This window comes from Lactuca saligna, chromosome 4, assembly GCF_052625555.1.
Source record: "Lactuca saligna cultivar CGN05327 chromosome 4, ASM5262555v1, whole genome shotgun sequence".
Lineage (NCBI taxonomy): Eukaryota > Viridiplantae > Streptophyta > Magnoliopsida > Asterales > Asteraceae > Lactuca > Lactuca saligna.
The window spans coordinates 34091604-34163692 of NC_136420.1; the positions used below are offsets into that span (position 1 = coordinate 34091604).

General features: G+C 38.5%; 1 non-coding gene across 1 annotated transcript; it reads left to right on the forward strand.

Annotated features, from left to right (window-relative positions):
* The first annotated feature begins 16698 nt into the window (after positions 1 to 16698).
* Positions 16699 to 16805, forward strand: LOC145044469 (small nucleolar RNA R71). The gene has a single exon (XR_013681419.1). It is a non-coding gene; the product is annotated as a small nucleolar RNA R71 (small nucleolar RNA).
* The last annotated feature ends 55284 nt before the right edge of the window (positions 16806 to 72089 follow it).

A 72089-nucleotide genomic window follows, 5' to 3' on the forward strand; every position in this document is an offset into this window, starting at 1 on the left:
CTTCAGATCTTCATTTCATTTGCTCCAAAATTCCTATAACTTTTCTAGTATTTTTTTTTCTTTTTTCATGTATTTCTCAATTTTTTTTCACTCGAATCCCTACATGCTTAAGCAGGGGCGCTCAATCTCAACCTTTATTGGCTAATGATAAAAACTTTCCTGGATACATTTCAGGTTTAGGCTGCTAAACATATTGCATCCCTCAGGCTGAGCAAGGTCGTGTTTTTGTCTCATGATTTCACTGAAATAAGGAAGCCACAAATGCACTAGAACGTATATAGGCTCAACTAAACATTTGGGTTCTCATGCAATTATTAACACAATTCTAATATGGAATCCTAATTTTTACCAAAATTTTCTAATTTAAGACCTAAGCATTTTTGGTATGCAACAAATTTTTTTAAAAAATTAGCCTAAATTAAGATTCTAAGTGTTCTAAGATGTGACTAACCCCCTACCCCACACTTATTTTATGCAATGCCCTCATTGCATATTATAACAACTAAAAAAAATGCAAATAGAGAGAAAGTTAGAACAAACTCCCCTGGGGTAGCAGTCGCTAGGTTGACACTCTCTTCTTCAACTCCTTCTTCTAGTGACTTTAACCATGGGAACAGCTCATCCATGGCACGGGTGTCATACGTCTCGTGTGGTTGATAGCTCGAAAACTCCAAGGAAAAAGGGTGGTTGCACAATCCTCAGTAATAATTCATAAAGAATGTATGAATGGCACAGAAAAAAGTAGCCAGAACAAATCAGAAACTCCTCCTGCAGCAGGCTACTCGGCGAGTAGGCGATCAAACTCGGCGAGTAGAACTCGTTGGCAAAGTAGTTCGTGCAGAAGCAGATGTACTCGCCGAGTAGTATTAGTGCACTCGGTGAGTAGAGCGTATAGTTCCAGAATTATTTTGAACCGCTGTCTCTCTTTACTCTAGTGTTGACATGTAAATATAAATGTACTCTCCAGTAAACTTCCTAAGCAGTAACACTTCAATAAACTCTCGATTCGTACGGACTCGATCCTAGGAACAAGACTCCATAAGCACTCATAAAGATTCTCATTCCTCTCTTGACCATTCCTAAATAGCATGCTTCCTAGCTTCAATACCTGAAAAGAAAACTAAAAGTAACACTAATATTCCAACCACATAGACAAATTCAACATGTCCACAATTGTCTTAAAACAAACATCATAATCAAACAAAACAAAAGCAAATAAAATCTTCATTCTTCCTCTTCCATCCCGGCTCCTCCAGCTCCACTACCTCCTTCTCCACCCCTTCTTTGCATCCTTTCATCCCAATACATAATGTAAGGATAGCCGGGTCCCGGTCGCGGGGCAATATGCATTTGTTGGAAAAGATAGTCGAAGGATTGATTGGTGTAATTAACCCCTCGACCTATATCATCCAAGTAGCGTCGATACTCCACTTGGTTCCATCCCTCGTTATCCTCCACCAGAATAACCGGTGGGTCTTCTCGTACCCGCTCGTTTCTCGGCCTAACCCACCTTCCCGGCTCCTCGGGGACCGCCAGCTCATCCTCATTCGGGATAGTAAAAGAATCACCAAATATTTCCACTATCCGAGCCCTCCTATAAAGTGCAGTGTTGAACGGAGGAGGGTGGATAATCGTTAGCATTTGAGCTTGCGGCAATTCCAAGATCCCAAATGATCTCGCAAGCCGAGTAATGAACATGCCCCCATTGATCTTCGAGTTTATTTTCTCCTTAACCGCTCCCTCCGCAAGAAATTTAGCAATGCAATATGGAAGGTTGCAGAAGACATCGGGAGTGATAATACTCCACAAGTAAAAGATATCAAGGGTGGGCACTTTATCCCCATCCTTCCGCATGTTGATCGTGCTTGCAACGAAACGGTGAATGAGTCGATGGAGTGGAGAACGGATATGACCTTCTTGAGCAGTGGAAGGTATGTAGACCCGGTTAGAATTGTACTCCACCATGTCGACGCCACCACCCCCTCGGGAAGTTCTTTGTGGGTATTTTCCAAGAAGGCTTCAAAGTATTCCGTTATCGACATGTCTTGATCGTAGATGCCCAACCGCCAAGAGAACTCAACCATGCTGCATTGTCGCAGCTCTCCTCCCAAAGAAAACGAGATCGTGTTTTGATTGTAATACTCACTACCACCTCGGAATGAAATGGTAGCAAAGAATTCCCAACACAACTCCGCGTAGACTGGCTCTTGGATTTTAAACAATTGCAACCAACCATCACAAGTGATGTTGGCATAACCCAAGTTACAATCTTTCACCAAATATGGAGTAAGTTCCTCTTCCAAGCCGACATTGCCCATCCATCCCCAATCCACTGCAGTGGGCAGGTGGATTTCTTTCTGTCGCAGCGCTTCCAACCTGTTTAGGGCTCGAGTTTTGGAGGATTTGGAGGTAATTTGTTGAAAGGCTAACCATGGCATATCACCATGGCCTCCTCCACGTGATGACTGTCGTCTCCTTGCCATTCTATCTGCATAAACATACCAAAAACACAGCAACAAACAACACCCCATAATTAAAAACAGGAATTTTTTTTATCTTTTTGGGACCTACTCGCCGAGTACACGAACATACTCGCCGAGTAGTATGAACATTCTGACAGATCGAGATCGGATCTGTGTAATCTGTGTAATAGTCCAATTTGTTCATAGGATTTTGTTGTAATTGTGTATCTAACCATAGATCTTGAAGAAATTATTCCAAATAACCTCTAATTCATGAGTAAATCAAAGCCCTAAAAATTGGGAAAAACTCCCCAAATCCGAAATCATACCAAATATGGGGAGATATGTGATAAAGATTGGACCTTTCATAAAATTAAAGGGTAAAAATGTTACCTTGTTGCTTGAATGAAGAGAAAGAAGAAGAAAATTGAAGAAATCTTGAAGAACCCTTGAGATGCGGCTGAGAGGAGATGCTCAGCAAGTGTGGAGATGAAATGATGAATAATAATAATTTTTACAGGTTTTAATTTACTGGGTTTGAACCGGCTACTCGTCGAGTAGAATGGATCTACTCGCCGAGTAGACACGCGTGTTATCGACTTTTGGCTGTAAGTGAACATTTACTCGCCGAGTATAGCCGATATACTCGCCGAGTAGATGTCTCAGGTTGAAAAAAATTTAAATTTTGCCAATTTTACTATATGAATTCCTTTGTTTAGCCTTTCCACCCCACACTTTCAGTAGAGCTTGTCCTCAAGCACTTAGAGAAGTAGAATAAATGAAGAAGAATGAAAAAAACAATATGAAAAATAAAGAAAAGGAAAGAAAATGCAAACGTGAAACTCGGGTTGCCTCCCGAGAAGCACTTCTTTTGATGGAGTCATTAGCTGGACTCCGCCCCGTCTACGTGTTTGCGATTCCGCACAGCAGCAGCTCCTCCAATCCTTCATTTCGGGGGACTCCTTCTTCATATTTCTTCACTCTATGACAATTGACTTTAAATGGTGTGCCATCTCTTGAGATCAATTCTATAGCCCCGTGAGGAAACACCGTCTTGACCAAAAAGGGACCATCCCACCTTGATTTGAGTTTGCCCGAGAAAAGTTTTAATCGGGAATTGAAAAGTAGTACTTTTTGGCCTTCATGGATGTCTTTGCTTTTGATTCTTTTGTCATGCCATCTCTTGGTCTTTTCTTTATAGAGCCACGAACTAGAATAAGCCTCATTTTGGAGTTCTTCAAGGGCATTCATTTGCATTAGACGGCTGGTCTTCAATTCTTCCATGTCAAAGTTGCACCTCTTTAACACCCAATATGCCTTATGCTCGATTTCAACCGGTAAATGGCATTGCTTTCCATAAACTAACCTATATGGTGTAGTACCAATAGGTGTTTTGAAGGCGGTACGAAATGCCCATAGCGCGTCATCCAATTTATCCGACCATTCCTTGCGGTTGCTTCCCACCGACTTCTCTAAAATACGCTTCAAGGCTCGATTGGTCACTTCCGTTTGTCCACTCGTTTGTGGGTGGTATGATGTGGAGAACTTATGGGTTACCCCATATTTCTTGAGCACCTTTTCCAATTGATCATTGGAAAAGTGTGTGCCCCGGTCACTAATTAGGGCCTTCGGAACACCAAACCGGGAGAATAGTTTTTTTAAGAATCGTACCACTACCCGTCCGTCATTTGTATGTAAAGCCTGCGCCTCCGCCCATTTCGAAACATAATCTACCGCCACTAGGATGTACTTGTTTCCTTTGGATGTGGGAAATGGTCCCATAAAGTCAATGGCCCACACGTCGAATACCTCACACACTTGAATGCTATGTTGTGGCATTTCATTACGAGATGAAATGTTTCCCACCCTTTGACAAGCATCGCATTCTTTGACATATTGGGCTGCATCTTTGAAGATTGTAGGCCAATAGAACCCAATGTCAAAGATCTTCTTTGCGGTATAGTGTGCTCCATGATGTCCTCCCGTGGGCCCGCTATGGCAATGTTCTAGTATTCTTCGACTCTCCTTCCCGAACACACATCTTCTTATAATTCCATCCGCACAGCTTCGAAAGAGGTATGGATCGTCCCAAAAGTAATATTTGATCTCCGCGAAGAATTTCTTCTTTTGCTGACTACTATAATCCTTCGGGACGTAATTTGTAGCTAAATAGTTAGCTATGTCTGCGAACCATGGCTCCTCTCCCACGGACACCATTATGTATTCATCCGGAAAGTTGTCTCCATCCTTATCTTCTTGCAATTTCGGGTTCTCGAGCCTAGATAAATGATCGGCCGCTACGTTCTCCATTCCTTTCTTATCTCGTATTAGTCTTGGCTTGGCATCCTGTTTGGAAAACAAATACTTGATAGCCGAGTGGTCAGTAAAAACAGTGGTTTTAGATAAAACCAAGTAAGGGCGAAACTTGTCAAAAGCGTAAACTACGGCTAACAGTTCTTTTTCGGTAGTAGTATAATTCTCTTGGGCAGGATTTAAGGTCTTGCTTGAATAATAGATGGGTTGAAAGTGCTTATCAACCCGTTGTCCAAGGACCGCTCCTAGTGCATAGTCACTAGCATCACACATGATCTCGAAGGGTAAGTTCCAATTTGGTGCTATAATGATCGGGGCATTAGTTAATTTTTCCTTTAGAAAGTCAAATGCCTCCAAACACTCTTTAGTAAAATTAAAGGGTGCATCTTTTAGTAATAATTGTGTTAGAGGTTTCGTGATTTTGGAAAAATCTTTTATAAAACGCCGATAAAAACCTGCGTGTCCCAAAAAACTTCTAATGCCCTTCACATTAGTTGGTGGGGGTAATTTGGCAATGGTGTCTATCTTTGCCCGATCCACCTCAATTCCCTTTTTAGAGACTTTATGTCCCAAAACTATACCCTCCTTGACCATGAAGTGACACTTTTCCCAATTTAGGACCAAGTCGGTTTTCTCACATCTAGCAAGCATTAAGTCAAGATTTGTGAGGCAGTCATTGAAAGAAGATCCGAATACAGAAATGTCATCCATAAAGACCTCCATGAATTTTTCCACCATATCATGGAATATGGCGGTCATGCACCTTTGAAATGTCGCAGGTGCATTGCATAGTCCAAATGGCATGCGTCTATAGGCGAAAGTCCCATTGGGGCATGTAAAGGTGGTCTTTTCTTGGTCCATTGGGTCTATGGGTATTTGGAAATACCCTGAAAACCCATCTAAAAAGCAATAGTAGCTATGGCCCGATAGTCTCTCTAACATTTATCTATGAAAGGAAGGGGAAAATGGTCTTTGTGAGTGTAACATCGAAAATTTAAACCAAAATTTTCAATTTTTATAAAACATAATTCCATCAATATTCATTAAAACAACCATTTTAATTGTCCAACAAAAACAATACAAAATCCCAAGATCATAATGTCAAGCTCCAAACGTGTGTGTGTACGGATCAAGCCGGCGCCTTCCCGCGGTCGTCACTACTACCTGAAACAAATAACATCAACACTGTAAGCATAAGGCTTAGTGAGTTCCCCAAAATACCACATATAACACATATTAGCCACTCTAGGCTATAACTCTGTGGGTCCGTGCACCCAAACTCTGTGAACCCTCAGGTTCTAGCTCTGATAAACATGCACCACATAAATCACATAGAAATCATGCAGTACAATACATAACATACATAGCATACAAATACTCTATCACATAACTCTGATTACCTACTCAAGGTAAAGTATAGTGAGAAGACTCACCTCGCGTGTCTCGGTAAATCGTAAACCTGAAATCGCTAATCACTCGATCTGCCGAGCTGTAGTCCCCCCCCCCCCTATAGCACAATACATCTCTAATTAACACTTTCCCAACTAGGGTTGACCGCACTATAACAAGTCAACCTAGGTCAACGCTGGTCAACGGTCAAAGGTCAACTTTGACCGGACTCGGCGAGTGCGCTATAGCGACTCGGCGAGTCTTAGCGCATGCACCAATTTCCCTGGAACCCTCCCCTGACACGTCGAGCATTCCCTCAACTCGACGAGTTCCACCTGGCACGAGTTGTGGGGCCACCACGACTCAACTCGCCGAGTCTCAAGAACAACTCGGCGAGTCCAGTTTGACTCAGTCCACCTGTCCATTCTAACTCTCCCTTGACTCACTGAGTCCACCCTCCCCAACTCGGCGAGGCCACTCACTGTGTGGTCGGGCAACATTCATGCTACTCGCCGAGTCTGTTCTTCGGACTCGGCGAGTCCGTGCCATGCACTGACTCAATCTTGCTCTAAAGGTTAGATCCAGTCCATTAATCCATAGATCCAGTCCCTCCAAGCTCATTTAGCACGTAAAGTTACAATCTTGATGCACATACAACCTCTATATGACCATATATGATGTTTTTGACTCAAATACTACAACACAAGGTCAAAGACTCCATTGTCACCCATAAAGCTTGATGAGTGAGGCCCTCTGGACCTCTATGGATCCAGATCTATGGCCTCAACTCAAAGAGGGAACCAATGGGCACCAAATCATCCCATAAATGACCACATTAAGCCCTAAATTGCATCAAGCTTCACTAAACAGAAAATGGTCCGAGATAATACCTCTAGAGTGATGATCTAAGCTCCAAATCCACGAAATAGCAACCTCCTTTGCTTCCTCTTGCCTAGCGTCTCCTTCTTCTTGCTAAATAACACACACAAGATCAAGAATGGCTCCCTTCTCTTCACAATCGCTCAAGAACACTAGGGACACTCACTGAGGGTTGGGTGAGCACAAATGACGGCCATAAGGCCCTTTAAATAGGCCTCAAACCCGGAGATTTAGGGTTTCATTACACAGTGTAGACTCGCCGAGTCCAGGCGCGCACCAATGTTCAATCCCGCGTCCCTACTCGGCGAGTCTGAGCTCCAACTCGCCGAGTCCCTCTCACAATATAACAAAATTTAGATTTACAAGATACCTGGTAAAAATCCGGATGTTACAACTCTCCCCCACTAGAACTAGACTTCGCCCTCGAAGTCTCGCTCTAAAACAGCTCCGGATGCTGTTCCCGCATCATACCCTCCGGCTCCCACGTCATTTCTGATCCCTTCCGATGATGCCACTGAACCAATACCAGAGGTACCTCCTTGTTCCTCAAAATCTTGATCTTCCGATCCCTAATAGCCACTGGTCTCTCAGCATAATTCAGGCTTGCATCCACCTGAATATCCTCTAGTGGAACCACTGCCGACTCATCGGCTATACATTTCCTCAACTGCGATACATAAAAAGTGTTGTGAATCTGCCCCAACTCCGCTGGTAACTCCAGCCGATAGGCTACCCGGCCTACCCTGGCAATCACACGAAACGGACCTATAAACCGGGGCCCCAATTTGCCCCTCTTCCTGAACCGGATCACCCCTTTCCAAGGAGAAACCTTCAGGAGAACGAAGTCACCGACCTGAAATTCCAGCTCGGACCGGCGTCTATCCGCATAACTCTTTTGTCGGCTCTGAGCGGTCAATAACCTCTGTCTGACCAGTTGTATCTGCTCTGTCGTCTGATTCACGATCTCTGTACTGCCCATTACCCTTTGCCCAACCTCTCCCCAACATATGGGAGTCCGACACCTCCTACCATACAACAGCTTAAAGGGCGGCATACCGATGCTCGAATGATGGCTGTTATTTTAGGAAAACTCCGCCAAAGGCAAATACGTGTCCCAACTACCCCCAAAGTCCAATACACATGCTCGAAGCATGTCCTCGAGTGTCTGTATCGTCCGCTCACTCTGACCGTCGGTCTGGGGGTGGTATGCGGTACTAAAATGCAGCTTAGTACCCAACTCCTCATGAAATTTGTTCCAGAAACGGGAAGTGAAACGCACATCGCGGTCTGAAACAATCGAGATCGGCACCCCATGCCGAGATACAACCTCCCTCACGTAAATCTCCGCCAACTTCTCCGCCGAAGAACTCTCACTGATGGCAAGAAAGTGAGCGCTCTTTGTCAACCTATCCACAATCACCCAAATTGCATCGACTCCTCTGGCAGTCCTCGGCAATTTGGTGATGAAATCCATAGTGATCTGTTCCCACTTCCACTCGGGAACCTCTAATGGCTGCAACTTGCCATGCGGTCTCTGGTGTTCGGCCTTCACCCTTCGACAGGTCAAACACCTCTCGACAAACCATGCGACATCCCTCTTCATACAAGGCCACCAATACTCCTTCCTTAAGTCCAAATACATCTTTGTAGCCCCGAGATGGATCGAAAATTTCAATCTATGAGCCTCCTCCATCAATGTTGTACGTGTACCGCCCACAAACGGTACCCATATCCTGCCCTGATAAGTCATAAGGCCTCGACTATCCGATATAAACTCAGAAACCAACCCAACGACCCGCTCTCTCTTCTGTATCTCCGGACGCACGGCCTCGGCCTGAGCCCCACGAATGGCGTCCAGAACTGGAGCTATCACGGTCAATCTCAAACATACATCTCGTAGGGAAGTACTTTCCGCCCTGCGACTCAATGCGTCGGCTACCACATCAGCCTTGCCCGGGTGGTACAAGATCTCGCAATCATAATCCTTGACCACGTCTAACCATCTTCTCTGCCGCATATTTAGGTTAGGCTGATCCATCAAGTACTTCAAGCTCTTATGGTCCGTGTAAATCGTACAATGAACCCCATACAAGTAGTGCCGCCAAATCTTGAGGGCGAACACCACTGCCCCCAACTCCAAATCATGTGTGGGATACCTCGTCTCGTGAGGCTTCAACTGCCTCGATGCATATGCTATCACATGACCCTTCTGCATCAAAACCGCTCCCAGTCCTAAAATCGATGCATCACAGAATACCACAAAACCTTCCATCCCTTCCGGAAGAGCTAATACCGGAGCTTCACACAACCTCTGGCGAAGCGTCTCAAAGGAGGTCTGCTGCTCGGGACCCCATGAAAATGTAACACCCTTCCGGGTCAATCTGGTGAGTGGAACTGCAATCTTGGAGAAATCCTTAATAAACCTCCGATAATACCCTGCCAACTCAAGGAAACTCCGGATCTCAGAAGGTGACCTTGGCACCTCCCACCTCATCACTGCGTCAACCTTGGCCGGATCGACCAATATCCCCTTCTGGTTAACGAGATGTCCCAGAAACTGGACCTCCCGCAACCAGAAATCGCACTTGGAAAACTTTGCGTAAAGTTTCTCCGATCTCAAAACTCCAAGAACCTCCCTCAAATGCTCCTCGTGCTGCTCTCTAGATCTCGAATATACCAGAATATCGTCAATGAACACAATCACCGACCGATCCAACATCGGCCGACATACCCTGTTCATGAGGTCCATGAACACAGCCGGGGCATTGGTGAGCCCAAAAGGCATCACCACAAACTCATAATGCCCATAACACGTCCTGAATGCTGTCTTCTGGACGTCCTCGTCCCGCACTCTCACCTGATGATAGCCCGACCTCAAATCAATCTTGGAGAACCAAGATGCTCCCTGTAACTGATCGAATAAATCGTCGATCCTCGGTAACGGGTAACGGTTCCTGACCGTCAGCTTATTCAATTCCCGGTAATCAATACACATGCGATGCGAGCCATCTTTCTTCTTCACAAACAGGATGGGTGCTCCCCACGGCAAGCTACTCGGCCAAATAAACCCCTTCCCCAGCAACTCCTGAAGTTGCGAGGATAACTCTTGCATCTCTGGAGGCGCAAGGCGATACGGCACCTTAGCAATAGGTGCGGCTCCCGGAACCAATTCGATACCAAACTCCACTTGCCTCACGGGAGGCACACCTGGTAATTCTTCGGGAAAGACATCTGGAAACTCACGCACCACCGGAACTTCATCCACTGAACTCGGTCTCTCGGAGATCACTCGCGTATCCATCACATACGCCACAAAACCCTTACAGCCCTGCTGTAAACACTGCCTCGCCCTAGCAGCCGAACAAAAGGCCGATCCAGAACGTGTACCCTCGTCATAAACCGAAAGAATTCCCCCACTAGGATCTCGTATAGTCACCAGCTAACGCTCGCAATCGATAACCGCACCGAATCGGCTCAACCAGTCCATGCCCACTATAACACAGACCTCACCCATCGCAATAGGAATCAGGTCGATCGGGAACTCAACCCCGAAAATCTCCAATACACATCCCCGGAGGACCTCTGTAGCACAAATCACTCTGTCGGCGGCTATGGAAACCCGCAGGGGCCGACTCAATGCCCCACGACTAACACTGATACGCTGACTAAATGACAAAGATACAAAAGATCGACTCGCACCCGAGTCAAATAACACTAAAGCAGGTACAGAATTCACAAGGAAGGTACCTATGCATAGCATAATATAAGCATAATATCTCAACACCATAAATAAATAATGAAAAGGAAACGTACCAGCCACAACGTCGGGTGCAGCGCGGACCTCTTCCGCAGTCAGCTGGAAGGCTCTTCCCCGAGCCCTCGGTGCCTCAGCCTTCACGGGTCGACTCTATGTAGCAGTAGCTCTGATGGCGGCGGGAGCAGACCCCTGAGATGCTCCACGCAGCAGTGGACACTCTGCCTTCCGGTGTCCGGTCTGGTTGCAGTGGAAGCACACTGCAAATCCCTTGGGGCAGTCCTTGGCCATATGCCCCTCCTTGCCACATTTGTAGCAAGACCCTGCTCGACAGACTCCATCGTGACCCTTGCCGCACTTCCCACAAGTGCGGCCCTTCTGGCTCCCGGGTCTGGGATCAGCAGGCTTGGCCCGCTTGGCTGCCGGCTGGGACTGTGCTGGCCGCCGATCCCTCCCCAGAGACTCCGCCTCCTCCCTGGCCTGAGTCTCAAGCTCAATCTCCCTCTTCCGAGCATTTGCCTGAAGCTCGGCAAATTTCCGGTACGAGGAGTTCGCAGCAAACTCCCGAATATCCCGTCTTAGAATGCTCAGGTAACGGCTCATACGTGCCTGCTCGGTGGACACGTGCTCAGGGCAGAACATCGCCCTCTCATGGAACATCCTCGTAATCGCTGTAACTGACTCGGTACCCTGCTTGAGGGTCAGAAACTCTTGTGCCAGACGCTCCCTCTCCACCTGAGGGACGTACTCATCTCGGAACATGGTAGTGAACCTCTCCCAGGTCACTGCCGAAAGCTCAGTCGGTGTGAAGTGCGCAGTCACAAACTTCCACCAGTCCTTCGCTCCCAAGCGAAGCTGGTTCAGCGCGAACCGAACCTTCAAATGCTCAGGGGACGAGCAAGTGAAGAAGCATCCCTCCATATCAGATATCCACCTCATGGCTGCCACCGGATCCTGCGTACCATCAAACTCTGGTGGCTTGGTGTTGCTGAACTCCCTAAACAACGACGCATCACCTCCCTGGGGCCTTGCCGCAGCAATCGCTGCGGTAGCCGCTGCAACCGCAGCCTCAGAAAGAGCGGCATAGCGCTCGTCAAATGTCTCAATCAAAGCGGTCTTAATAGACCCGAACATCTCTGGTATCTCAGCTCTGATGACCGCAGCCACCTCCTCATGAATGATCTGTCGAATCTCCTCATCACTGGCTCCAGCATCCTCTGGCATATGACGTGTCCTCACCATGATCAACCTCTGAAATACAACATGCGATAATTAGAATTCACTCGAACACTCTTACATTCGACAATCCACCCCCCCTTGACTCTTGGCATCCCAAGATTCTTATTTGGACTGTGTACCGCACCGGTAGTAGTACGGGCCCAATACTACTGTCCGCACCGTCTCAGTACACACCCCAAATCCCCAAGTACTCTATTATACTTAAATCACTCTGTAACAGGTCTCACACAAAGCCCTAGCTGCTACCTAATTACTCTTAGCATCTCATAGCAGCTCACCATTCCCTAGGCTAAGGCATCACGAAACAGGCCATTCTAGTCCTATCAGCAATACCTAGCCTACTCAAGCATGCAAACACATCGCATTAATAATAATTATCACGTAATATAAAGGTATTTTGGGAATTCACCGTTCGGGCGCTGGCTGATCGTACACACGTTTCTTCCTGGAAAATCTTTTACTCTTAGAAAATTTCTGGTTTTATTTTGAAAACATCTCTTTAATTCCTCAGTTTGAGTTCAAATACCCCCAAAGGTGTACCCGAATCCCTCAAACCAAGGCTCTGATACCAATTTGTAACACCGAAAATTTAAACCAAAATTTTCAATTTTTATAAAACATAATTCCATCAATATTCATTAAAACAACCATTTTAATTGTCCAACAAAAACAATACAAAATCCCAAGATCATAATGTCAAGCTCTAAACGTGTGTGTGTACGGATCAAGCCGGCGCCTTCCCGCGGTCGTCACTAGTACCTGAAACAAATAACATCAACACTGTAAGCACAAGGCTTAGTGAGTTCCCCAAAATACCACATATAACACATATTAGCCACTCTAGGCTATAACTCTGTGGGTCCGTGCACCCAAACTCTGTGAACCCTCAGGTTCTAGCTCTGATAAACATGCACCACATAAATCACATAGAAATCATGCAGTACAATACATAACATACATAGCATACAAATACTCTATCACATAACTCTGATTACCTACTCAAGGTAAAGTATAGTGAGAAGACTCACCTCGCGTGTCTCGGTAAATCGTAAACCTGAAATCGCTAATCACTCGATCTGCCGAGCTGTAGTCCCCCCCCCCCCTATAGCACAATACATCTCTAATTAACACTTTCCCAACTAGGGTTGACCGCACTATAACAAGTCAACCTAGGTCAACGCTGGTCAACGGTCAATGGTCAACTTTGACCGGACTCGGCGAGTGCGCTATAGCGACTCGGCGAGTCTTAGCGCATGCACCAATTTCCCTGGAACCCTCCCCTGACACGTCGAGCATTCCCTCAACTCGACGAGTTCCACCTGGCACGAGTTGTGGGGCCACCACGACTCAACTCGCCGAGTCTCAAGAACAACTCGGCGAGTCCAGTTTGACTCAGTCCACCTGTCCATTCTAACTCTCCCTTGACTCACTGAGTCCACCCTCCCCAACTCGGCGAGGCCACTCACTGTGTGGTCGGGCAACATTCATGCTACTCGCCGAGTCTGTTCTTCGGACTCGGCGAGTCCGTGCCATGCACTGACTCAATCTTGCTCTAAAGGTTAGATCCAGTCCATTAATCCATAGATCCAGTCCCTCCAAGCTCATTTAGCACGTAAAGTTACAATCTTGATGCACATACAACCTCTATATGACCATATATGATGTTTTTGACTCAAATACTACAACACAAGGTCAAAGACTCCATTGTCACCCATAAAGCTTGATGAGTGAGGCCCTCTGGACCTCTATGGATCCAGATCTATGGCCTCAACTCAAAGAGGGAACCAATGGGCACCAAATCATCCCATAAATGACCACATTAAGCCCTAAATTGCATCAAGCTTCACTAAACAGAAAATGGTCCGAGATAATACCTCTAGAGTGATGATCTAAGCTCCAAATCCACGAAATAGCAACCTCCTTTGCTTCCTCTTGCCTAGGGTCTCCTTCTTCTTGCTAAATAACACACACAAGATCAAGAATGGCTCCCTTCTCTTCACAATCGCTCAAGAACACTAGGGACACTCACCGAGGGTTGGGTGAGCACAAATGACGGCCATAAGGCCCTTTAAATAGGCCTCAAAACCGGAGATTTAGGGTTTCATTACACAGTGCAGACTCGCCGAGTCCATATCCTAGACTCGCCGAGTCCAGGCGCGCACCAATGTTCAATCCCGCGTCCCTACTCGGCGAGTCTGAGCTCCAACTCGCCGAGTCCCTCTCACAATATAACAAAATTTAGATTTACAAGATACCTGGTAAAAATCCGGATGTTACAGCGAGTGGCATCGTTTAGCTTTCGATAATCGATGCACACTCGCCAACCGGTTACCGTTCGCGTTGGAATTAACTCGTTCTTTTCGTTGGTAATGACCGTCATTCCTCCCTTCTTGGGCACCACTTGGACCGGACTCACCCATGGACTATCGGAGATGGAGTAGATGATTCCTGCATCCAAAAGCTTGACCACCTCCTTATTGACAACTTCTTGCATGTTCGGGTTTAATCGTCTTTGATGTTGCACCACCGGCCTTGCTCCTTCTTCTAAATTGATTTTATGAGAGCAGTAGGATGGCTTATTCCCTTGATGTCGGAGATGCTCCATGCGATGGCTCTTTTCCTTTTCTTCAACACGCGTACAAGATCCTCCTTTTCCGTCTTGGATAGATCCGAGGCTATAATCACCGGCTTATGATTTCCTTCTTCCAGAAAGGCATATTCCAGATGGTCAGGTAGTGTTTTGAGCTCCAATTTGTTGTGCATAGTGACGGACTCGCCGAGTGCAGGTTTGGTACTCGGCGAGTTGGTGGCGGCATTCACGACTTCTGGCTTTTCTTCAGATGTACTCGGCGAGTAGATCGGGTCTACTCGGCGAGTAGGGCTTTCAGCTTGGTTCTTTATTTCTTCATACTCCGCTTCTTCCAAAAGTCTTTCAATCTCTAATAAGTCCTTTTCTGGATTAAATACTTCGTCCAAAGCTGCAAACTTGCTGGAATCTTCAGGTATGTCTTCTTCCAATAATTCGTCAAGCATGTCGATTGAGAACGCCGTGTCATCACTACTCCTTGAGTACTTCATGGCTTGGTCTACCCCGAATGTCACTGAATCGTCCCCACTCGCAATGTGAGCTTAGAATCTCTCATGTCTACGATAGCCCTAGCGGTGTTGAGGAAGGGTCTTCCAAGGATGATTGGCACTTGCGGATCCGCCTCCATGTCGAGAATGATGAAATCAGCCGGGAAGACAAATTTGTCTACTTTCACTAGAAAATCTTCACAAATGCCTCTTGGGAAAGTAACAGTCTTGTTTGCCAAATGAATTGCCATCCGAATTGGCCTTGGCTCCGGGAGGTCCAGCTTCTTAAAGAACGAGTATGGCATAAGGTTCACACTTGCTCCAGAATCAGCTAAGGCATGAATTGCAGCCAAGTTGCCAAATTGGCAAGGCAAAGTTAAGCTCCCCGGATCACCCTTCTTCTTTGGTAATTTGTTTAGCATTGCGGCGGAGCAATTCTCATTAAGTACTACCTTCTGCACTTCCTCCATCTTTCTTCTGTTAGTGAGGAGTTCCTTAAGGAACTTTGCATACTTGGGCATTTGCATGACGGCTTCAATGAAAGGAATATTGATTTGAAGAGTTTTAATGTGATCTAGAAACTTCTGATATTCCTCTTCCTGCTTCTCTTTCTTGGCTCGGGCTGGGTATGGCATTGGAGGCTGGTATGGTTTCAAGGGTGGCTGTTCATTTGTTTTAGCAGAGGTACTCGCCGAGTCCATCGGTCCTACTCGGCGAGTAGGACTCTCAGATTGTGAGTGTTGGTTTTCGACTTGCTCTTCCGTTCCTTCCTTCTGTGAGTCCTTGGTTGCTTCAGTTCGAATGGGGGCCAGGGGAGTAATAATCTTCCCACTTCTTGTGGTAACAATATTTACTTGTGCGCCTCGTGGGTTGTTCTCGGTTTTGCTAGGAAGCTCACCCGGTGACCTTTGGTTTAGTCGTTGAGCAAGTTGCCCAAGCTGCGTTTCTATGTTATGGATGGATGCTTGCTAGTTCCTGAGCATTGTTCTTGTTTCTTGGATAGCAGCATCGTGGTCACTATGTCTTTTCTCGGAAGCGGCCACAAATTTAGTTAGCATTTCCTCTAAGCTTGGCTTCTTCTCTTGCACCAGCTCCTCCTTTTGGTAAAAGCCTCTCCCTTTTTGTCTGTACTTCTCCTCCTTGGCCTTCTTGTACTCTTCGTAAGGTAGCCACTCCTTCTTTTGTTTGCACCAGTCCTCATCATACCGGTCACCGCTCGAATAACATACTTGTGCCTTTTTGTTGCTGTTCTCATCCAAATCGCAATCTCTAGTGAGGTGAGGTCCATTGCAATTTTCGCAACCCACCCGTATGGCATGGATAGTTTGATCCATTTTGTCCATTCTCCTATCCATGGTTTTTAACATGGCCATGACCGCGGATAGATCTTCAGTAGCAACGTATGCGGCTCCCCTCGTGACATCATTCCTAGGGTTGTGGTATTCTCTAGAGTGTTTAGAGAATTCTTCAATCAATTCTTTAATCACCGGGGGTGGCTTCTTTGTAAGTGGGCCTTGTGAGTCTAGCAACTGCCGGGTCGTGACATTGACTCCATCATAAAAGATGGAAACTTCTTGCTGGCTGTTTAGATCATGGTGTGGGCAATTTCGTAGCAGACTTTTGTACCTCTCCCATGCTTCATATAATGACTCTCCAGCTTGTTGTTCAAAGTTTGCAATGGCCTTCTTGAGTTTGGCTATCTTGGATGGTGGGCAAAAGTGATCAATAAATTCTTCCTTCATTCTGGCCCAAGTAGTGACTGACCCGGGGGGAAGTGATTTGAGCCAGTCTTTAGCAGCACCCTTGAAGGTTACCGGAAGCATCCGAAGTAGTTGAGTTTTGCGGGTTACATTTGGAATGTTGAAGTAATCAGCAACATCATTTACTTCATCCAAATGTTTGTAGGCATCTTCATGATCCTTCCCATAGAAAGGTATTTCCTTGAGTGAAGCTAGGATATGACCTTTTAGCTCGAAGGTGGCAGTTGTGGGAATTGCGGGTTGCACAAGTCCCAGGCCATGGTCGTCGCGCATCCTCTTCTTCCATTCTCCCATGGGAATTTCATCAATGTTAGCCATAGTGAATGCTAACTCTTCCTCCGATTCGGTTTCTTGTTCGTACGTTGCCTCCTCTTCTTCCTCGGTTTCGTATCCAATATCTTCTTGAATTGGCTCCTCAATTATCAAGGAAGCGCTAGAAGCTCCTGATTTGCTGCTCTTCTTTTTCCCAAAAACAGTCTTCAAGTTGGACAATGGTGATTTCTTTGGTGTGCTTGAACTCTCTACGTCCTTCCCTTTGTTTCTTTTCAATGCGGATTCGGGGTCTTCAAACGGGGGTACCAGTGGTGTGTTTGCTCCTCTGGTCATGAAAGTCCTGAAATTGATCAAATAAAAAGCGTAAAAAGAACAAAAAGATTGTAAACAAATAAAAAAAATTTGCTAACTAAACTGTTACTCGCCGAGTGAGTGCGAGTGCACTCGGCGAGTATCAGTGATATTTCAAAAAAAAATTCTAAGTTTTAACCTAACTAAAACAGATACTAAAACCTAATTACCAGTTACTAAATTGCAATAAATGAACTTTATGCAAGTAAACTCACACAAAGGATCGAAAAAATTAGGAATTAGATTAATTATTTAGAACCGTTCCCCGGCAACGGCGCCAAAAACTTGATGTGTGTACAACCAACTAGTTTTAATCCTACTAACTTAGACAAAAAATAAACACACGAAAGGCAGTGTACCTATCGATTAGTAATATAGTTCAAGCAAGTAGGGTATCGAACATAGGGAACGGTAAACAATTAAAATAAATGCTAATATTATCTAAATAAAACAAGTAAAAAAAAGAGTTTTCTCTAGTTTTGCAAGACTAGAAACTTAAATACTTTACTAACACGCAAACTAAGCAACTAACAGCTAAGAAAACAAAGATCAACTAAATTCAATGATTAAAAAGGCCTTCTGTTTAGGTTCGAATCATTTGTTCACATGGATGATTTTATGATAAATATATCGGATTAATTCTTCATTGGTTACCGACTAAAGTGATTAGATTCACATTTGCTATAGCTAATCCTTAGAAAACATATTAATTCAAGCAATGGTCAGTTGTCTAAATTAATGAATTTCCTAGTTTGTTGATTCGGGTTTATAAAGACTTGTAATTAGCTAATCAAATTGGTGATTCAATTAACCTCTTGTTGATGGTGTATCACACAAGCTCACACATTAACTTACCTATCTTCAAGTTAATTCTAGTTTCACATTCGTTATTCCTAGACATACAACTATGTGGTCACGTAAATCATATGAAATTAGCAACTAAGAGATGTTCATAAAACTTAATTACTGATTTATTAATAGAAGAATAGTTATTGTTAACACATAAGGTTCTTTAACAAGCTTAATAAAACATAATCACCAATTAAAATTAATCCTAATCAAATAATCAATCCATGTTCACAAATTCATCTACCTAAACAGAAGTTATGAGTTTTTAGCTCATGATTACAATAGAAACAAGCACAAAAACGAAATCAATTGGTAAAAACATAGTTCAAACAAGAGATTAGGTAAGAGTAAACTTGATTTTGACTTGATTCTCCTTAAAATTGAATGTAGGGTTGATTCCCTTGCTTCCCACGCTCCAACAGCACCTTTAGTCGACAATTGGCCTCCAAGGGTTCATCTATCTGCTAGGGTATCGATCTGAAAGTCCCTTTATATAGATTTTCACAAAACAGGGGCTACTCGGCGAGTCCAGTGACCTACTCGGCGAGTCTATCACTTAAAACCCGTGTACGGCAAGTCAGCGCGTCCGAAATCGTGAAACTTCAGACCAACTCGGCGAGTAATCGACCCTACTCGCAGAGTACGTTTGGAATCAGCATTTTCTCAAAACACGAAAGTCGTTCGAAGTTGTGTCTAGTTTTTAGAACATTTTGAATCTTGTCAATCAGAGTTACGGTTCATGAGATATGGCCAAAACACTGATGAGGGGTCAAGCTGTCCAGCAACATCCTTCTTTCTTCAAAATCCAGGATCCAAGCTTCCAATAGCTAGTTCCGCTTCCTTTTCCATCCGAGCATGTCTTTGTTACTGAAAATGAAATATTCAAGCTAATTAAGCACCTTTGGTTCATTATTTGAGATAAAATTAACATAGAGTATTAAGATCATGCATGATTTTTATAACTAAATATGCCCATATCAAAATACCCCACACTTGACTTTTGCTTGCCCCCAAGCAAAACTGAATTTTAGTATACTAATATTACATAAGACAATCCCAATCAAACCCAACCATTATGCCAAGACCGCAACGCATGCATTTGTGTCTAAAATTTTCCTAATAACCCCCCATACTCCAAATACTCCAAATACTCCAAATTTTCCTAATAACCCCCAGCCATTATCCCAAAACAGAGGGTACTCGGCGAGTAGCAGAATAAACTCGCCGAGTAGGTGCATACTTATCCGTCTTGAATTAGCAGTCGTATTTATCTTCTGGCATATCGTCGTGTACTCGCCGAGTAGGGTCGATCTACTCGCCGAGTAGGTCCTTCTTTCACTCTTTAATCTTCACTTGCTTTCCTTTTCTCCTTTTTGCCTCCAAGCATATCCTTTGGACTGAAAACACAATTCAAAGCATTTTAAGTACCTTTTGTCCACATTATTCTCATAATTAACCAAAAATAACAAAGAATATATATAAAATAATTAACTAATTATGCACATATCAACCGGCTTCGTGAATGAGGCCTACTAACGGTAAGACTGACTTTACTCTTATACATATATATAAATATTATTAACTTATAATATTATAAAGTATAAGGGTTGAATTTTAACTTTTAAAATTCTAAGGGCTAACTTGGAATTAAAGTATTCATACGTGAACACTTTTTCAAATTCCAAAACTTGAGGGCAAGTTTTGAAACTATTCAAAACTAATTAATTCCATAACTTTGTGTTTAAAGTAGTTTTCTTCCAAAAACTCTTCAAGTTCCATAACTTGAGGACAAGTTATGGAAGACTTTAAACTAATAAAAGAATTAACTTTTCTTTATTTTATAACTTATGGAATTAATTAAGGTTACACTTTTTTTTATTTATTATTTAATGAAGAGACTCTTGGTTGTCCATAACTTGAGGACAAGTTATGGAGTCATAAAACCATTTAATAAGGAAAGACTCTTCATTTTTTTTGTTTTTTTTTTTGTTGTAACCTAAGACATTTTTTATGAGTTTTTAAGATTCATAAATGTGATTTTTCATATAACTTGAGGACAAGTTACAAAAACACATTTTATGAACAACTTTTAGATTAATTTGGATTGAAAACTATTAACTCATAAAACAAGGTAACACAAAAAAAAACTTTTGGATTCCATAACTTATGGAGTTTAATGTTTCTTTTATGATGAAACTTTTCATGTTCCATAACTTAAGAACAAGTTATGGAATTCTTTAAAACATTAAGACCAAGTTTTGTAACTCCATAAAAAACTTTGAATCAAAATTTTTTTTTGAACCTTTTGATATCCATAACTTATGGAGGTTTCAAAAAACTCTTTAGATCAAACATTTAAAACTAATAAAATAATCATATCATTTTATCTTTTACTAAACTTGACCTAATTTAACTCATATAGCAAATGCTTCAAATTTTACAAATAATTAGTTTTTCACAAAAACAAGTAATTATCTTAAAATTTGACAAACGTCAATTTTTTTTTCAACTTTGAAAATAAAATATTTGCATCAATATAACAAAAAAAAACAACCCATGGTTCTGATACCACTGTTGGGTTTTGAGCATTCTAACTCTCCTATGGTGTACATGCAACCCTATAAACCTTGGATCTATGTTGTCTCTATTATACATGCAAATAAGAATTTTCCAAGGCTTTAATCCTAACTAGCATATTATGAAGTTCTTATACTACAAAGTACTAGTTAGATGACATACCTTTTGATGTAGGTTGATGTCTTCAAGCTTTAAGAGCTTAGCCCCAATAGTGTAGAAGCCTCAAGTGGAATCACAAATCACCAAAACACCTTGGAAGACTTTAGAGAATATGGATACTTGGTTCTCTTTAGTGAAATTGGCTAGCCCTTCTTAGTGTACCACACTCGTGCCAATTTCACCAACCAATGACATCTTTATATAGCATGGAGACTAGGGTTAAACCCATGACCTTTGATTTCATATGATCCATGGGTTAAACACTCCATGGACTATCCATGAAAGCTTAGCCCAACCTAAATGAACTTGGCCCATTCCATATATATAAGAGTCCATATTTAATTAGTTCATTTTGATCACTTAATTAATTATAAATTAATTCTTGATCAATACTAATTAAATAATATGATTCCATATTAATATATTAGAACTTATAATATATTAATATTATTCATAAATATACTATTCTCAAAAGACTATCCATATAAATTGTGTTGGTGAAGTGCAACCCAAATGGACCATGTCGGGTCGGGTCAAGTACATACCAAATATTGTTATGGACTTAGACATTAATGCAACAATTTCTTGCATTATTCTCTTGATATAAGAGTCTTTCTCTTTTTATCCCCTGAGCATTTCGGTCCCTCATGATTTGAATTCTCTTTCTGTAGTTTTAGTATAGTAAGGTGAGCGATGAAGCGCTGCCCGAATCTTCTTAGAAAGATTCAGCAACGAGGTTTTGCCCCTGCAGAGCCCGACTCCTAGCTAAAATCCCCTTGTAAGTAAGTTATGCTTAACCTATTTTAATATAGCTTATATTTAAAATTAATATTGTTATTATGAACGTATAATAAATATTTGAGCTATCATTATATAAGTGTCGTTATAACATCTTTATAACTACTCGCGGTACGGGAAATCTGGTATAATGGGCCGCATAGGGTTGTTGGATTTCAAAAGTGCTATATGCCAAAATGGTCCCGCCCTCCGGTGTTTTATGTCTGGCCCCTGTCTGTACATAGTGGTTGGAAAGTATTGTTTAACCGCTTATACAATAATAATAAGACTAATAATTATTCATGGTAAATATTAGACTAAAATCTAGTGGTAACAATACTAGGTTTCGTCGAAGGAAATTATTTTAAAGTAAACGAAGCGCTGTCCGATTACCGAGCCACCACCTTATCAAGTGAGTGCATAGTTACTTTCATCTTACACATAGATATGAAGTATTTAATATAACTTACGTGCTATGTGTGAATATTGTCTGAATGCTTGCTGTCTATGCTGGGTGAAATATTTTTATACACGCTTTAAATGATTTAAATTGTATATTTATTTTATATCTACAAAATGTGTTGGGTAAAACATGGGTAGATGTAATAGTTGTTGTGTGACCAAATAAAATAATGAAAGGCATCGATATAGATGTTATTGATGATCCAGTCATCTAGCGGATATAGATGACGACCACAGACTATTCTAAACAGTCTAGTGGAACGCTAGCAGGCTTGCAACCTGTAGGTGTTTATTTGAACTGTGTGTTTATTTGAACTATGTGCTCACTGGGTGAACTCCATCCCCCTCATGGTTTCCTTAAGGAGATTTATTGCTGTGGAATCCGCTTAGCTTTGGTGTCCACCCCGATGTTGATCCTTAGTCTATGTCCCTTATGATAGGTGTTTTAGGGACGTAATGTGAGGATAACGGGAACGGGTAATCGGGTTATTGTTGGTTAATGAAAATAATAAAATTATTTATTGTGGGTTGAAAACCCTATGTACTCACCAGGTTTCCCAACCTGACCCACTAAGTTTATTTATATCACAGGTGTTGATATGAAGTCACATTACACTGAGAGATTAAGGAGATATAAATCACTAGTGATAATGAATGTAAGTTCTGTTTATGCTTATGTTTCTATATTGACGATTACATCCCAAATGTTTTTAAATGAATAAAAATACATATCTTCGGAAATGCTTTGATAACGTTTTTATCATGTTTTACTGGGAACAAATTTCGCAAGATTTTTTTTAAAAGAAGTACTCTGATTTTTATAAAGCATAAACAAAATCGGTCTTTTCTGGCCATGAAAATGGGGATGTCACACTAGGTCATCTATAATCCCTGACCAATCTTCTGTCTGAATGCTTGTTTAATGATCTCCTAAGAATACATGTAAAATTGAGGGTCAACACAAAGGCTGGTGAGCATTATAGGTTGTTTCCTAAGAATACGTGGAAGGATCTACTCGCCGAGTCGGAGGCCCTGACTCGATGAGTAGACCTGTCTGGATGAAACCAGACGGTGAGGGTTTGCACGGTTTTTAAACAACTTATAGGACCTCCACTCCAGCCTCCATGACCCTCAGACTCTCTTCACGAAACCCTAACTGATTATTGAGTGTTCTTGAGCTTTTGTACCATTTGTGCGTGTGTTTGAAGCTTGAGAAGAAGAAGAAGAAGAAGAAGAAGAAGAAGGAGGCTTGGGAGATCAAGAGAAACCAAGTAGATCCAGAGGTTTTGGCACATTTCCAGCTCAGTCGAGGTATAAAGCTGATACCATGACCATTTACCTCTTAGATCTCTAGTTAGGGCTAGTTTCTACCTTTTCTAAGTCACAGTGAAGGCATTTCAGGATTATGTGTTTCTTTGAGGTTGTACATTCAGATCTTGAACCTTCAAGGGTTCCCATGGCATAAAGGTGCCAAATTTATGGCCATGGGAGTCCCATGCACCTTGTGAACTTCATTTTTGGGTCTTTTGAGCTTGAAGACCCATGCATGGACATAAAGTTCATGACTTTACGTGTAATATGGACCCTAGGAGGTCAGATCTATGTTTTGGATACATTAAGACCGACTGAAATCAACTGTATGGACATGGACTTTGGGGGACTCAACGAGTCGTCCATAGGACTCCGCTAGTCGGGTCATGGTTCCCTAAAATTTTCTGTTTCTGTTCGTTCTGGTTGAGTCGACACGATGGACGTGAATATGGACTTAACGATCGAAGAACTCAGTGAGTTCAAGGATGAACTCGGTGAGTTCAAGGCAATTTCCCAACTATACGAACAGGAACTCGATGAGTTCAAGGAAGAATTTGGCGAGTCAATGACTAAACACTTAAACTTGTATAAAGCGAGACTCAACGAGCTTAATGGTGAACTCAGCGAGTCATCTATATGAAGAAGAAATCGACAAGCTCTTAAAAGTCTCAACGAGTAGGATCGAAGTCCCAACACTTTGAGGTTTATGGAACTCAACGAGTTAGGGACCAACTCGGCGAATTAGGTCAACCAGATGTTAAACTTGACCAAAGGTTGACTTTGACCAAGGTGTTGACATTGACTTTGACTTTGACCTGAGTTGACGCTTGAAAGGGTTAAGAGTATGAAATAATAATTAAGGTATGTTGCTATGTGTAGGAGTTAAGAGGAGTTGATCCTAACATTGAGGGCAGTTCAGAAACTTCACGACATTGAGGTGAGTTACCTTCCATTAGGAGTGGATCGAAAGCACCAAATCCATCCCACTAGTATGAGTTATAATAGAGATCATTGTCTTTATGATAATTGTATGGTATGTTGTTATCTATTATGATTATGTGTTAGCCTGATATGATGTTAGGTGATAGTAGGGGGGAATAGTCCCCATGACTGGTCGATAGGACCAAGGGGTAGGTCGGACACCCTAGTATGTCTGACAGTATGATTATGTTATGCTTTTATATGGTAGTAGTAGGTTGAAATAGTCCCCGTAACTGGTTGAAGTAAACCAGAAGGGAAGGTCGGACACCCCAGTATGTATGATAGGGGTTGGTTAGGCACCCTGGCATGCCTAGCAGGGGTAAGTTGAGCACCCCGGTATACCTAGAAGGGGAATGAGCTAGCATGGTAGCAGTGCATCACACACACAGGATTTCCGCATTATAAGATTCTTGGGATTGTACTCTGAGATTATTACTATTTTTATGATATGGTTTTGAAACATGTGATTATGGTTTTATGGAATGATGTGAATCGATCATGTTTTCTTATAAATGTTTTTCTAAATCATTATATCAAAATGAAATTTTTGGTCTTGAAAATTGGGATGTTATAGAACAAGTGGAGATTAGGTCTCCACCTCGTCTGATCAGGATAAATCAAGAATAAAACATAAAGGTAGAACGACGTTCTTTGGTCCGATGGTGATTGCCATAGCGTGAAGAAGAATGAGAACCTCTGGTGCGGGATTGATATAAAGAAGGGAGAAATAAAAAGCAGAATCAATAGAGGCTTTTAGTTAGACTGTTGACTATTTTAAAGGAAGAGGAGGTCATATGTGATGGTTGTGGGATTGTTACGAAAGGAGAAGGGCAATAGGTTGTATGACCGGGACTGGTGGAGGTGGATCATCGATCTCGGTGGATGCAACGGTGCAATCAGGGGATGAAGATGGGGCACCTTCAGTGCTTGGCTGGACCGAAGAGAAGAAGAAAAAAGTATGGAAGCAGTGGGATGTGGGGTCTACCATTAGTTTCTGGTAACAAATCCCTAACAATGAGCTGTTTGTGATCCGAAAGGGCAACAACAATTCAACAATGGGTAAGGGTTCCTTTTTTGTTATTGTTTGATTTGGTAGAACTCAATAGACTCAAATGCATGTTTGTTTGATTCCCAATTTTTTCTCTTCTATTTCAACTGAAATTAGTAGGGTCTAAATTAATAGACTTAGATGGATTTTTAGATCAGAAATCATGGTTGGTTGGGTTTTATTGTTTGAACAAAAATCATCATTATTTGGGTTTTGGTATTGACAGGGGAAAATGAAGAATGATGGTGATGCGGTTGTGGTTCTTCTTGGTTGCAGGTAGACACGAGTTTAAGAATAAAGTGTTCTTAATGGAAACAAGATGCAGAAAGAAAAGAATATAGATTAGGGTTGTTTCATTTTTTTTATTCATTAGTTAAATAGATAAGAAAAATCAAATCTCTTGATCTTATTGTATAGGTTGTGTTTGAGTATTAAGCTATGTTTGAGTGTTGTATTAAATTGTGTTTGAGTGTTGTGTTGTTTTTGATGTTTGAAAAGAGAAGGGAGAAAGAAGAACAAGAGGGAAGTGTCATTCTTTTGGTTTGCTGGAAACGTAGACGAACAAGGAAGAACTGTGAAATGGTTTTCTCCTTCCTTTTGTGTGTGGTTTTTTATAAAACTGATTTTGGTTGGACTAGATGATGGGTTTTGATACGAATATAAGTTTGTTTTTCACAAAAACCGACAATGGAAGTCGTTAAAAATAACAAGTTAAATCTTTAGTTCATAACAAAACCAAACCATCATGGATCCATTTATAGAGGTTAGAATGAAACAAAAAGAACTAGAGGTTAGAATGAAACAAAAACAACCATATGATGTTCTACAGATAACCTTTGAAGCCTTTGAACCCACTCAGTTTTGGGGTGTTGATGAAGATGTAAACATCAAAGAACATGATCTTCTCTACAAGTATCCACCATCAAGACTAAGGCACTTGGAAAGCTAGTTCCATCTTGTATAAAGCACTTCTTAAGCCTTTAAGTTCTTAACTCAAATAAGCACTAATGGAGAAGCACTTTTAACCATCAAAGACTTGAATGATCTTCAAAAGAAAAGCAAGAGGAGTAGCACTTTGCAACTTACAATTTTGGTGAGAAGAAAGGAAGAATAAGAGAGTGTTTCACTTAGCAAAAAATGCATGCCCTATGCATCTCTTATATATACAATGGAAGGTAAGGGCTTTACATTAAAATAATATAAAGTAACTCTCCTATTTTCAAGAAGCATAGGCAAGGCATGAAGGTTGAAAAACAACCTCCATAATAATGTGTATATATATATATATATATATATATATATATATATATATATATATATATATATATATATATAGGCCATACCTCTCATAAGAGGATGGATTCTTTATTTTTTATAAACTTCAAGTTTATAAAATATAAACTTTGTCTTTAGGTAAAAGAAAAAAGAATCCAACTAGTACAAAATATTATGCATGGCTTATTAATTCATACCATATAAAATAATAAGTAGTTATACTCTCTTATAATTATTATTTTCATAAAACAATAAATATTACATAATTAAAATACAAGAATCGATATTATTTATTAATAATCATATTAATAATAAATATAAAAAATGTGTCAACTTGTTAAAGGTGTGACCCTATAGGTTCATATATTATTAGCAATATCAATCGATAATGATTCTTGGGTATATAGATTGAACAATCTCCGACTTGCACAAGATTCATTATAGACTAACATAGACAGTAGCTGACATATAGCAACGGGCTACTTTCCCTAATAGCATATGAAGGGTGTTATCTCATCAACAGCCAATTCTAGGAGTTCTAAGCTACCATTGTTTCCAAAGGTATGGTATCAATTATTCCTTTGTCTCAAACATCATGTCGAACATGAGGTATGGATATCCATCAATCTTATTTAGTGTCCAGCTTTTAGTAAGGCCTTAGATGTCTAACTCTCAACGAATAAGAGGGAAAATCCCATCTCGACTAAATACACCCATCAATGTGGTTCATGTCATACCCAACGATGGCCCTCGTGACTTCCATTTATGGAGCATCGTTAAACCATGTCAAAGAACAACAATTTCTACACTTTAAGTCCCAAAATATGTATCTCATGTCTAAGAATACAAAGATACAACCTTGATCAAAACATCACTCTTGACTATGATCCATAAAGTGATTTTGATGTGGGTCAAGTCCAGTACTTATTCTCCTTATCAAGTATCTATGAAGTTGGTAGCAAATCTTCCTATCCTCATCTCCATGAGAATCCACTAATCAACTCATATTAGTCTTGCCTCATAGATGTTCCCACAACTATGAACGACTATGGACATTTTGGAATAACCTAGTTATTCAAGGATTTAAAAATACTAATATAGAACACAACACTTATTCAATAAATGAATCATATCCAATATCTCAACCCATTACAGTATATGTTGTCTTTATTGTTCTAATATCCAAACACTAAATTTCAATCAATATATCTACTAATATCAACAAGGCCCTATAGCACCAACTTGACTTTCATACTTTAGCTAATGATGGAGCTTTGTCAAGTAGATTTGTCAAACTTGATTTGTGTAAAAATTTTGAATAAAATCATTCTTAGTTTTATGCATAACTCATTTTTAAAGAATAAATATTGAGAATGAATTAGATGCTTGAATATGACTTAGATACCAATACTTGCGTAATGGGATTACTCATAGTCATAATGAACTATACATTAAGCATCTTTGTATGTGGTTCTCAAAACCATGAGGCACTCTAACTAGAATGTGTAACTGTAATTAAAATCCACATGGAACCACTATCCATGTAACTATCTCTTCATTTATAATTAAAATCCACATGGAACCACTATCCATGTAACTATAAGTTACATAATGACTTGTTCTCGGATCATACTAGTATCAGTCAACATGCTCTAAGCAAACGACGTATTTGGCCTTTATGCATAATCATGACATATATGATTTCTCCAATCGCAACAACATATGAAATACAATCATGTTATCTAGTTCAAAAAATTTGCACTAGGATTTTGCTCAAAATCATGTCATGTGGTTTTTGACAAGATAACTCTCTTAGAGTCCTTTATCTTAAACTCTTTAAGATCCTTGACAATTAATGCAATTTTACTTAATCCTTTAAGTAAAATTGATCTATCTATATAAATCCTTATTCCATGAATTAATATGTCGACTACATATAACATTAGGAATGTTACTACGCTCCCACTAGCTTTGTAGAAAACACAAGAGTCATCTAGATTCATCAGTAAATCACACCATGTAATTAACTTATAAGAAAGAAGATTCTTACTTTGAGATATTAGCTTAAATCTTGGAAAGATTTTCATTCATGTATGTTTTCTCCTTTGAAAACTCACTTACTCTTTATATTCGCAATATATTGAGTAAGATTAATCAAACACATACTTGATAATCATACATGAATATATCTCTATGTGTTTTATTAGTTTCTGATCAACTATTGAGAGGATTCAACACCAGTTGAACACTTGCTAGTTCCAAACTATGATGCATTTAACTTATGGTTCTTTATCTCTTAAAGTTCCAAATTGCTCGCACTTAGAAAAAGAACTGTCTAAGTACTTGTCTTATGGAATGAAACATAGTGTGGTTAGTGGAGACTTCATCCTAAACAATCATTTAGGATAGTCAACATAAATGCAATTAGTAGATGCTATAATGGTTAAGCTTATTGTTTAACATAAGCTCTATAACGCTATACCTTTTAGATAAGGATAAACCATTTCATCCTCAGTCTAATATACGTATCTAATCCACTTGTTTGGTTGGAAAAATATATTCAATATATATTTGTTGTAGTGAGCATAATTCCAAAATTTTATAAAGTAAATAGTTCCTTTTAAAACATCATATAATAGACTGCAAGGTCTATGTTTTATCCTCTCTAAAAACTTGTACTGTTGACATTCAACTAGCAGCCAAGTGATCGTATCCCACTAGAGAATACAAAAGGCTACCTCGAATATCAAAAGATAGATTGAAGTGACCATGTGATCCTGTGCCACAAGAACCATACTAATGACGAGTGAGTATTTTTTTCGAAATAAGTTGTGAATCAATTCCACAACTCATAAGATGTTCCAAAAAGACTTGGTTTATAGAACTCTTCTTTATCACAACAAAAGGTTAATGATGGTCTCATTAAGTCGTATTTCAACCTTCACTATGAAACAATTTGAGCAAATCAAAGGTTTCAACAATAACGAATAAAAGTCGTCAGTAAAATTGAATAAACATCTATCATCAAATCTATTCAAAGATTAAAAAGATTACATACATCGCATATGTAAAATTCTTTGTCAAGCCTTTTTTTCTTTAACTTCTAATGGATAAAGACCCTTGCGAATCATCTTCACATATAAATATGATTCACATATATCAAATGAATCAAGCTCATCTGCCTTTAAAAATTCCATCATTCTGAAGTTGGTATATGTACTTCTTATTTATATTGTGATGATGATTATGACGTAGATAAGTTCCAATTAAATATCATTTGATTTTATAGGTGTTATTATCAGAACTATTAATTTAATGAAAGATTATAGATTTACTTCATAAATAACATTATGAGAAAATATTATTTAACACATAATACATCGTTTCAGAACATGAATGTGAACATCCATTAAACGATAAGTAAATCCAATAACATTATGAGAAAATATTAGTATTTAACACAGAATACATCGTACCAGAACATGAATGTGAGCATCCATTAAACGATAAGTAAATCTAGATTTATTCATAAATTACAACAGTTACCTATCCCTATAAGGATAGGTACAATACATCTATTGTTTAAATAAAAGGCTACAACAACACTTGTTATATCTTCAAAACGAAATTCCATTCGTTAGAAATCAGTTGATTATTTCTTCCAATCGTCAACACATAATATCAATTATTAATGTCACATGAAGTATTATATACTCAAGTGAATGATTGAAAAAATAAATAGTTCTATCATATAGATATCTAAAGTCTTGTCCAAGTCAGACTTCTTCAGAATGATGAGATGAGAGGAGCAATTCCTTCTTTAGTGTCCAGTTTCTTCCACAATAGAAACAACACTAATCATTTGGTACTTTCTTGAATTCTGGTTTTATGTTATATTTCCCTTAATTGAAGTATAAGCCTATATGAGTGCACATTCTCTTAGACTTCCTTTTATTCAATGCTTGAACAGACATGAAGCTATTTCTAGTGTTCTGATTAAATATCTACTTTACTTGATGAGACATCTGATATGTTTCATAATTATCCAATACTTCTACAAGTTATCGTTAATTTCTTCAGTATGATGTGAGACACGTCAATATCATCACAATAATACTTCCATCAAAGTATCATGATCAGACTAATTGGTTGCAGAGGTTATTCAGGTATGAGATCTTTTAGTATATAAAATTTCTATTTATCTTAAGGGTAGAACCTCAAGATATTATACTAGTTATATAAATTATAACCATCAAATGTTACTGTCTCTTGAAACTCAACAAGAGAGAGGTTTTGCAAGGTGTAAATCTATTAACAGTTATTAACAGAATTTAACAAAGTTTCATTTAGTATTTTCAATGTTTAGTCTTTAAAAATTAATATCTTTTATTGTTTCTTTAAACATTAATTTATTAAAGTCTAGGATCCAAGTAACGAAACAAGTAATGGTTAAGTGACCTTTATCTCATAAACCTAATCAAACTTGGTAGGTAGCGATTACCAATTACATACGATATGTAATTCCTAGATTATGGGATCCTAAACAACTATTTCTTAGCTTGGTATGTTTATCCCATCTATGCCTCGAACCTCTCATGCTTAAATTGTAACATTCATAAAAATCGTGCCAAATTTAAACTTTTTAAAACATTTTATCACCCATGATTATTACAAAACTTGTTTTCGAAATAATATAATGTCAGAGTATCCCAGAATCAATCATAAAAATCATAAGTTGTAGGAGCTCTACGATCATGCCTTCGCCTTACCATGGTCATCAGAGGTACCTGAAACATAATCAACAACTATAAGCCCGAAGCTTAGTGAGTTCCCCCAAAATACCAACGCCATAAAACATATCATTAACATATAAGTAAACAACATGCATAGTGAGCCATCAGTATGACTGGACCGCCTCACAGGCCATCAGTCTATCTGGAGTGCTCTCCAAGCCTTTAGCATGTTTGGACCACCCTCTTAGGGCCTTCATGTTGGGTTTTGAGCAATCTAACACTTCCTAAGTATGCATGCAACCCTAATAAACCTTGGATCTATGTTTGTCTAAATACATGCAAAATAATAATTTTCCAAGGTTTATAACCTATCTAACATGGCATGGGGAACATTTCAACATAAAAGAGTTAGAAGAGATTACATACCTTTTGGTGAGTTTGGTTCTAAGGAGTTTGAGGGCCAAGCACCAATAGTGTGAATGCCTCAAATGGAATCACAAACACCACAAACTCTTGGAAAACTTTGAGAGAGTATACACCTTGTATAAAATCGGCCACACACATGCACACACACACTAGTTCACTAGTTTTCTCTTAGGCTCCATTTCATGCTCCATAAGCATGCTTATATAGTGTGCATGGTTAGGGTGAAACCCTAATAACCCATGTCTTTTCCTTTCCAAGGATCCATGGGTTAGAAGCTCCATGGATCATCCATGGACTTCCACATAAGCCTAGCCCATTAACAAATGAGTATTAGCCCACACTATATAAAACAAATAGCCCATAATCTAATTAGTCTTTCTTTTAATCTCTAAATTAATTCATAATTAATTTAAGACTAAAACTAATTAAATAACGTAACTTCATATTAATATATTATAACTCATAATATATTAATAAACATATGTGTATAACTCTCATAAAATTATGCATAATAGTTTGGATGAGATGCAACCCAAATGGACCATGCCGGTCGGGTCAAGTATATACCAAATAAGTTATGGACTTAGACACCTTATCCAACAGACTCCCACTTGGATAAGTCTAATAACTATATTTGCCTATAACTTCAGGAACCAACCAACAATCGTAGCTATCGAAAACTCCCTCGAACAATGAAGACTCTGTCGAACTATGAAGCACCATTTTAGATAAGTGATCACATAATCCTCTGTTCTCATGATATCAGCCGGACAAACACATGGAACTATGTCTTGCTTATTGTCTAGCAGTTGTTTCTTGATTTTCCGATTTGTTTGACGAAGAACTTCACTGAACACATCGGTTTAGTTCTGACCAGGCCTGGTACATGGGTCAACACAAAATCATCGAGGGGCCCAGATATCGCTTCTATTTCTAGAAGGAACAAATAAACTTCGACTGATATGCTTGTTCTACTACTTATTGAATTGTACACAAAGGCACGTTTTATAACATCAAGTTACTAATGCGTTTACGTGCAATCAATGCACAACCAACTCATAGGTAACAACTCATATCTCTAGGTAACAACTGAGAGCGGAAATTATCCCTATCAGTCTGAAAACCAGCATCATTATACCCTAATACTTTCAAGTCATCACAGCCACCAAGGGTAAGGATCCAATCCTTAGTCCTCCGTAGGTACTTGAGAATGTTCTTTACCGCGGTCCAATGAGCCTTGCCAGGGTTCCCCTGAAACCTGCTGACCATGCTCAAAGCAAATGCCACATCATGACGGGTACAAGTCATGGCATACATGATCGAGCCAACTGCGGAAGCATATGGTAATTGGCTCATCTCAGCTATCTCTGCCTCTGTACTCGGACTCTGAGTCTTACTCAGTTTGGTATTGCTTTGGATCGGTAAATCTCCTTTCTTGGAATTCTCCATGTTGAACCTTTTCAACACCTTATCCAAGTAGATACTCTGACTAAGTCCAATTAGTCTTCTACTCCTTTCTCTTAATATCCTTATCCCTAGGATATAGGTAGCCTCCCCTAGGTCCTTCATAGCAAAGCACTTCCCAAGCCAGGACTTAACCTCCTGCAAGGTTGGGATGTCATTTCCTATGAGTAGTATGTCATCCACATACAGTACCAAGAAGCTAACTATACTCCCACTAGCTCTGACATACACGCAAGACTCATCTTCGCTTCTCAAGAAGCCAAACTCTTTTACCTTCTCATCAAAACAAAGATTCCAGCTACGAGATGCTTGTTTTAATCCATAAATGGATTTCTCAAGCTTGCATACTCTATTAGGGTACTCTGCATTGACAAAACCCTCTGGCTAATTCATGTACACATCCACAGCCAACTTTCCATTAAGGAAAGCGGTTTTGACATCCATTTGCCATATTTCATAATCATGAAATGCTGCAATGGCTAACATAACCCTAATACACTTAATCTTTGCTACCGGCGAAAAGGTTTCATCATAATCAACACCTTGAGTTTGAGTAAAACCCTTCGCAACCAGTCGAGCCTTATAAGTATGCACTTTTCCTTCCATGTTTGTCTTCTTCTTGAAGATCCATTTGCACCCGACTGTTTTACGGCCTGGTACATTGTCAACCAAGTTCCAAACTTGATTGTCATACATGAACTGTATCTCGCTGTCCATAGCCTCCTTCCATTTAGCAGACTCCGGGCCTGCCATGGCTTCCTTAACACTGCTAGGTTCATCCAAATTTACTAGTGTACTATCACTAATAAACGTATCACCTTCCGTAGTAATATGAAAACCATAATAAAACGAAGGTGTGTTCCTAACCCGTGTGGAACGCCTCGGAGGTACAAACTCGTCAGCTGGATCAACAGGAGTTTCCTCCTCAGGTTGATTGCTAGTGTCTGAGGTTCCTTCACCAATTGATTCTTGAATTTCTTCAAGATCAATCTGCCTCCCACTGTCTCCTCGGCTTATAAATTCTTTCTCGCGAAAGATCCCTCTTCGTGCTACAAAGACCACATTCTCACTGGGTCTGTAGAAGAGGTAACCGAAGGATTTCTGTGGGTAGCCGATGAAAATACACCTTTCACTTCGGGGTTCAAGCTTATCATGAGTTTCACGCCTCACGAAGACTTCGCAACCCCAAATTTTGATGTGGTCCAAATTGGGAACCTTCCCAGTCCACATCTCATGAGGTGTTTGGGTAACCTTCTTTGTAGGGACTAGATTAAGGATATGGGCGGCAGTCTCTAAGGCATACCCCTAAAAAGAGATTGGTAACGAAACTCGACTCATCATAGAGCGAACCATGTCCAACAAGGTTCGATTACGCCTCTCAGCTACACCATTCAGCTGTGGTGTCCTGGGAGGAGTCAATTGTGAGACAATCCCACACTCCTTAAGATAGTCAAGGAACTCGGTACTAAGATACTCACCACCTCGATCGGATCGAAGCATCTTAATGTTCCTTCCCAATTGATTTTCTACTTCCTGTTTGAATTCCTTAAACCTTTCAAAGGTTTCAGACTTATGTTTGATTAAGTAGACATACCCATATCTACTAAAATCATCAATAAAAGTCACATAATACCGATTAGCATCCCTTGTGGCGGTTTTGAATGGCCCACATACATCAGTATGTATTAGGTCCAACAAACCTTCACCCCTCTCACAAGTTCCAGTGAAGGGTGATTTTGTCATTTCCAAGTAGACAAGATTCATAACTATCATCTGATTTAAGGTCAAATGATTCCAAGACTCCACTCTTTTGGAGTTGGCCTATGCGTTTCTTGTTTACATGTCCAAGACGACAATGCCACAATGATGCTTTATCTAGGCTAGTAGAAGAATCAATATACAACACATTGTTTCCTAAGTTGTCTACAATCGACACAGTTTCATACACACCATCACAAGGTAATGCTTTAAAATAAAACACATTATTAAAGAAAGCATTAATACCACCACATTCATTATCAAACGAAAAGGTAAAACCTTGTTTGTACAAAGCATGAAAAGAAATAATATTCCTCGCCATTTCAGAGGAGTACACACATTTATTCAAATCTAATTTTAACCCATTATTAAGCAACAAAGTATAAACTCCAATCTTGGAAACAGGTGAAGCCTTCCTATCCCCATGATTAAGTTTATCTTCCCGTGCTTCACATCCTCACTTCTTCTTAGGCCCTGCAAATCAGAACATATGTGAATACCACATCCTGTATCAAGCACCCAAGAGTTAGAGTATGTTGAGTAATTAGACAATATAGTGTAAATACCTGCATAGGTGGGTTTCACTTTCCCATCCTTTAGATCCTGCAAGTACTTAGGGCAGTTTCGCTTCCAGTGTGCCTTTTCATGGCAATAAAAGCATTCAGCATCCTTGGGAATGGCAAAAGGAGTGGCAGAACCGTTCTTGGTCTTTGATGAGGATCCTTCAAGAGACTTTCCCTTCGTACCCTTCGAAGGGTGCTTCCTCTTTTTCCCTTTTCCTTGCCCAATAGCTAAAACAGGGGTAGAAGTTGGAGTAGGAGTAGTAGAGGTAACAACCGCTTTACCCTTAAGACTGGTTTCAGCGGTCTTCAAGAGTCCTTGAAGCTTGCTGAGGGTAACTTCCTCCCTGTTCATATGATATGTCATTCGAAAATGATCATAACAAGAAGGCAAGGAGTGCAAAATGATGTCAATTGCCAACTCCTCGGGAATGTTAACATTCAACTTCAGCAAACGGTCCACATACCTTTGCATCTTTTGCATGTGGCCCGTGACGGATTCACCATCCTTCATGCGGGTAGTTATTATGGAGGAGATTATTTCATACCGCTCTTGACGAGCACTTTGATGGTACCTTTCCATCAGGTCTTGGTGCATCTCAAAAGGGTAGAAATCTTCATACGACTTTTGGAGCTCGGCTGTCATCGTGGCCATCATGATACATGCCACCTTAGTAGCATCTCTCTCATGAGTCCTGAATTCAGCGATCTCCTCAGGAGTAGCAATAGACTCATCAAGTTCTTTTAACTCCTTATCGAGGACATATTCCTTGTCCTCGTAACGAGTAACCATCCTGATGTTCCTAATCCAATCCATGAAGTTGGAACCATCAAAGATGACCCTCCCACAAAGATTCATGAGAGAGAAAGAACCAGTTGGGTTAGAGCCTGAAGCATTAGTGTTGGAAGACATCTGAAAGAAGAAAGTAAGTTTAGATTAGATATTTAGGATCCTTAATAAGACACCCAAATGTAATATTAAGGCTAGGATCCAATCACAATATATTACACTTAGAAGAGGGATGCCGTAATCTAAGTAATAATATATTTGAAAGGTAGGTGAATGACGATTCACCAATTTCCACCATGAAAACGAAATGATTTATTAGGTTTAATTGGATTTGAAATTCCTAGATTCTTTTGAGATTCATTGAACTTTTCAATGGCATGTTTCAATCTCGATTGTGCCCTTCAAGTTTTGTGACTGGGATGCCGAGGATCACAAAACAAGGTGTGAATAACCATGCTAATTCACTTGGTACTCTTAATATTATCACCTAATCAATGTGCCGGTTAACCACACACGCTCCATTGATCTATGACAAACATTAAGTCACCCTTCGTGATCCTTACTAGTCCTAGTTAGTGTGCCGGTTAACCACACACGCTCCACCAACGACTTGGTAAGGTACAAAGTGTGAATTCCATGGACTAGCACCATGTTCACATTTTCCTAAAATAACTAAGATTGGGAATTAAAAGAGTTTAGTTATTTTGTAATATTCATTATACTTTTAATGAGGATTTAAAGTCATTGTTCTACCCGTTCGGCTAACGACCCTCCACCGATCAAGCAAGCGGTGGGTGAGAGTATACACCTATTAAGTCGCCATTTTATAGGCAACAACCTTACACCCACCTTATAGACCGGCTTCGTGAATGAGGCTTACTAACGGTAAAACAACTTATTCTTATACATATATATAATAATTAACCATTAATGTTATAAATAGTATAAGGGTTGAATTTTAACTATTAAAACTCTAAGGGTTGGAATTAAAGTTTATTAAAGTGTGTGAAACTTTACAAATTCCAAAACTTGAGGGCAAGTTTTGTAACTTTGCAAAACTCTTCATTTCATAACTTACGAATTAAAGGTTCATAAAAATGAAGACTCTTCATTTTCATGTAACTTATGTGTTTTAAGTGTGTGTTAAATAAAAGTGACCTTTGGTAATCCATAACTTGACGACAAATTATGGACTCCATTAAAACACATAAATGATAAAGAATTAATCCTAAACAAATCAGCAAATAATTCCTATCATTTTCTAAATTCATAAGAACATGAACATGATCATCAAAAATTCAAGAATTATATGAACACATAAAATCATGGAATTTTGATATATGCTATCGTAAATGGATTAGAACAACCATTACACCAACTAAAATAAGTTTTATAACACCAAAACAATTTAGGGTAATGTTTCTAGTCCATTTCCAGCAGCAAAAGTCGAGAATCTGCACTCTTTCGATCCTACTCGTCGAGTGCATGAACTGACTCGTCGAGTAGGTTGAAGTTTGCCTTGGACTCGTCGAGTCCCCCCAATGGACTCGACGAGTCCACCATGCAGATAGCAACGATTTCGACTTTTTTTCACTATTTTGCATCAAGTATCAAACAAGCAAGCCTAGGCTCTGATACCACTGTTGGGTTTTGAGCAATCTAACACTTCCTAAGTGTGCATGCAACCCTAATAAACCTTGGATCTATGTTTGTCTAAATACATGCAAAATAATAATTTTCCAAGGTTTATAACCTATCTAACATGGCATGGGGAACATTTCAACATAAAAGAGTTAGAAGAGATTACATACCTTTTGGTGAGTTTGGTTCTAAGGAGTTTGAGGGCCAAGCACCAATAGTGTGAATGCCTCAAATGGAATCACAAAAACCACAAACTCTTGGAAAACTTTGAGAGAGTATACACCTTGTATAAAATCGGCCACACACATTCACACACACACTAGTTCACTAGTTTTCTCTTAGGCTCCATTTCATGCTCCATAAGCATGCTTATATAGTGTGCATGGTTAGGGTGAAACCCTAATAACACATGTCTTTTCCTTTCCAAGGATCCATGGGTTAGAAGCTCCATGGATCATCCATGGACTTCCACATAAGCCTAGCCCATTAACAAATGAGTATTAGCCCACACTATATAAAACAAATAGCCCATAATCTAATTAGTCTTTCTTTTAATCTCTAAATTAATTCATAATTAATTTAAGACTAAAACTAATTAAATAACGTAACTTCATATTAATATATTATAACTCATAATATATTAATAAACATATGTGTATAACTCTCTTAAAATTATCCATAATAGTTTGGATGAGATGCAACCCAAATGGACCATGCCGGTCGGGTCAAGTATATACCAAATAAGTTATGGACTTAGACACCTTATCCAACACTTCAGCCTAACCGGACTACTCGTCGGGCCTTCGGCCTGACTAATTTGCCCTACCAGGGCCTGCAGTCTATCCAGTACGCCCTGGGTGACTTGGCCTACAGTACACAGCAGGACCTGCCTCAACCCAATCCCCAAACCAACAATCGTGCACATATATATAAACAAATAGTCATGCAGATCTAACAGATCACTAAGCATGGCAACCATCCTATAACCAGGATATTTATCTAACCGATCTCTAACATAGCAACCATCTTATAACCCGGATACCGATCTAACGATCTCTAATATAGCAACCATCCTATAACCAAGATACATATCATAAAGCATAACGTGCAATAAACCTAGATACAAATCCAAAAAGGGCCGACATTGGTGCTTTTGATCCTGTTAGTATAACGAGGACAACTCACCTCACAAATGTCGTACTGAAGTGATAAGCTTAAACTCTCGAATCACAGCCACGGACTCCACCACCTATAATTACCATAAGACCATTTCCATAAATTTTCAATTTACCAAAACACCCCAGAAGTCAACTAGTCAACCCTAGGTCAAAGTTAAGGTCAACGGTCAAGGTCAACAGTCAATGTTGACCCAACTTATCGAGTGCAGATTACTGACTCGTCGAGTCCTTCCAAAACTTGAGAAGTCATAAAAACCCCCAGCTGACTAGTTGAGTTTCCAGACAGCTCATCGAGTCCATACGTGTCCAAAAGTCGAGAAAACCTAACTGACTCGCCGAGTTGTCTTGTTGACTCGCCGAGTTCATGCAGAAGCACTAAAGGTTAATCTTCATTAAACTTGCTGAGTTGACCACGCAACTCGTCGATCAGTCCTTTCTTTATTCAGATGATTTTTAGCCTCCCTAAAGCTCTACACTACAGATCTAAGCTCCTAAGGCATACTTCCTACATATAGTTGCAAACTTTACATATGTGTAAGGTGATAATGGCCCAAATCAAGCTAAAGAAGAGGTTCTAGGTAACGGAAAGACATTAACTTATTAAAGACTGAATCTTTATGACTTTAAGAGCTAAGATGAGCCTGGATTTGAAGTTGCAACTTGAGATCATACCGAATACCCAATGTGAATCATCAACATTGCTAAAATGGCCCTAATCTCAAACATAAATATATCTATCTAAAAGAAGGTCAAGGTAACAACTTTTTTCCTCAACAACAATGCTAAGATGAAGTTGGACTCGGATCCACGACCTTTTTCTTGTTCCAAGCTTTAGTGCTTCAAGATCTTCCTTCCACAACCACCTTAAAAGCTTAAAAATCACATAAATGGAGAGTAAGCAAGGATTTAGGGTTTCTAGACTCAAAAGGGGACTGTAAGGGAGGCTAAGGGTGCAAATGATCCTTTAAATAGTGTGAAAAACCCTGGAAATTAGGGTTTCATCCTCCAGCTCCAACTCGTCGAGTCGTGTCCTTCGACTCGTCGAGTTGGTTACTTAAATCACACAGCCAAATTCATTCCTACTCCACGAGTCAGGGCATCCAACTCGTCGAGTTGACCTCTCAAAATGAAAATAAACTGTAAAGTTTATACCTGAGAGTTGGGGTGTTACATAAATGACCTTTATCACATAAGATTTTGATCAATTCATCCTACTTAAAACAACTTGTAGCATTGTAACTAACCAGTAACAAGGTGACCCTTCCGAAACCAGAAACTAAAAAACTACCCCGAACATCAAAATCCAATCCTAGTGACCAGGTGACCCCGTGACACTAAAACCATCAAATGATAACAAGTGTTCTTCAAAAGGACGGTAATGACTTTCATTTTTGGAAAAAGGTTTTATATATGTTTTACATTTCTAGTTTATAAAAACATGGTCTAATGAATATTGCATGCATCCAATAATTCATGTACCCTTCTGTAAAGTTCATATCACTTGTTATGATGTTCTTTAGGTGGAAAATAAAACTTCATTTTATTTGCCATTAAATGTGATCAATTATAAACTAAAATCTGGTATTTTGAAGTTTAATTGTAGATCGGTTTTAAGAACCGGTACTTGTCTTAATAAAACTATATTTTATTCTTATGACTTGGAGGTTTGGATAAATTATATAAATCATTGTTTTAAATCTTCTTTTAACAATCATAAAACTTATGACTTCATGAATTTGTAGAATAAACTCATTTTATTATATAAACTTAATTTTATACAGCTTATGATAAAAGTCATATTTTGATAAACCAAAACTTCATGATGATACTTATGCTTTAAATCTCATTAAGCATGCATAAAACATAATATTAACATGTTGCATCATGTTTAAAAGACTAATATCATATATTAAGTTTCGACACAAAAAATAAACACAAGTTTTATTATTTTCTGCTATAACGCTATAAATTGATTTTAGTCTTTTTAATAAAAACTCTTTATTTATTATAAAGACATGGAGTTTATATAAAGTTTAAACATATTTTAAATCATTTCAAATATTTTAAAGTTGGGTATTTATAAGTTTTACAATAAAACTAGTTTCAACAAAAAAAAATTGAGTTTTAACCACTAAACCGGTAAAACGTTTTTAAAGTTGGGTATTTATGTTATCTTTTAAATATTTTTTACTTAAACTCCAAGTGATATTATCTTATGAAAAAATATTTTTTGACATGTAAAACCATCTGTATACATAAAACATAACATACATCTAACATAAAATAAACATCACAAGCATGCATTATAATGTGTATAAACCAAGCTATATCTAGTAATAATTTTTGTGAGCCAAGTAAACTCTTGCTTGCAAAAGGACTTCAAATCTTCATGTTGTGAAAGTTGCAACACTTAAACCATTAAGACTATAATTAAGCCCAAAACCAAAAGTAGAAGCTTGTGGTTGGGATTATGGTCTTAAATGGTTAAGTAATCTTCAAGGAGGTCATTTCTTCATCTTGTTACATTTAAAAGGAATACAACTAGTCTAACTAATTTATTACAACAAATCAACAAATGAAAAATTACATATTTATCTATTACATCTTATGAATAAATAAATATCAACCAAACACAACACAAAGGTCTAAATGGCTTGTTTATACACAACATATCAAATATTATAACAAACAACTCTTTGTTTTTTTTTAAGACAACTTTTATATAACCAAAATGCATGAAAAATTGTTATATATAAAAATAAACAATTTTAACTAAGAAGTTGCCAAAGAAGACAAATATGGATTTTTCTTAACCAAAAGAAATCCATGCTTGTTTTCCATAAACCAAATATTATCAAACATATAAATATTCTAACATATAAAATATGGCTCTAATACCACTCATGGGTTTTCATACGAAATATAAGTTTTTTTTTTCAAAAAAACCAGCAACGGAAGTCTTTAAAAATAAAAAGTATATTTTTTAGTTCATAACAAAACTAAACCATCATTGATCCATTTATAGAGGTTAAAATGAAACAAAAACAACCATTGGCTATTTTAGAGATAACCTTTTGTAGCCTTTGAAACCACTCGGTTTTATGGTGTTGATGAAGATGTAAAGATCAAAGAACATGATCTTCTCTACAAGTATCCACCTTCAAGATTAAGGCACTTGGAATGCTAATTCCATCTTGTATAAAGCACTTCTTAAGCCTTTAAGGGCTTAACTCAAATAAGTACTAAAGGAGAAGAATTTTGAACCACCAAAGACTTAAATGATCTTCAAAAGTAAAGCAAGAGGAGTAGCACTTTGCTGCTTATAGTTTTGGTGAGAAGAAAGGAAGAAGAAGAGAATGTTTCACTTAGCCAAAAATGCAAGCTTCGTGCATCTCTTATGTAGACCATGGAAGGTAAGGGTTTACATTAAAATAATATAAAGTAACTCTCCTATTTTTAAGAAGCATGGGCAAGGCATCGAGGTTGACAAGCAACCTCCATAATAATATATATATTTAGGCCATACCTCTCATAAGAGGATGGATTCTTTATTTTTTATAGACTGCAAGTTTATAAAATATAAACTTTGTCTTTAGGTAAAAGACAAAAGAATCAAACTAGTCCAAAATATCATGCATGACTTATTAATTCATATCATATGAAATAATAACTAGTTATACTCTATTATAATTATTATTTTCATAAAACAGTAAATATTTCATAATTAAAATACAAGAATTGATATTATTTATTAATAATCACTTCATAATTAAGGCACATGGAATGCTAGTTTCATCTTGTATAAAGCACATCTTAAGCCTTTAAGTGCTTAACTCAAATAAAGGAGAAGCATTTTGAACCACCAAAGACTTGAATGATCTTCAAAAGAAAAGAAAGAGGACTAGCACTTTGCTAACTTACAATTTTGGTGAGAAGAAAGGAAGAAGAAGAGAATGTTTCACTTAGCCAAAAATGCAAGCCTCGTGCATCTCTTATGTAGACCATGGAAGATAAGGGCTTTACGTTAAAGTAATATAAAGTAACTCTCCTATTTTCAAGAAGCATGGGAAAGGCATCGAGGTTGACAAGGAACCTCCATAATATATATATATATATATATATATATATATATATATATATATATATATATATATATATATATATATATATATATATATATATAGGCCATACCTCTCATAAGAGGATGGATTCTTTATTTTTTATAAACTCCAAGTTTATAAAATATAAACTTTGTCTTTAGGTAAAAGACAAAAGAATCCAACTAGTCCAAAATATCATGCATGACTTATTAATTCATATCATATGAAATAATAACTAGTTATACTCTCGTATAGTTATTATTTTTATAAAAACAGTAAATATTCCATAATTAAAATACAATAATCGATATTATTTATTAATACTCATGTTAATAATAAATATATAAAATGTGACAACTTCATAAATATGTGACCCTATAGGATCATATATTATTAGCAATATCATTCCATAATAATTATTGGGCATTTAGATTCAACACTAAATAGATATATTGGACAATAATTATGTATTTTGTATATGTGGTGTATTTATGTATGAATGTATGCATTATTTAAAAATAAAAATACATGATTGAATGTTTGGGTTAAACTGTATAAATTATGGCACCAAATGCTTAATGTCAGACTTCTTATGCTATAGTTAATTTATATTTATTAGACAAATAAATTAATGTATGTATTATAAAATTATAATAATCTATCTATAGCTGACCACATGTTAGTTATGCTTTAATATATATGGTTATACCTGTAAATGAAAATATAAGGGTACCTCTATCATTAAAACTCACTTTCAATGGATTGGATAATAATATATTAGTTCAAAAATGTATTGACAATAATTGAAATCAGTTTGAAATCAAAAGTTTAATGTTTCGCAATTAATAAATATGAAAAAGTCTAATGTTTCTACTTTTATAAATATTTTTACCAATACTATTTCAAATATGAAATTAAATGTTAGGGTATAGTCTGAGTCCAAAAATGTTTTCGATGAGATTTGAAAGTCCCTCAACAGATAGAAATGGATTTTGTGGGTTTACAAATATCAGTATTATATTGGTTTCGGATTTTTAAAATGGTTGTATTTTTTGCATACGAGCTCCGTTTTGGACGTTCTTTATATTTTCGGAAACAGGGGAACAGGTATCATAATATTTTAATGTTTGTTTAGCTCAAAACTGCATAATGCAAAATTTCAGTTTTTCAAACGTATTAATTAGCGTTGTCGTTTAAGTGGTTTGATTCGGTTTGCAGTTTACACATTTGGAAGTAAGGTATCATCTGACTTAATATAATAATTGAAATAAAATTATTTATTTTTAGATACATTAAAACTCAATAAGTCAAATTATCACGAGATTCACGGTGAATTGGCTGGCTATAATTTTTCCCTAAATTCTGGGATGTCACATAGATCATGCTTATAAAGATATATTTGCTAAACATTATAGGTGATGTCATGTCTCGTAAAATAGATGTACTATATTGATGTTGTGTAAAAGATAGTCTACAAACTTGAGATAGCTTGAAAACCATTCAACTTGATAATGGTGCCAAAAAAACTTATGATATAAAAGATAGAGGCTTAAAAAAAATACAAATCTAGTTTTACATATATAATCCTAACAAACAAAACTAACTATGTACACCAGACAATGCACTTAATCAGTGACAACATAGCTTAAGTAAGTAAGGGTGTCAAACACATGGGGAAAAAGTGTACTAACATATCAATATCTTCTAATGAATCAATCTTAGAAGAATGCAACTAAAGGGGAATTAATTAGTCTCACTAGCATAATCATATAAATAATCAAACAAACATAACAACCATGTCCAACTATATAGATAACATAATCTGAAGGTAATCATAGTTGTATTTAATCCATCTTAGTTCAAATGATCATTTATACCGTGTGTAATGGATATTTTCATGTTGTTCACTGATTCCTAAATTGATTTGTTTGGATGGTCAAGTCACTAAACCAATGATTCTAAGTTGTTTAGTAGCAAGGATAGCTCCCTTAGACTAAGTATATTCATCCGTATTATGTAATGACTCAATAGGTATGTGAAAGATCTAGTATGCTTAAGAATCATATTAAAGCGATATTGCTAATTAGCATATGATACTATAGGATCACACTAACAACAACTTGATATAATTGATTATTTATTAGTAATTCATTTTAATAAATTTAATAAACTCTTATAATTAAATTGCAAATTATTTATTTCTAGGAAATAATAATTTTCGTTAGCAAGTAACATTGTATATAATTCATGTGGTATTAATTAATAAGTCATGCACACTATTTTGGACTAGATTATTTCTTTTGGCTTTTACCAAAAAGGTAACATTTATATTTTATAAACTTGGCTTATAAAATATAAAAGCTTTTTGTCTTCTTTCTCTCTTAAATTTCGAAATTATAAGATGAAAAGGAAGCCATGGTCTTTTGATTAAATTAATTAAAAGCTTGGTTTGTCTTCAAGCATGGGGAACTTTAGACCAAAGGTGAATGGGTTGTCTTAAAGGTTTAAGATCCTATGTGTAAAGATTACACTTTATGAGAGGGATAATAACTTAAAAGGGTAATATATTTTTCGATTGGTATATATTTGGTCACTGAGTTTTTTTCGTCCACATTTACCCCTTCAACTTGTTAATATGCACACATTCAATCCTTATGACCGATTACTATAGGTTAGTCGGAAAAATGACTTAATATGGTAATATATTTCTCATTTTGTACACATTTGTCCTTAATAATTTTGTACACATTTAGTTATTAATATTTTTTGTTTCAAAATAAGTCTTTTTTTTGTTTTTGCATTCATTCAGTACTTATGAATGATTTCTTTAGGTTTTTCTCATGACATCTTACATGGGATAATCATCAATGAGGTGTTTTGGGCTGTTGATGCTTATATCCATCACGATCTAGAATGCTTGGTTGTGTAGGTCTTATGGTTCAGCGTTGGTCTTGTGTTATGAATGTCGCACCTTCTTCATCTAATATCATATTTTCATGATCTTTATATCCATGTGTTCGTTTTTTGAGTCTATTACAACTTTCGTTAATATTACTTTTGTTAAAATGTAATATATTTTTACTTACGATTTTATAAATAAAAAAATATATATACACATTCATAAAAATGTATGGATATAAATATCGTAAGTAAAAATTGATGGGTTTTGATCATAACAAAAAAATCTTATGTGTTTATGCAACCCTAATGCTTTGGATCTAGGTTTTCACTAGTTAAACATGCAAACTTGAATACAAAAGAGAAACCCTAGGAAGCTAATACAAAATTTTAAATCTATATAAAAATAGGGTTTAGATGCATACGTTTATTGTTATGTAGTAATAAAAGTGAAACCTTGAAGATCTTGAACTCTTGAAAGCACGTGCCTCAAATGTGACACCTCTAATGGATAACAAACACTCTATGCAAGAGGATGAGTGGAGAGAGGAATAGATAGCACCAAAATTTCAGCTATACTAGGGTTAGGAAGCATGTAGTCAAAAATCCAATGGGTTGGGTCTTTATATAGCTTGTTGGTTGCTTAGAGCAAAAGCTAGGGTTTACTTGAGGAAACCCTAATTTCTAGCGTAAGGCGTAAGCAACCTATGTACTCCAATTCATAAGGCCTTGGACGAAAACTTATAGGGCCTCCCTATAATTTTCATCCACTCCTTACATGGAGTCCATTCGCCCAATTTCACAACTATCAATAAATTTCAAAACAACCCCTTATAGTTTTAATTAATTCCTTTAATCCTAAAATTAATTCAATTAATTTCTTAGTAAATATTAATTAAACAACATGATTTATAATTAATATATTTTTTTCATAACATCTTAATAAATCATTTATATCAACTTATTATTCAAAATAATACATCCAACTTTCTCTCCAAAAGTCATCCTATCAAGTTGCTAGAGTGAAGGAAACCTAAAAGGACTGTGTTATTATCAATTCAAGTATATACCAATTATAGTTATGGTCTTAGACACCTAATCCAACGGTATCCTACTTGAATAAGTATAATAACTATAATTGCAAGTATAAATTCAAAATTGACCAGCACGTTGTAGCTCTCAAAAGCCACTGTCGAACTCTAACACAGTCTGTTACGTGTCCTAAGATAAAGATCATATAATCCTCCATTCTACAAGATATCATGTGGAAAAATGACATGGAACATAATCATTCTAATTTATCCATCAAGTTGTTTCCTGATTTCTGATTTGTAATGACAGATAACTTAATTGAACACATTAATTCAGTCCTAACTGGGCCTCACACATGAGTCAACACCAAATCATCAAGGGGCCCAAGATATTTCTTTTCCCCTTTGGGCAAAAGGAACAGATAAACTTTGACTCATATGCTTGTACTATTTACTCATCAAATCATGTACAACAATACATTTTATAACACCAAGTTACTGATGCGTTCACGCATTATCAATACGTAACCAACTCGTAAACAACAACTCATATATCTTGGTTTAAAGATTATACGATATTATCGTCTCAAAAATACTCGTGATAAATTCCATGAAGTAATTCTCTGAGCGTGGGTTAATCTAATACTTAAATCCCTATTTCAAAAGTACTCATGAATGTTGTAGCAAATCGCTGCTATGTCTAAACCCTTTGACAATATTCAATCTAATTCATGATAGTCTTAATTCACTACTTACTTCCAAAGTATGATCGACTATGAATGTTTTGAATAATCCAATTATTCAGGAAGTAAAACATGCAAAAGTGAAACACAATGAGAAATAATTGACAAAAGATAGTAAACAATACTCATAAACAAATCTCCATTTATTCAATCATCAAACTTCAATTACATTTATTTGTTACAAGTTTCTGAATATCTATCTAATCACTAAAAAAATATCATCATTCAAACTAATGCTCATCGCATGATGAACGTTCTTAATCCTATTGAGACCCTTTATGAGGGGATCGGCAGGATTCTCTTCTGATGATACCCTCTTAATGACGAGGTGTCCTTATTCTAATCGATGTCTGATAAAATGATATTTTTTGTCGATATGCCTAGATCTTCCGTAATCTCTTGGTTCCTTGGTCAAGGCAGCCACTCCTTCATTATCGTAGAAAATATCCATCGAATCCTCAATGGAAGACACAACTCCAAGGTGTCCACTGAAGTTCTTCAACCATCTAGCCTCTTTTGACGCTTCGCTCGCAGCTATATACTTTAATTCACATGTTGAATCAACTACGGTCTCTTGCTTGGAACTTTTCCAAGTTACTGCTCCTCCATTGAGGGTAAACACCCAACATGACTGAGAACGGAAGTTGTATATGTCGGTCTGAAAGTTAGCGTCGCTATACCCAGTAACTCTTAAGACATCATTGCCACCAAGCATAAGGACCCAGTCCTTAGTCCTTCGAAGATGCTTAAGGATGTTCTTAACTGCTATCCAATGAGCTTTACCAGAATTTCCCTGATATCAACTAACCATGCTCAAAGCAAAATCCACGTCAAGGCGAGTACATGTCATAGCGTACATAATCGATCCAACGATGGAAGCATATGGATTTTGACTCATTTATGCTATCTCTACATTAGTACTCTCAGCTTGGTATTACGTGTAAATAGGATGAAAATAACATAAAAATATATAGAAACACAAGATTATCACGAAAATGCTTACCAAAGTCTAAGGACCACTTGAAGGAATTAATTTCTTGGAGGATTTTTCCCTTGTTCTTGAGAGAAGAAGGTGTATGAAGATGATGATGGTGCTGGAAGTGGCTTTCATTTGAAGACAAAAAGAAGGAAGTGGATGGAATGTTTGCTTCGTTATCCTTTGAATAATAACATTGATGTTTGTTGGGTAATGTTTTTCATGGGAAAAGGGTGAGACATCAACTCACAAAGTCAACTATCCTTGTCTCATTCTCTAGCCAAAAGCTCCATGCATCAACCGAGATCCTTCTTTGCCCCACCGAAAACATGTGGGTTCTCGGTCTTAGGTGTTACTGAGATCTTGTTGGGGTGTTTGGTCCAAGGCTACTGAGATCCTGGAGATTTAGGTCCTAGCCAAGAACTCCTCAAAAGCATAGAGTTTTTGGTCGGAGTGGTATCCTTCGCTTGGGTTTTTCGGTTAAGGGGGTTCTTGGCCTAGAGCATGATCTCGGTTCTAGGCCATCCTCAATTGGTGTTTTTGGTTTTGAGGTTATTCACTAAAGGAAGATTTTGATTCTAGTTTTTTGTCTTTCAAGGTTTATTGCAAGCATGATTTTCAACATACATACATACATACATACATACATACATACATACATACATACATATATATATATATATATATATATATATATGTGTGTGTGTGTGTGTGTGTGTGTTTAACACATGTTGATTTTCTATACCTGCATTCTCATGCTTTACGACTTTGCACGCAACGAATTTCAAAGCGGCATGCCCTGCTGTGAATCCCCCGCTCCCGAAACCAACAAGATGAGAGACCCCAGTAAGATCCATGCATGCATGTTTCCCTCCTATCCATCCAAAGACCAAAATGCCAGCCGGTCTAAGTGTGGACCTTCCATCCTGCGGGTCCGTCAAAAAAGTTCACTGGCACTTCTTTCTTCACAGAAATACCAACACACTGACAAGCATCAAAGAGAACATCCCAAACCACATCATGTCTGTACTTGTAAACAGGGAGCTCTCTACAATGAACGACATGTTCCCCAAAGGTATCCAAACATGCCTTGCATCAAACTGGGCATATCTCGTCAATTGGGAATAGGGAAATAATGAGGTGGTAAGGAAAGATAGTGCGGTACTCCACATGAGACATATGACGGCAAAGACCATCAATAGGAATAGTTAGCAAAAAAATCCTGAGAATGAGGTGCCCGCAGACACTCAAAGACTTCTTTCTATATGACATTCATGTCGAGGTCGACTTCCATATCTTTGACGATTTTGCTAAAAAGGGCACACATCAATGCTTTTTGGAATTTAGAGAGGGAGCAGTGTCCTTATTAGTGAAACTGCTATAGTCAAATCTCATAATCGTATCACGACGAAGAGTCATACCACATAGGTAATCCGATTCCATACCACATATGCCACTGTCACATAAGATGCGGTCTTGTAATGCCCAAGATTAGGCCTTCGAGGCTACAAATGCGTAGGAGGAAACCTTGTATGCCGATTACAAACCCAAACCTCTGAAACAAATAGGTAAGGAAGCCAGCAGCCCTTGAATGTCTCCAAAGAATGGGCCTCCAAATACCACCATACCCTCGATAGACCTGCGCAATCCTTTGTCAAAGAACAAAGCTGCCTCTTCTATGTGTACCGGTTGGCATGTCCTTAAACAAAAGAAATTTTTTGCATTACCCATACATGATCGAAGCAAAAGGATCTCACTGTACAGGTTACATAGTTATGGAAGAAGGCCCAACAAATCAACATCATTGATTGCTCTCTTCATGGCAAGCCTGCTAATAAACCCTGCATCTCTGCTAACATCCCCCCTGAAGGAGCTTCACCCCCGAGGAAGGTCTCCCTATATCCGTTAGGAATAAATCGGAACGAAGCTTCGTACCATCACAGGAGGGCCAAAAAATCTCTGTTTTCTTGATGTTCAACTTAAGACCCAAGCCTGGACCATGCAACCGAATAATGTTCTACACTCTAGCCAGCTCCTCAGAATCCTCAATGATAGTCCCACCATCTAGATATCAAGCATAGAGAAGGATCTTAAAATTGTCTCTAATCTTGTGCACAAGCGGGTGCAAAATGAGGGCAAAAAGAAGAGAGCCCAAGGGGTCGTCTTGCTGCACCCCAGTGGTAGACCATATATGTTGGTCTCCAATATAAAGTCTCGCTGCTTTCCCATACAAGCAATTCATCCACAAAGAAATGGAAGGACACATCTTCTTAACCTCGTGGAGCAATGTTGATCTATCCACCAGATTAAAGGCATTTGAGAAATCCACAGTTAGCATTACAAGAGACCCATCAACATGGTGTTCACTCAACACCCTATTGGCATCCTCAGGAAAGAATACTCACGGCATACAAACAACAGATTGGAATGCCTAGGTCTGTTAGCTTTCGCACAAAGCAGATAAGCCTCAACCGCCAAACAAACATGTGCACATATAACAGATAATAACATAATAGTCTATAGACAACAACTGATCTAACGGATCATACCACATAGCACATAATACTATCATAGCTACCATGATACTGATCTAATAGATCATACCACATACCACATAATACCATCCTATTTACCAGGATACCGATCTAACAGATCATACCACATATCACATAATATTATCTAACCCTTTAGGATACCGATCTAACAGATCATACTAGCATATCATAGCCAGATAACAATCCAAAGGGGCCAGCCTTGGTGCCTTAGACCCCTGAGTATAGTGAGCATAACCCACCTCATAACGGTCAACTTGAAAGATAAGCTCAACTATCGGATTACTGTCCCAAACTCCACCACCTATATTCATTGCAAAACCATACTTGTAAATTTCCAATCTCCCAAAATGTCCCCTGAAGTCAACTGGTCAACCCTTTGTCAAAGTCAAATTCAACTATTAAGGTCAACGGTCCATGTTGAACTCAACTCGTCGAGTACCCTCAACTACTCGTCGAGTTCCATGCATAACTCACCAACTTGCCGAGTCACTAGAGTGACTCGTCGAGTTCCTAAGGTTTGCGGACGTAAACTCCTTGGCCGACTCGTCAATTTTCTCTTGCAAATCACCAAGTTCATATATGTCCAAAAGTTGGGAATACTCCATCCGACTCGTCGAGTCACTCATCCGACTCGCCGAGCCCATGACAATCTTCATTAGACTCGTCGAGTCGACCATGTCACTCGCCGATTCCCTTCAGTCCTTCATCCATACAGATTGTTTTTAATACATGCAAAGGCTCCATATTGCAGATCCAGCTTCCCAAGGCATGCTTATCATGTAAAGTTGCAAACTTTATGTGCATGCAAAGCTCTAGAGCCTTAAAATGACAAAACTAAGATTGCAAAGAAGTCTTGCACTTGAGGGGAGGTTCATACATGCCAAAGCTAGCAACTTTATCGACTTAGAGATCAAAAAGAGTCCAAATCTAAAGGTGTAACTTCAGATCTTATCTCAAACAGAAGAAAAGCTTTCCAAAAGAGTTCTAGGAAGAGATGAGCCAAGGAAACCGCTTAATACCTTCAAAAAGTGTGCCCACTAAAGTAGATCTCTGATTCCCCACGAGTTCCTTGCTTCTAATCACTTGTTTTACCCAAGATTCTCTCACCAAATCCCTTCCTCAAATCTTAACACACCAAGAAAGCACACACACACACACACACACGAATTTAGGGTTTCATCCTCCAGCTCCTACTCGTCGAGTCCTTCCTTGGACTCGGCGAGTAGGTCACTTAAACACGTGGACCAACCCGCTGCTACTCGACGAGTTAAGCAACCAACTCGTCGAGTAGACCTTGAAATCAAAAGATCTTATAACAAAAGAAATCAATACCTGGGAATTGGGGCGTTACAAAACTCCAAATCTCTGAGGGAGATTTCGGAACCTCCCACTGCATCACCATTCAATCTTGGCCAGATTGTCCAAAATCTCATCTTGGTTAATGAGGTGCCTAAGGAACTAAAGTTCTTGTAGCCAAAACTCACACTTCGAGAACTTGGCATAAATCCACTCTCACCTCAAAACACCAAGATATCATCTATAAACATAATAACAGATCGGTCGAACATCGGCCTACATAACCGATTCATCAAATCCATAAACACAACAAGAATATTTTTTAACCCAAATCATCTCACCAAGAACTTGTAATGACTATAACGAGTCTGAAACGCGATACTCTCCACATCTTCTTCTCTCACTCTAACCTAATGATACCCAGACCTCAGATCTATCTTGGAGAACCAAGAGACACCCTGAAACTGATCAAAGAGGTTATCAATCTGTAAGAGAGAATAATGGTTGTTCACCGTTTACTTCTATAACTCCCGGTAATCATTGCACATCTGGTATGAACCATCCTTCTTCTTGATGAAAAATATTTGTTCTCCACACGGAGAACTGCTCCATCTAATGAATTGCTTAGCTAGCAGCTCCTGCAGCTCTTATGACAACTCCTGCATCTCAGGTAGTGCCAAGCGGTATCACGCCTTGGCAATCGGGGTCGGACCTGGCACAAGATCAATCCTGAACTCAACATACCACTCAAGAGGCACACCGGGTAACACCTCTGAAAAAACATCAGCAAACTCCCTAACAACTGGAACCTATGAAACTGAAGTATGTTGCCCAGCCCGGGTATCAACAACATAAGCCAGATAACTGGCACACTCGTGCTAAATATACTATCAAGCCCTCGCTGCCGAACAAAACCCTGAACCAACCTTGGTACACTATTTATAGATAACCAGTTCTCCCTCACTTGGGGTTCAAAATACCACTCGTTGGCCCTCATAATAAATCATAGATACAAACCTACTCAGCGAGTCCATACCCACTATCACGCATACATCGCCCATTGGGATAGGCATTAGATCGATCGGATAAGGCACCCCAAATATTTCCAATACACAACCCTAATATATTGTAGATGTTGAAACCCTGTGTTCGTTAGCAATAGAAACCCACAACAAGTACTCTAACTCCCCAATAGGCATATCAATCCCCCTACTGAAAGATAGAGGTACAAAGGACCGACTCGCGCCCGAGTCAAATAACACAAGGGCAGGAAAAGAGTTCATTAAGAATGTACCTATTAGGAGCATATACATGAGCATAACATAAAACATGATTAACAAAAAAAATAAATAGAAACATACCAGTGATGACATCTGGAGCTGCTCTAACATCTTCAACAGTGAGCTGAAGAGCACGACCCCGAGCCCTTAGGGGCTCAACCCTCCCCTAGCACCCATCGGTGATCCTCAAAGTAGCTGGCGCCAAGGCCTACACCGACTTGGCGGTGAGCAATTAACAGTTGACCTTCACATGTCCAATCTGATCACAGTGATAGCAAATCCTGAAACTCAGAATCGGGGTTGGCTGGCGACAATTCCTCGTATAATGCCCCTCCTTGCCACATTTATGGCATACACCGCCTGATCGACAGGCCCCCTCATGAACCTTGTCACACTTCCCACAAGTTCGGACCCATTGACTACCAGATCTAGTATCAGTGGCCTTAACCTGCTTCGGCGCAGGCTACAACTGCGCCAGGGCTGGCCTCTGCTCCCTCGTCCGGACCTCCATCTAAATCTCGAGCCCCCTGGAGGCCTCTTGAAATCCAACAATGACCCATGTTGAGTGGATACAAATTGCCTGATATCCATCTTGAGCATGCTCAAGTAGCGGGTCATCTAAGCTTTCTCAGAAGCATCAAACTCATGACAAAAACATGCCCTTCTCCGTGAACACCTTGGTGATCTCCGTCACCGGCTCAATCCCCTGTCTCAAATCCAAGTACTCTTGGGCCAACCTCTCATACTCCACCAGCGGAACATGTCTAGAATAGAACATCTCCAAGAACTTCTCTCAGGTCACAACAACTCTCTGCTCAGAAGAATACGAGCTAGTAACACGTCTCCACCAATCCTTCACTCCGGGCTGTAGAAGGTTCAGAGCGCACATGACCCTCTGGTCAACTGGGAAAGAGCAAGTGAAGAAACATCCATCGATGTAAAACAACCACCTTATGGCTAAGATCGGATCTTGAACTCCATCAAATGTTGGGGGCTTCATATTTTCGATGTCCCGATACTGAAAGGTGCTCCCAGATGCAATCTCGGTAGCAGCAACGGCTGCAGTGGCTGCAACAGCAGCAACCTCGGTCAATGTAGTGTATCACTTATCAAAGTAATCCATCATAGAGGTCTTAATTGACCCAAACATCTCTGTCATTTGTGCCCAGAAGAGGAAAACAACCTCCTCCTGACAGAACTCCCTAACCCGATCATCAGTCAAAGTTGGCCTACCTTTGCTACCAGCTCCCGATCCCGATCCTTTTCCTACATAAAATCATTTTGTCATCACCATACTGAAAATAAACTAGGGAGATATCGGATAAAAGCAACTCCCAACCAAGCCCTAGGGTTGTGACTTCCCTGCAACGCGTATGGGTCTTGTACATCCGGTAGTAAGGGTCCATACTACCTTCCACTCCTACCCGTATTTGTCTCAGAGGATCATCACAACATCCCTAACCAAACATACTAGCATACACATACACTATATCCTCACTATCTATAGGGAGGCTAAACATTGCGCGACTAGTCGGCAGAACTCAGACAACACATCCATGAAACTTCCACCAACCCTACATCAGTTGTGTATGCTAATCATACATAACACTATATCCTATAGGCAGTCGAATACTTGATTCTACCCTAATCCCTTCATCAGACAAGAATAGGAAATAAGTCCAAACCAAACATTCTTAGGCTATAAAACTTTAGTTATGAACAACTATGATCCATACACTAAGCAACTACAGTAATGATGTTAATTCCATATAAAGAAGAACCCTAGGCTACCAAGCATCATATAATCAGGCAATTCTATCATGCAACTCCTGAAGATCCCTAACTTACCACTAACATGCTATTCTAACATATCATAATATCAAATAACAATGTGGTAATTTAAGGTCTACTTATTGGCTCCGGCTGATAGTATACATCGTATCCTCCTTGATTATTTTGAAAACAATTTGAAAATCATTTTTAAAACCTTTTTCCTTAGTTTGAGACTGGATTCACATGAGTGTTCCTCTAATTCACCAAAATGAAGGCTCTGACACCAACTTGTAACACTCATAAAAATCACAAGAAATTTTAAAATTTTTAAACCAACTGAAATTCATAAATTGTTTACAATAATTATTTTCAAAACATTTTCAAACATCCGAGACTCCTAAAATCATAATTCATAAACCAGAGGATGTGTACAGTCATGCCTTCACCTTTCCATATTCATCCAAAGTACCTGAAACATATCCCAAAACTATAAGTCAATGTTTAGTGAGTTTCCCCCAAAGTACATTCACATAACATAAGGGTAATAAAAAAACAACATGCATAAAGATCCTTTAGCTTGACAGGAATGTCGAACCGGCCTAAAGACTATCTGATACGCTTACAGAACTTGCAGTATGATGGGAATGTCTCACTGGGCCTTCAACCTATCTGGAACGTTCTCTGTTCATTCAACTTGACTGCGACGCCCCTTAGGCCTGCAGTCTACCCAGGATGTCTTGGGTCTCTTGGCCTTCAGTCTACACTGGTTCGCCTCAAACCACCCACAAATAAACCATGTCAACATATACATCACAAAAATCATACATATAACCAGTAAACAGACAGTCAGACAGATTTTACAGATCACTAACTATGGCACCATCCTATATATCAGTATACCAATTTAACAGATCACTAAATCACAAAAATTACCATTAGATAACATGATATCTAATCCAATGGGACGGCCTTAGTCCCTTCGACCCATAAGTATAGTGAGGAAAACTCACCTCACAGGTTGAATAGTAGTCGATGAGGTCCCGACTCCAAATCTCAGTTCAAACTATCACCTCAACCAAATGACCAATCCTAATAAAAATCCCAAAACACCCAAAATACCGTTAAGTCAAACTTGGTCAAAGTAAAGGTTAAACTGGTCAAATCCATTGAGTCCACTAAGTCAACCAAACTGAGTCACCTCAGAATGAGTACGCATGGCATATTCTGAAGGTACGCTAGGTGTAGACGCATGTTGACCACCATCGGGGTGGTTAACCTCGTATGATGGGCGTACTCCAAGTACGCAAGGTGTATTCCTAGAAGCTCCAAAACTCATTAAGTGCTTAATTGTAACAGCCCGGAATTTCAGGTATTGTTTTAAAACTATTTTTGGGGGACATTTTAGGAAGGGACTCGGTGAGTTGGTGCCTGACTCGCCGAGTAGGACCGCAGGCTTGGTCGCGGATGCGCGACTGGACTCGATGAGTCCAGATATGGACTCGGCGAGTCGACGCTGTTCAGCAGAAATCCTAGCCGTTTGATTCTGGATCGTATATAACGTCTTTAGGGCCGTCATTGCTCGTCTTTTGGCCGATTGAGGAGAACCTAAAACGTCTGTGGGCATCTGGAGCAGGAGTGAGGGCTAGTGGAAATTTGAAGGCTTTGTTAGACAAGAAGAGGCAAGGTTGTGGTCAAGAAGGATCAAGGGGATTGGGCTCTGAAGGTTGGGGACACAGAGAACACGATTCCAGGTAATACTCGGACCATTTCTGTCGTTTTGGTGTTGTACACAAATCTAGGGTTTATGAGACCCATTTGGGGATTTGATAGATTATTGTGTGTTACCCAGTCGTTTATACCCCAGTGATAGGATACTTAGACGTCCAGAAAGTCCCATGGGTGCATGTCTCGGGACCATGCATATTTCAGGGAGCAGGTGATCGACTGCATGGCACGGACTCGCCGAGTCCAATGATCAGACTCGGCGAGTAGCTTGAAGATTTACAGGGACTCGCCGAGTTGTTCTTTAGACTCGGCGAGTAGTTGAGGATTCATTGGAACTCGTCGAGTCGCCTTCGGACTCGGCGAGTGGAGTCGGGGTGGCCCCGCGATTCTTCCACGAGGACCTCGTCGAGTCAAGAGGGATACTCGACGAGTAGAAAGGGAAACAACAGGGGAAGTTGGGGAGGACGTCTAGACTCGTCGAGTCGCCTTTGTACTCGACGAGTTCGGCCAAGTTGACCGTTGACCAAAGTTGACCTGCATGTAAGTTCTTAGGGTCAGTTGTCTTGAATGATAAGAGTATTAATCAGGGTATATGGTATTATAGGGAGTCTGCAGATCGGCGGATCGAGTGCGAGTAGTTTCAAGAGTGGATAGCTTACATTACCACGAGGTGAGTCTTCTCACTATACTGTACCCGGAAGGGTTTGACTGTGTGACCGGAAGGTCGGATATGTTATGTGTTTATATATGCTATAGTTGAAAGGAATAGTTGCTATGCATGCTATGTATGTCTCTATGGGCCGGAAGGCAATGTATTATGTGACAGGAAAGTCAGGTATGATCTATGATATATGTGATATATGTGTTAGAGTAGATGCATTATGTGTTATATATGTTTATGGGCCGGAAGGCAATCATGTATGGGCCGGAAGGCAATTATCTTATGGGCCGGAAGGCAATCATCTTATGGGCCGGAAGGCAATTATCTTATGGGCCGGAAGGCGATTATCATATGGGCCGGAAGGCATTGTATTGTGGACCGTAAGGTCCGGGCCTGGAAAGGCGTATATGTGTAAGTGGTATACTGGGGAACTCACTAAGCATTTATGCTTACCAGTTGTTATGTATATGTTGCAGGTACTAGCGAGGACCGTGGGAAGGCGCCGGCATGATGCATACACACTGCTGCTATTTGAGATCTTGGGGATTTTACATATGTATTTGTTTTGAAACATAAAATAAATATTACCGGTTGAATGAAATCACTTTATTTTGAATGAAAAATTTATTTGAAAATTTGCATTGTTACATTAATGGCATAAGCACTTATGTCTATATTTCAGTTCCATGGCTAAAATACACTCAAGAGTCATAAAGTTTCCAAATTTATGACTTTGCATGCCCATTAAGTGCTTAAGTAAATTTCCTAATCCGTTAAGAATTTCTTCAAGATGCATGGAGCAAAACCAACCATTTGAAACATATTTTTATGACTCAAGAGCCTTCTAAGGGTATGAAAGGACAGCTTAATGGGTCAAGAACATGCTTTGCTCATGAAACACCACATTCGGAACAAAAAGAAACTAAAACTAAACCAAAAACAAGATCTACAAGAAACTACACCATGTTCAGAACTTGATAACTCAGAATGTTGCCAAAAGGTGTTTGATCCCAGAACAAGAGAGCATCACTCCCTCAAGGTGGTCTCCTCTTCCTTCCTTCTTCTTCAAAAGCACAAAACACACACACTCAAGCTTAGAAATGCTTCATAAGAGGGATTAGGGTTGCAAAAACGTATCAAGAGAGTGGAGGATGATGATTTGAGGGAAAATGAGTAATGATGATATAATGGGGTTTAAATATGAGCCAAAACCTAAACATTCGGGTTTGCATGTCTTGCTCGTACGCCCTGCATACCTATATACACCATGCGTAATAAAGCATGCCTTAAGCGTACATATGTACACATGGCGTACTCCTAAACTTGACAAATTACAAAAATTCCACTAGGGCTTCCAATGCACACTTCCTTCTACTCAGGGATCAAAATGCAATATAATTCATTTATAGGTTTAAAATCAAAAGTACCTTATTATCGAGATGTTACAGTTAACTTGGGAACCACTTACTTGAGCTCGGCTGATCGCACGCATCACACCACTTCCTTTTTTTATAAAACCTTTTTAGAAGTTTAACTTTTTAGTATCTTAATAAAAGTATCATTTCTTCAGTTTGAGTTCTGACACACCCGTAAGTGTACCCGAATCCCTCAAACCAAAGCTCTGATACCAACTTGTAACGTCCCGAAATAGTTATATTTTTTTCATTTAAAGTTCATTCAGATCAATCATTAATTGTTAGGAATCCATACAAGTCATAATATTAAATCATTAGAGTACAAATTATTTCAAATACGGAAATCGTGAGGGGAGGATGTTGTGCCATCATGCCACACCCTTTCCTTTGGAAATGAAGTACCTGAAACTATAAACACAAACTATAAGAATAATGATTAGTGAGTTCTCCAAGTACCAAATACCACACACGAAAGAAAATAAATGTTATGGCCAAATCATAGTCTTTCTGTTTGGTGCTGAGGGCCAAATCCCGGTCTTTCATACAAATACTAGGGGCCAGATCCAGGTCTTTCATATAACTACCAAGGGCCAAATCCTATTCTTTCATACAAATTCTAAGGGATAGATCCTGGTCTTCCATATAACCATCACAAGGCATCCAAAGTTCTACACAACAAACAATGGGTCGGAATTGGTGCCTTCAACACATAGATCTAGTGAGGAAATTCACCTCAACTACTAAAAATCCTAAATAAACACTCAGTCTACTAGACTAGAGAAATCCTCGTGATAACTAAATAATAGACCCCCAATTAATAATTGAGACATATACCAAACTAAAACCCTACAACACTTGCCTAATGTCCAAGGTAAAATGGTTCAAGATACACTTTAAAGCCCAATAAAATCCTAGGCCCAAACCTAAGGATCATCCAAGGTCCAAAATGAGCGCATCATCTGGAGTGGCACAACATCAAGATAGTCCATGGTCCAACCCAACTAGCAAGACCAACGATTAAGACCCAAAACACAACCCAAGCCTACTAGACTAGAGAAATCCTCGTGATAACTAAATAATAGACCCCCAATTAATAATTGAGATAGATCCAAAACTAAAACCCTACAACACTTGCCTAATGTCCAAGGTAAAATGGTTCAAGATACACTTTAAAGCCCAATAAAATCCTAGGCCCAAACCTAAGGATCATCCAAGGTCCAAAATGAGCGCATCATCTGGAGTGGCACAACATCAAGATAGTCCATGGTCCAGCCCAACTAGCAAGACCAACGGTTAAGACCCAAAACACAACCCAAGCTGGATTGGGCCATACGCTCGGCGTACCAACTGGTACGTGCAGCGTACTTGGGCGAAGTGGAACGAACGGGGTTGGTATTTATTATGTGTGACGTACAGGGAGTTACGCATGATGTACGCACCCCTCATGTAACACCTATCCCAGGTATTATTTAATTTTTTACGTTTTCGGGTTTTTATGATGAGACTCGACGAGTTGGGAGCCTTGACTCGTCGAGTAAAGAACATTTCGAGGGCACGGGATTTAGGCCCTACTTGATGAGTTGGAAAGACAACTCGACGAGTAGGTACTGTAAAGGAAAAACCATATTTTTAGGGTTTGCACCCTATGTAATCTCCTTAAGAACCTTGAGGCTGACCTTCCATTAGCCTCCAAACCCTAAGAACGTTTAAGCTAAACCCTAATCCCCATTCTCTATTATTTTATGAGCTAGAGTGACTTGTGGAACTTAAAAAGAAGGATACAGTGAGAAGAAGAAGAAGATCCAGCAAACCAAGCCCTTACTCTTTAGCTTGACCATCTTGTGGACTGTGGTAAGTCTTCAAGATTTGATTTTTATCTTATAATATGGCTAGATATCGAGTTTACTCTTCATTTCCTATCATTCCTATTGATTGCATGGACAAGGTTCATAAAGTTTGCAATTTCATGGATCCCCATGGAAAAATAGTCCCGAAGTGGGCTAGATCTAGCTTTTGGTCAAGCAAGGATTCCATGCAAGGGTTTTTAGAGTATATTTCCACTTTTTGGCCATTTTGACTTAAAGACATGCATTGGACATGCATGTCCATAAAGCCTCCATATTTGGAACATTTTGAGGACTAAAAACTCCTCTAGAAAGGAAGGATTCTAGATCCCTAAAGTTTTGGAATGCATGGCAAGACTTTTGAGTTTTCCAACCTTTGATAAGGGCCTTATATCATTTGGAGTGGTTCTAGAGGGTAAAGTTGGAAACTTTATCCCTCTGGACACCTTAGGGTTTCATATCTAAGCCCTGGAGTCTCTGCATTCGTTGAATCATAATAATAATAAGCAAATAGGGAGGGGGACTCGACGAGTTGCCCTAGCAACTCAAGGAGTCGAATTGGGTTTCCCCATCTACTTGGTATCAAGTAAATTCTTCGAGTTGATAAAACAACTCGACAAGTTGGCTAGGGTTTGTTCAGGTTTTCTATACTCCATAAAAACTCGACGAGTTGCTAGATTCACTCGACGAGTTAGGCTCAACATGGATTGTTGACCTTGAATTTGACTAGGGTTGACCAGAGTTAACTTTGAGTGTAGTTATGGGATTATGACAAGTAAATTTTATGATGTTTATAGGAAGTCGAGTTGAAGCTGCATGTTGGGACTTTTTGGATCTTATCTTGTCAGCACATCATTCGTGAGAGGTGACTCTCCTCACCATACCAATGGGTCGAAGGCACCAAGGCCTGCCCATTTTGTGTGATATGTGGCATATTGTAGAGATATGTGTTACCATAGTTAGTTATGATAGTGCTCTTCTATCTATATGTGTTACTTTCAGGGAAGATTATGGGGGAGACCATGACACTTGAATGTAAGACCTTGTGGGGGAGCCCATGGCTTTTCAAGTAAAGACCATGGGGGGAGTCCATGACACCTGGGTGTAAGACCATATAGGGGAGCCCATGGGTTTCCAATTAAAGACCATGGGAGGAGCCCATGATACTTAGGTATAAGACCATGTGGAGGAGCCCTTGGCATCCTGGAGTAAGACCTTGGGAGAAGCCCACGACATCCTTATTTGTTGTATGTAGGGCTTATGTGATATGTGTGGCTTTTATAGCTAAGGTCTCGTTTGATAGTTTCTGTCTGGGAAAGTGTTGACTGGGAAAGTGCTGTCTGGGAAAGTTTTCTGATTGGGAAAGAAACCATGATGTTTGATTATACATCTGATTGACTGTGCTGAATGATGAAAAAAAGTAATAATTCAATAAAAAATTAATTTAAAAAAAGTTATTTAAAAAAATTAATAATCCAATAAAGAAAGAAAGAAGTGGGGTTTGGTGTATAATTGTCTTTCCAGCCCATTCAGCTAGAAAGATATGATTTTGGGGCTTTCTGGGAAAGACCCCTTCTTTTGTGCAAATCAAACAGTCTTTCCGGTCCATTCAGCCAAAAAGATCTGTTTGGAACTGGAAAGATGCGTATCAAATGGGGCCTAATATGATATGCGTTATGTGGATTATATGTGCAGTATGCTCTAGGAACTCACTAAACATTAGCTTACAGTTTGTGGATTCGTTTCAGGTACATCTCAGCCCAAGGGCAAGGGCAAGGCTTGATGGCGTGGCGTGCACTCTCTCACGCGTTTTCTTATGGGAAACTCTGATGATTTGAAATAAAATTTTACTTAATATGAATTTGAAAAGAATTGTATTTGGGATATCATGTTTTGTGGACAGTGGTTTGGTTAATCAAACATGAAAAATTCCTTTGAAAATTGGGTCGTTACACCTCATGCAACCCATGCAAACATGTCTTAAATCCTTAAGACCCAACGACCAAAACTTAGATCTAAACTCATTAAGACCCCTAAGGCCATAAAGTTGCAAACTTTATGCCTTTAAATGGCTACAAGAAGCCCACCACTAAAATCCTAGCTTGCTTCATCCTTTTCTACACCCTAACTCATGGATTGAGACAAATCAAGATTCAAACTTGCATCATTATGACATGATATGACTTAAAATATCTTAAAGGACACCTTATAGGATTTAGAGTAACTTCTGTTCATTAAGCACTTGACTTTGGGACAAAAAAATGAAAAATCAAGGCTTAGACAAGATCTAATGAAACATAAACCAATTTTGGAGCGTTATACCTCCAAGTCGTGCCCAATAAAGATGAGATGTTGTATCCAAAGTCTTGAGAGCAAAGCTTACTCCTTAAGGGTCCTTCTTCACAACCAAGGAAGCACACAATCACTCCAAAAAAATGCTTAAAATGAACTCGAGTTTGCAAAGAGGGTTGATCTTGGGATGGAGGCTGGTAAAGGGAAAGGTCTTGGGGCCATAACGGTGTTTAAATAGTGCACAAACACTAATTATTAGGGTTTTGGTCTGAACCACGTATGCACGGTGTACCGGAATACGCACAGTATACTGGCACGGGACCTAGTATGCTCAGCATACCAAGGTTTACGCCCCGTATACTCGAGCAACATTAAAAAGTCATGGATTTTGATATCGGGGACCCTTCTTGCAACAAATCAAAACTCAAGTGTCCAAAAAAAACCTAAAAATTATAGATGTTACATCTAAGTATATTTGCTATATGGTGAAAAGATCTAAATTAATTGTAAATACCTTAAAGACTTCTCATGAGGTATGGCCGATAAAACCTCTAATTATTATGTTCTACATATATATGGTTGTGTTGCTTATGCTCATTTTAATGATGGTAAACTAGAGCTAAGGGATATGAAATGCATATTTATGGGATATGAAATTTGAGTGAACAGTTATCAACTATGGTGTAAAAAAGAAAGAATCAATTCAAAATATATTTTTACTAAATACGTGACCTTTTATGAACTTTCTATGTGTAACCAGAAGGGAGAAGGTAAAGTCTTGTATGAAAACAAGATCATGGTGTTCCCTATAGGGTGGAGTTTGTTACATAAACCCAATTGTGATAAATGACAAAAAGCAAATTGATAAGGAACAAACTAGACATGACCAAAATATCAATATCAATACATAAATAAATAAGATGCAGGAGATATTATAGCAAAAATAAGGAACAATAAGAACATTGAAAAATATGTTAGATATGTTAAATGTGTCAATTCTATTGATATCTGTCGGTAGAAAGGAGCCTTGATCTTATAAAGATGAAGTAACTAGAAAATAAGCAAAAATTTGGTTAATAATGATGAATGAAGAAATGTAATCAATAGAGAATAATGAAAAATGGGATCTTGATCCATTATCGAAAAGAGAAAAACCATTGGGATGCAAATGTGCCTTTAAAAGAGAAGAAAGAATTCATGGAGATAAACCACCAAGGTTCAAGGAACAGTTGGTACGTGAAGGGGTCCTCACATAAAGATAGAATTGATTATCACGAGTTATTCTTACATGTTGTGAAGTATAAGATGATTTGGGTTCTATTAGCCATCGTGAGTGCACTTGATCTAAAGCTTGACAATTTTGATGTAAAAACTACATTTCTTCATGGAACCTTATCTAAAGCTCAAGAATCTTCATATAAAAACTACATTTTGTTGATGAAATTTCTTTATGGTTTTAAACATACTCAAATACAATGGTTCAAGAGATTTGACTCTTTGATGACTTCGCACGGCTACATCTGAAATCAATTTAATAATTTTGTTTACTCAATGGAGTTTCTTTTATGATTCCTACATATATTTTCTGTTATACTTGGATCATATGCTCATTGTTTCCAAGAATATGTTTAAAATTCATCACTTAAAGATGCTACTAAAAAGTGAGTGTGATATGAAGGATTTAGACAGTCATTATCAATTTAAATCGGTTGAAAATCCCTTGGCAACACACTTTAAACTTGATCAAAGCATCATACCAAATTTGGATGAAGATGGGGATTTAATTAGCAAGGTTCCATATTCAAGTATAGTTGGAAGTCCCATCATATATGATATGGTATATACTAGACTTGATCTAGGTCATGTAGTTAGTGTGGTAAACAAGTTCATGACTAATCGGAGAAAAGCTTAGTAAGAAGTGGTCAAGTGAACTATACAATATATCAAGGGAATGACTAACACTTGTCTTGCTTATTATGCTAACACCACTACTACAATAACGACCTTTAATGACACGCATTGCATGTCGTAAAAGCCACAGGTGACACCCAACTTTTTTTCAAGGAAGGCCCTGCCATAAAGGAAAACGACACGCTTTTGCGTGTAGTACTAAACTTGTGATGCACATTTACGACACACATTGTGTGTCAAGGAAGGTCCTATCATAAAGGAAGACGACACACATTTGAGTGTCGTAACCTTATGACGCACAGTTACGACATGCAATGCGTATCATTAAATCCCTTGTCATAAAGGAAGACGACACATATTTTTGTGTGTCATAATTTTAAATGTTTCAAAAAAATATATTTTTTTATAGATTCACTAATTTTACATATTAAATGACAGTTAATGTTCCATAATACAAAATAATATATCATGGACAAAAAAAGACAATCCATTTCACAACATATATTATTTCAAATACAAATAATCGCTCAAATGCTAAATAAATGTAATACATTGCAACTGAGGGGTTTTCCATAACTATATAATTTGATTGTACATTGTTATTAACTGACACCTGCATTAGCTAGCTGTTATGGGCGGCTGTCCACCAGGTGGTATGGAGGGCAAGTGAGCGCTTGGAGCATTAGCCAGATGTTATGCTATTCAATGTGATACTAAATAAAACAACCAATTCGCCTTATTAATCAATTGATGTTAACTACTATAAAACAATTAATGAACTTACTATTAAGCAAAGAAAGAAACTAACCTTATTGTACTTTGAAAAATGCTCGATCATAGCATTGTATTTCAAAACAAAATCTTATTAGGACTTAAGACCAAATACCAAATGGTTCTATGAAGAGATAATGATTAAAACTTACAAGACTTACCATAATACATTAAAAATATAACTTATAGTAGTACCTTAAGTAGTATCATTATTATTAATGTATCCATACCACTCCACAGCTGAAGGATACCCTTTTCCCTGCAAGTGGATAACAATAATTATTAATTATTAAAGATAAAAAAAAAAGTATAAATTGAAGGGTAAAATAGTTATTTTCACAAAATATTTGACAATTGGGTTGTTAAGTTGACAACCGAGAAACGAAAACTCAAAATATGCACAAAAAATGAAAAACAAAATCTGTTTTTGACAAAAAATTACAAATATTAAGATTAAATAAAAAAAAGTATGAATTGAAGGGTAAAATAATAATGCATCATCTGGTTAAGTTGTCGAAAACTTATTAATAAATAAAATAAAACAAATTTTACATCGATGAATACATAGTTGAAATATGTATACTGATAAGTCTGTAATCGATTGTTACTTCATCAACATTCAAAGCGGATTAATTATTGTAACATTAAAAATATTTACTCAGTATAACCCAAAGTAAACTTATATCCTGAGTAAATTCATCCATGTAGTCTTGTTGTTGGGATTCTTTAGGCCATTCAAAAAAAGATGCACAAAAACAATTATTGCATACCGACAATTAGTTACTTAAAAAAACAAAAATACACATGATCATGTTAAGGTAGCTAAAATACTTCATACATTTATCAATAAAAAGATGTTACCGTGTCCTCTTTGGCTCTATCCACTTCATTGCAGTAGAAAAGTAAATTTGGTCATTCCCTCGTCAAGTAAAAGATTATACTTATCAGAACAAATCATAATTATATTCTCGAGAATACTTTTCATGGTCATTTCTAAGAGACCGCATCAGAATCTGATAGGACCGAGTTCCTATCTAAACTGATATCCAAACACTCAATGGGATTGAATTAAAAAGAACACCAAAACACTCGATGGTAGTTTTTGTGGTCAAAGGGTCCCATATGAATGTTTAAACAGTAATTTTTTTTCTGTCAAATTAGTAAAAAAAAACGTTATACCTAATATGGACATTTTTTTTTATCGAAATGATCAATATTGGTCTTAGTCACAATGATAACTTTTTGCCATGAAATTGGCATCTTTTTTTGTCAACGTGATTAAGATATGATATAGTTAAAATGTTTATCATTTATCAAAAAGATCATGTTGTACATTTTTTTGTTGTAAAAGAAAATAACGTTTTGCTTCAAAATGGTCATTTGTTGTTGTTAAAATGGTCCACTTATGGTCTAGTCAAAAGGTTATTTTTTTGCTATCAAAAGATCTTTTTTTTTTTTTAACAAAACACAATTTTGCTGTCAAAATGGGCAAGCTATGGTCTAATAACAATGATCATTTTTTGCTGTCAAAATGATCATTTTTTTTGTTGTAACAAAGAACAATTTTGCTGTCAAAATGGTAATTTTTGCGTTTACAATGGTTCACTTATGGTATAGTCAAAAATGTCATTTTTTTGCTGTTAAAAAGACCATTTTTTGTTGTAACAAAGAACAATTTTGCTATCAAAATTGACAAGTTATGATTTAGTAACAATTGTCATTTTTTATTGTTAAAATGATCACTTTTTTGTGCCAAAATTGTAATTATTTCATGTCAAATGTTAAAGATATGGTTTACTAAAAATGGTAATTTTATTATTATTACAAAGCTACTAGATGATGATAATAATAATAACATATTAATTATCAAGAAAACGATTATGCTAATAAAACAATAGAAATTCAATATGTACCTTTCACTAGCAGGATATACGTTATTTCAAATTAGAAAATTTAGGATTCGTTTTGTGACACTAACATTTTATGTTTCTTGCCTTCATTTGTAATAATAATGTAAACAAAGTTGTGTCTTCTTATTAACAAAACACACTCTTTTTCCAAAAAACAAAGTTTAAATATTGATACTGAAGATTGTGTTTTTTTTATTTAAAAGCTTAACTTCATCAAAATCAAAGTCACATCATGCTTTTTTAAACCATGAAAATATCAAGATCGGCTTTATAATCTATAATTTTCATTTAAAAGCATATTGTTAACATATTTTGGTTTTTTGAAAATGTAGACATATCCCAAGCATTGTTGTATGTCCCTTTATGCTTTTTAAAATATTTAAATGCAAGAAAACAAATAACAAAGTTATTGCCAAAGTAATTGTGATTTATGTCTACAACAAGAGGTTACAACATGATTGATTCAAGTGGTTTCAGTTGTTGCAACATTATTTTCACATTATTAACTGACTTAAATAGTTCAAAACTAGTGTTCATATCTTTAAACTTATGTAATTAAAGTATAGTACGAATTTCTAAAAGTTTTTCATGATTGCCCCTGTTTTGTGCCTACTTTTGTATCTATGGGTAACAGCTATAATATAAGTTAGTAATTAAAAATAGGAAAGTTTAAACTACCCTAATTAGGATTCTATGTCATTTTTTTACACCAATACTAAGCACCAATAATATAAGTTAGTAATTAAAAATAGGAAAGTTTAAACTACCCTAGAAAGCATCTGTATGGATGAAGGATTGAAGGGACTCGGCGAATCGCAAGGTCGAATCGGCGAGTCATATGAAGATGGTCATGAACTCGACGAGTTGATGAACAACTCGGCGAGTCCGATGGAGATTGTCTTGGGCTCGGCGAGTCGGTCTATGACCCGGCGAGTCGGCTAGGATTTTCCCAACCTTTGGGTACGCACGAAATCGGCGAGTTATAGGAAACTCGACAAGTCAACCAAGGGTTTTAGGACTTCTCGAGTTCAGGAAGGACTCGACGAGTCGGTAAACTACACTGGACGAGTCGGGTCAACATGGGCTGTTGACTTTGACCAAGGGTTAACCAGTTGACCTTTGGGGGTATTTTGATGAATTGGGAAATCTATGGAAATGGCTTTTATGGTGATTATAGGTGGTCGATTTCATGGCAGTGATTTGAGAGTTGAGCTTTCTATTTCCATTCGGCAGTCGCAAGGTGAGTTATCCTCACTATACTCAAGGGTCTAAGGCACCAAGGCTGGCCCTTTGGATTGTTACCTGGTTATGTTATGTTCGTATGATATGTTAAATCGGTATCCTATAGGGTAGGATAATATTACGTGGTATGTGTTCATCTGTTAGATCAGTATCCTGATAGATAAGATGGTATTATGTGCCATGTGGTATGATCTGGTAGATCAGTTGTTGTCTATAGACTATTATGTGATAATCTGTTATATATATATATATATATATATATATATATATATATATATATATATATATATATATATATATGTATATGTATATATATGTGTGTGTGTATATATATATATATATATATATATGCACATATTTGTTTGGTGGTTAAGGTTTATCTGCTTTGTGTGAAGGCCAATAGACCTGGGCATTCCATCCTGTTCGTTGTGGGCCATGAGTATTCCATCCCGAGGATGATTGGACTCATAATATGTGGGCATTGCAACCAGTTAGTTGTGGTCCTGGGGTGTTCCATCCCGAGGATGATTGGACCCATAGTATGTTGGCAATCCAACCTATTGGTTGTGTGCCTGGGGTATTCCAACCCGATGGTTGACTGGACCTATCGTGTGTTGTTTGTGATTCTATGTGTATAACTATGAGTATAGGTATTTTGGGGGAACTCACTAAGCTTTCGGGCTCACAGTTTCAGTTTATGGTTTTAGGTACATCGGGGGATCACGGCAAGGCTAAGGCGTGATCGTACAACTCTTTATCTTTTGTTACGATTGATGGGAAAACTCTGATATAAACTATTTTGGAAACAAAGTTGTAATGAATATTGATTTAAATTGGTTTTGAAAAGTTTAAATTTGGCTTAAATTTTTGGGTATTACAAGTTGGTTTCAGAGCCTTGGTTTGAGTGAATTGGAGGAACATTTGTGTGAATCCAATCTCGAATCAAGAAAGGTTTTCAAAATGATTTCTAAAATGGTTTTCAAAATAAGTAAAGGAGGATGCAATGTGTACGATCAGCCGGAGCTAGTAAGTAGACCCCAAAATACCATACAGTTATTTGATATTGTGATATGTTAGAACGGCATGCTAGTACTAGGCTAAGGATCTTCAGGAATTGCATGATAGAATAGTCTGATTATATGATGCCTGATAGCCTAGGGGTTTCCTCATATGAAATTGACATCATTACTGTAGTTGTTTAGTGTATGTATCACGGTTATACATAATTAAGATCTTATAGCCTGAGAATGTTTGATTTAGCCTTATGTTTTGTTCTTGTTTGATTGGGATCTTAAGGTAGGATTGGATATTCAAAATTCTATGGAGTCCAACATTATGTATGGCTAGCATACACTAGTGCTGCAGGATTGGTGGAAGTTTCATGGATGGGTGGGTTGTGTGAGACCTATAGGTTAGTTGTGAGACAGTTAGCCTTCTCTAGGAATAAGGATTGAGCGCTCGTTATATTTTTGTATATTGTTAGAGTGTTGTGGTGATACTTGAGACAAATATGGGTAAGTGTGGAAGGTATTATAGGCCCATACTACTGAAAGCACAGGACCCATACGCGTAGCAAGGAAGTCACAACCCCTAGGGTTGCGATTGGGAGTTAGCTCCCAGTAATTTGTGCGGGTTATCAGATATCTTCCTGTTGTATTTTCAGTATGGTGGTTACGAGGCATTTCATGTTGGGATCCAGATCGGGATCAGGGCAGGGTGATCAAGTGTCCCCAGTAGCCCCCGAGGTTATCAGTGAGGAGGAGCCAGTGTTGACAGAGGATCGAGTCTGGGAGATCATTCGTGAGGAGGTGGTCGAGATTGTCTGTGGTCAGATATCGAAGTTGTTTGGGACTATTAGGTCTTCCATACTTGAGTACTTTGATGACAGATATGCAACCCTTGCGGTTACGACTACTGTGGCAGCTACATAAGCTGTACCAGCAGCAGGAGGTGGAGTGGGAGTCGGTCGGGGCTTCCAGTACAGGAACTTCGACAACAGGAAGCCCCCTACTTTTGATGGGACCCAGGACCCCATGAAGTCTATGCGGTGGGTCTCCGATGTGGAAGGATATTTCTTTACATGTTTATGTCCTTCTGACCAGAAGGTCAGATGTGCCTTGAACCTGCTCAGGCTCGAGGCCAAGGACTTGTGGACGCTGACGACAAGGTTGTATTCTGATGA